The sequence below is a fragment of the Amphiura filiformis genome, chromosome 20 (genome assembly GCF_039555335.1).
Source record: "Amphiura filiformis chromosome 20, Afil_fr2py, whole genome shotgun sequence".
In the NCBI taxonomy this organism is placed as follows: domain Eukaryota; kingdom Metazoa; phylum Echinodermata; class Ophiuroidea; order Amphilepidida; family Amphiuridae; genus Amphiura; species Amphiura filiformis.
This window is the reverse complement of record NC_092647.1, coordinates 45,403,792-45,475,880: the sequence shown is the minus strand read 5'-3', so window position 1 is coordinate 45,475,880 and position 72,089 is coordinate 45,403,792. Positions and strand designations below refer to the sequence as shown.

Genomic DNA, 72,089 nt, shown 5'->3' with positions numbered 1-72,089 from the left:
GTGTGTGAGACGAACTGTCGTGTGCGACAAGTCTTTCAATTCGCGCGAGTGTCCTTGCCTATGCATCAGTGGTCATAAGAGGTATATCATTTTATTCGAAAGGGGGGGTCCCAAATATACGGGGGTCAAAAGTCTTGGAAAGAATAATAGGATGGGGTCATAAAATGTTTTATGACCAAAATGTAGGGAGTCACACGATGAGCACAGAAAGTGTGTTATTTTATTCAAAAAAGACTGATTTCAATACAATTTTGGGGTTTGGGATCATAAATTTTTTGTTGCCGAAATGGGGGGTGCGCAATTTTATTGACGCAGACTTTTTGTAAATTTGGGACCCCCCTTCCGAAACAAATGATAGCCCTCTAAGAGGATTCAAAAGATGACCTCTGCCCCAATAATCCCTAGCTATATTTGTTTGAAACTGTTCCACGGAGGATGTATCATAATAGGCTCAGTCTTCAAATGATATAAATAAAATTTGAATGAGTGAACGAACAAAATCATACAACGACCAACTGAATAGAGGCTGTGCATATGACGTATCATCCCGTAAATATGGCGGACTACTCAAATGCATTCAACAAAAGCATGATTGCATCTACCGCGACAGTTTGTCTTACACACATAACAAAATGCACTACGATCAAATAGGTTGATGACAACATTTGATTGAATGGACTGCACTGCGCCATGATTACGGGGAAGAAACCGGTTCAAATCCTTTGTTTGGAGCCAATCGATAAACGCAAGGCCTCTATAGCTATCATTGAATACTGGCTAGGATTCCATAACACAATGAGAACATGTTATAAGGCGCTTTGGAAGGCACACAATACCCCAACAACTATTCAGTATCGAAGCCCGGTATCGAAGTTACGTAATGTTACTATGTCAACGGGATCACGCGCTTAAGTAATGAACCACGATCGAAACAATCAGTACAGAAAAAGGCATACCAAAATAGCGTGATCGTAATGATCGCCATACAAACAGTGCTTGGTTCCGATACCATCACGGAGTTACGTAACTACTTCGTGGTCTGATAGTTATATGATCAATGGTCTGATCTACTTGGGTTCGATCCTTTTAATAAAAGAAAAAATAGCTGATCATTTATAATGCATAAATGAATAAAGTAATGTAGTTACACAATTTGAAACATTGAGGCCGTTCTATTTTTCAAAAACTGTTAAATGTAGTGGAATATATCACGCATTGATAGGTAGCAGGTGGGGCAAATTTTGTCAGCGGTTTTTGTTGCCGTTTGTTCGCAGTGCCTATTTATCTAAAAAAAAATAAGAAAATTAAAATTAAATTAAAAAAAATTCACAATATTCATTCGTGAAATGGGGACAAAATCCAAAAACATTTCTTGACCCTTCTTCACATAAAAGTGGGAGCAGAAATCAAGATTCGAACAAGTACCATTCACCATTCAAGGCGCACCCTCTACCGACTGAGCTAATGGGTCAGACAATAGCAGGGTGTAATTTTCAACTGAAGAATAAAAAAAAAAAAATGAAGAAATTACAATGTTATAAAAAGATTTATCAAAATGAGTTAGGTATAACGTATGAATCGATTTACAAATTAAGTCAAATGGCACTTTGAGAAAGAATACCTGAAGAAACCCCAAAACATCTGCTGCTCTAGCAACTAACCTAGTGACCTAAAGTATTGGGTCATGTCACGATATTTTTTTCTGAGGCATTATGTCCAGGTTGCTCAATTTAACATACACGTATCATTAATGCTGTTGAGATTTTACAAGGATGGCGCTCTCACATTTCTAAGAATCCAAAAGCGCCGCCATTAGGCGAACGTTTACGGTACTAACAGTAATACGTGTCCTTTTATTTTGCATATCGATATATGATTGCACTCTTTTATGGATTGCCTGCAATGATCACTCCATAAATGGAGCGAAATGTCACTCTTTGGAGAGTGAATTGCACTCCATTATAGTTCATATCTAATCAGAGTAACTTTCACTCTTTTTCCACTCATAATTCCGCTATATTACTTTACTACATTGGAGTAATCTCTGTAAGCACTTAGAGTGAATGCTCTCTTTTTCACTCTTTTTTACATTTGGATGGATATTATACCTCCCTTTGATCCCGCGCTGGGCGTGGGTGTCGTGCGGGTGCGGGTGTGTGGTATGTTTTGCTGCCTGATATAAATATGAGAAGCGAAGATAAGAATTTTACATCGACTAGAAATATTATTATTCACGATTAGCTTTAAACATTCGTTGCAGCTGATATAACAAATTGATTTTTAATTAAATAATATAATTTTTTTTTTTTTTTCTGTCACACAATTTCAAAAATAATATTATTTATTGTATTCATTTATTATTATCATACTAGTAATTCTAAGAAACGTCAAAGCAGCTGTACTTTTATGGGGGAGGCCATTGGCAAATGGGGCGGGGATGGGGCAAGATCACATTCAAGGGGGAAACTTTGACGAAAGTGTACAAAGTACAAAAGACCATAAAAAGCTTAAATATCACGGTGGTCAGCATCCAGCAGTATGAGGGGGGGGGGGGTCAAACTTCTCACAGAGGGTGGGGTCAGATGTACCCTTGATCCCCTTCTTTGGCTATGCTTCTGCACCATTACAACTTGACAACCCCTAGCAACATCATATATCGTTGTCACAACGCAGTCAAATAGCAAAGAAAGAAACATTGAGAAAAAAAGCGCCGGGCCGAAATGACCAGCCATGTTTGGCAAGAATTACGTGGAAAATTACTAATTGCTCAGGGATTTGGGCGAATTTAACAACATCTGAAGAAAAAAGACAACATCTGAAGAAAAGAGACATCATCTGGAGACTAGAAACGTCGCGACGCAAGGCGTCGATTGGGATGCCCATATAGTGCTCCACCATGGGGCAATTTTAAATTCGGAAGATATTATAACAGCTATTTATTGAAAATTATTAGTGGTAAACAAATAAACATAACATCAAATCGTCGGGTGCATCACATACTGGTCTATCTTGAATTTTTGACTTTTTTGAGAAAATTGGTATATATTTCTTTCTTACGGAGCTCTTCCAATACAACAAATTACAGACCTCAATTTTTCCTATATAATTAGTTATAAAATGTTAAATTTAAACTATCAATGATTTTTTCAAAATACGTATTTTCACATACTGATCTATCTCGAAAAAACACGCATTTCTAGAAAATCGCAATTGAAAATCTTCGTATTAAGTTTACCTTTCTATAATTTAATTAGACTATGGATTTTTATGAAAGTGGTTTTAAATTAAAGCATATACTTAACAGATTTATTTAAGTGGAATCTTTAATTATATTTACGTATGTAATATTGCTTAAAACTACACTTAAGTTGTAGTTCTGTATGTGAAATCGTTAATTTCCCGATATCGTATTGAAAGTGCATTACATACTGGTCTATCTCGAGATAGACCAGTATGTGATGCGTCTAAAGTCACGTCTTTGTCATGATTGTTCGCGAAATCGAGATAGCCCCCAAGATAGACCAGTATGAAACGCACTTTAAATACGATATCGGGAAATTAACTATTTCACATACTGAACTACAACTTAAGTGTAGTTTTAAGCAATATTGCGTACGTAAATATAATTAAAGATTCCACTTAAATAAATCTGTTAAGTATATGCTTTAATTTAAAACCACATTCATGAAAATCCATAGTCTAATTAAATTATAGAAAGGTTAACTTCATACGAAGATTTTCAATTGCGATTTTCTCGTAATGCGTGTTTTTCAAGATAGACCAGTATGTGATGCGACCAACGAAATGACCTTGGACCTCCGTAGGCGACCTTGGATACTATCAATACATGAAGCTGCCCATAATGCAACTATGACCCAAGTTTGGTTGCATTAGGATATAAACTGTTAATATGAGACTAATTTGAACCAAAGGTTGTAAATAATAGTATTTTACAAGTTGACATCAAATGACCTTTGACCTTGGTATATGAACTTGAACACCTCCCAAAAAATTGGTAAAGTTTCTGACCATGGCCCAACTATCCTGAAAGTTGAACAATGATAGCGCCATTTATCTTAAATCTTGTTTTCATCTTTACGAGGGGTAGACACTTGTATAATGGTATTAGAACATCAGAAAAAGGACTAACAAATGGGAAGGAAAACCTTTTATCATGAAATGTAAAGAATTACTCATATTGATTGGCTAATTTAAATTAAAAATATATGTGAATAGTGCCCTCAATTTGCAAACAAATGTACAGTTTATATAATTACACACAAAAAAACCCGAGACAAACAATAAGACACAGAGACTGCGCCTGGCACACTGCACCTCCGGCTTGCACCCCAGGTTATAAGTGCCCTGCTCTTACCTAAAAAATCCCCGATTGAAACCGAAATCGAAACTATCATACCAAGGAGCCAAACATCTTGATTCAGTTGGTCCTGTAGTGGTAGCAAAACTACGCCGAAGGATTTACGCAATCCGGTATTCAGAGTTTTGATGACGAAACAAGTAAATAACACAAGCCATTTCCGATGCCACAAAAAGCTTGTTTTGACACCAGATAATGAAGAATTTAGTTTCATAGTTTTCCCGATCACTGTCCAGTGTCTTGGTTTATTCATTCAATTAGTCAATCCGTGCATAAAAAAACATCATAATTGTTACTTATTTTCAACGAGTTGATAACAAATTTGATGTTTGTGTACATGTTTGTGTTCAGTCAGTAGATACGTCAATAAGATATAATAGGCAAAGGCTAATTAATATTTGATATTGGCATTTCAGCGCATGTCATTTCAAAAAGTAAATCAATAGATGCGTGTGTGTGTGTGTGGGTGTGGGGGTGTGTTTGACTGGGGGTATGTGGGTTGGAGTGTGGGGGTAGGGGTGGTCACTGGGCTTTCTTGCCCAGCGAGGCTCTTCTATATTGGAACTCACGTGGAGCAGTGGACTTCGGTTGTATATATAAATGCGCATATATAAATGCGCACGTGACCAGATGGCCAGTGCCATGTTCGTGTTACCTCACTGTCAATCACTGAAATTGCGACCACAGTACCAGGTGGTGGCCGCATTGCATGCTCTAAATTCAGTAAATTTTCATCGTCAACCGTGTAATTGAATGGGATTATTTTGAAATTTTAAAACGCTTAAAATATCACAACCAAATAGGCCTATGTTGATAAATAATATAAAAACAAGCTAAAACCGTTGGGGTTCGATAATGAACCCCACAAAATTAACCGACTATATTGGAAAATGCCATACGGCCGGGCGGTTTTACAAGTTGCCGGCTCGATCATGTCATCCGCCGCCTGCACAGTTCTGACCTTAAAGCCAATCATGTCCCCTTTCATACTTTCATGCCGTTGCGACAAGAGGCATGACTTATCAGCCATTCACAAGTCTTGATTGTGTCTGTTTGTCTACAATGCGCGTGTGTCACGCCGCTCGGCGGCAAGCAGCATGATAGTATGAAACCAGCACTACGTCATAGATATGGCCAATTGGCACGCCCATTTAGCACGGAAATTATGAAATATAAGTTTGTAAATCAGCTATATCTAGCTTTTCCGTAGTTAATTTTTTTTTCCGTGATGGAAAACGTTAATAAAGAGTTTATCTTTCGGGTCAAGTTATTTTACCCTTTGCAATCAATGCCACTATTTTGCAAAAGCAATTTTCCTTGCGACCTGTCATTTTCCCCTATACTTTTGCACGGGGAGTTTATGTACATCCGGGTACCTTATATCGATTAATACGGTATGGCGACTTGTAGATGTCACGTGCGCATTTATATATGCGCATTTATATATACAACTGAAGTCCACTGTGGAGTGTTTAATTAAATCTCACTTGGAGTGCTTGCCGGCCTTGCGGCCTTGATGTGTTTTTTATTATTGATACTGGGCCCCCAGTATCAATAAAAAAACATCAAGGCCGCAGGGCCGGCCGGAGACTCCCATACGACGACTGAACACTCCAAGTGCGTTCCAATATAGAAGGGCCCCGCAGAGCAAGAAAGCACAGTGACCTTGACACCACAGTATATATATTCTACTTTAAAAAACTTTTACCCCATAATTTCCGTCATTCTTCAAGCTCAAGCTCTATCAGGGGCTAATTTATAGTTTAAGCTTTTTGGATGTATCCATATTTCGCGGTTAGTGGTTCTTTGTAGCCCCGCAGGGCAATATAGTTGGCTATCCATATTTAGCGGTTAGTGTTTCTAGTTGCTCTTTTTTTTAACACAGGGAGTGTGTTTCAAATGGAGTCACCCATTTAGGTAAGCCCATTTGAAATTCACACCCCATGCGAGGAAAATTATGGTCATATCATGTTTTCCATAGAGGGAATACGGATTTAAATTGGAATATCCCCATACTGACTACCTCCATGACAAAAAACGTAGGATTGTGAGATGAGCAACAAGATAGATGGCGCTTTTATTGACTACCAATATAATTGCTTTGATATTATATCTGCATCTAGTTGGCTCCATGATGTCGTATTATGTTCAAAACAAGTGTTCATTGGCATTAATTAATCTAGTTTTTGTTTGTCGAAGACTGTATGCAAATAGTATTCATGCATTACAGTGTGTCTTTAAAAACATGAATTTAGACATTTTGCATTTACACTATAAACAGCCTGGAATACCTTTAGTGAAACGTCAATAGATACATGTAAATATGATAATACTGTACATGTATGCTTTTTTTAAGAGGTTAATAACACCGGATAAGGGATGGGGTATAAACGTTTGGACAGTATTTATTGTGCGACATTAGAGCACATCAGACATATCGAATTGCATTCTGAATACGAAGAATGTCCTTCTGATATCAAATAATTTTGATTTTTGAAATTCGCAATGTAATACACATTTTATGGCAAATGATTAAAAATTGATATTTTTAATATTTAACAGGAATCGAAATAAACGACGGTCAATTGAAAATTTTGACCTTTCATATTGAAGATATGGATTTTTTTCCCAAAACACCAAAACAAAAAATCCATATCTTCAATATGAAAGGTCGAAATTTTCAATTGATCGTCTGCTTTTCCTCCCAGCTATTAAGAATATATCATTAGATTTATAAAATTTACTTCGAGGACTGTTATATATCAAAAATGTAAAAAATATCAAATTTTAATAATTTGTCATAAAATTTGTATTATATCTTGAATTTCAAAAATGAAAATTATTTGATATCAGAAAGACATTCTTCGTATTCAGAATGCAATTCGATATGTCTGATGTGCTCTCATGTCCCACAAAAATACTGTCGGAACGCTGAAAACGCTCATTCCAGATCCCTTAATACAGGCATTCGTGCTTTCTGGTATTCATGCGTAATCTAAATTGGGCGCCAAAGTGGAAATCAAGATGTTATTTCTATCAGAAGATTACAAAATAGCTACTGCGATACAAGCTATAGTTCAAATTACAAATATAAAAGTAGTTAGAACACCATGTGGAAAGTGTTCTTTATATATAATTTTAGCTCTCGAAATTCAGTAAATATTCTAAACAATTTGACAAATCGATTCTTAAAAGTTAAATATGTCACGTAAGGTCGAGACACAAAGCAAATCTTTTAAATTGTTTTTAGTTTGGTTTCGTTTTTGTGAAACGTTTAAAAATGTTTAAAAACGCTGCCGTGTAACAGTTCAATTCTTGATTGCTGAATATTTGCACCAAAACGTTTTAATAACGAAATAATAACGTATACAACGGCTCTTAAGACAATCATATTGGAACGCAATCACGGCGTTTATAAAACGTTCCAATACAACTAATTATTTTCGTATGTATAAAGCATAATTTGTCATCATTAAATCGTATGTCGTCATCATTAACATCATCATCTCATTATCATCATTATCATCAACATCATTTTTTGCAAAGAATTCAGCTTCAATGTAAAAAGTGAACTTAATTTAACCGCCACCGTGCCCCTTTGATGTGTGATTCTTCTTGACGATTTATTGTAATGATTGTACCTAATCCTAAATGTTCGGACTGATTAAGGGAGGTGTTATGAGCGAACTGTGGTATGGATTCCAGAGGGAGGGTGCCTGTAAGAGGCACAGCCATCAGAAAATGAATAACTGAGATCGCGCGCCAAATAAACTTACTGCAGTAATTTTCCAAGTCTTTAAAAAAAAATAGACATAGGTGGGAATCGAACCCGGCACCTTCCGGTTCTGAATCAACAGAGAGTATCACTAAGCCAACTTCCTATCTGCAATAAAACCTGTGATATCAATACTATGTACGATGTCATTCAAACTCTAATAGAAGTCCCACAACTAAAGTAGCAATCGATAAATCTGCTCACTCAATCATCAAATAATCAATCGAAAAATAAATAAATAAATAAAAAATAAATAAATAAATAAATAAATAAATAAATAAATAAATAAATAAATAAATAAATAAACAAATAAATAAATAAATAAACAAATAAACAAATAAATAAATGTGTCCGTTCTCTCGAGCCCCAAAACGTCATTAAATAAATAAATAAAATAAAGAAAGAAAGAAAGAAAGAAAGAAAGACATCATCGAAGAAAGAAGAAAGAAAGAAAGAAAGAAAGAAAGAAAGAAAGAGATAAAGAAAGAAAGAACGAAAGAAAGAAAGAAAGAAAGAAAGAACGAAAGAAAGAAAGAATACAAAAAGAAATTATAAATTAGTTTTTCTAGGACCTACGCTGGAAAAATAAATCAGCGCATAAGAAAAAGAAACAGACGCTCGGATTCGAACAAGCGACACTGAGAACAGCAACTAAGAAACCACAATGCCTTAGACCACTCGGCCATAGAAGCACACAAAATATATATTAACCTTTAACGTTGCGCAATATTGGCACACGGGCACATGTCTGTGGGTAATGATACTGCATGGTAGAAAGGCGTGCAAAGGATCTATCCCTGAAGTTAATGGTCATTGACATGTAACCAATTTTTTTGTATACCAGCTACACTCAACTTATACAAAGAAGTATATTATTAGGCGTTGACGCAATCATGAATGCGGGAAGTATAAAACCATAGTCGCCACTCGTGCACTTGTTTGAGTCCACAGGTATTCCGGAAACAGCATTCAACCCCGAATTCAGAGGTCGATTTTGGGTTGTTACATGCAAATACAAACTAATTATATCATGAAAAACCCACCAAGAGGACTACGATACTTATTCAGAGCCAATCTACATTCTGTTATTTACAAAAGCCGACGGTCAAAGTAAAATTATAAAAGGAGCAAGACCAGATATCAACGTTAAATCACGGTAAGCCTAAAATCGCATCGAAAACGCAAAAATGCAGTCACAAAATTTATAATATTACTAAATCACCACAACGAATTGTAACGTAGGTATGCAGAAAAGAGTTGTATTAGCAATAACAAAGTATGTGCAAAAAGATTTGTCTTTGGCATGTCGCTTTTTGAAATATCGCCAAAAATATGAAATTTTGGAAAAACGCCCCAAAATTTAAAACAAACACGAACCTTCCAAAATAAATATATATTAGCACTCGGCGGCCCAGTCACTACCTGTCGCTGTGATTTGGGGTAACTCGTTGCTTCCCTTCTCCAGATACCTGTACTTCAAGGTCGCTCATACCCCAGCCCTTAATCTGTTGATTTCTTGGTTTTCAAATTCGGCATTAGTTATAATACTGCAAATTTGTTCGAATTTGGGAATGTATCTGACAAAGACAATGATTATCATGAATCATGTCAATATTCGGAGTTATCAAGGATGTTAATACCGGTATTTACCAATTACCACCCAGTGAATTTTGACTGAAGCGAAAGACCGGAAAATACTGGGAAATTCTAATAAAAGTGCATTTCAAACGAGTAATACTATATTCTCGCGATATATAATACGATGCGCCATCAGCGGTTGCTTTTGCAAGTCCAACTTTTGACCACCAGGGTCGACATCGCCGTTCTTAGCCATCATTGGTTTTTCACGCGAATGTGATAATAATAATGTTAAAAACAGCTTAACGAAAGATTCCGTCTGATCAATAGATAAAAAAATGGATCTACTATAATTGTAAATTGTTTTTAGTGTGCATTCATTTATATCTATATTTAAACAAACAATAACATACTGCTCCTGTATTGTATTCGTATTACGCGGGCTTATATGTCGACATTTTCCCATGATGCACTGCGTATTTTGGCCTCTCTCCATCAAACGCTGGTGGCGCATTGTATTGTGAATCGACCGAATTACATTGATAGATAATAGTTAAAAACAATAAAGAAGTAAAATTACTGTCGCATGTCGGTAGAGGGGAAGGGTAATATTTTTATTTGGTAGGTTTTTATCTTTTACTGTGTAACTTCTTATCAGTTTTAACTGAATAAATTGCCAAATGTTATGAAAAGATGCAGTACTTTCAATTAGCAACAGTTATTTCAAGAGATAACATGGTTCTATTTTTTTGATAATCACAAAAACGTGTATATGGTGCAGATTGTTTTTGTGGGTAAAATAATTTACTGTGGGCATTTTGGGCAATGGGCAAGTTGGTCCACAAAAACAGGTCCACACGCCGGGGACGGGGTGCCATTAATTACAGCTGCCCACCCAGTAAATTATTTTCCCTGATTTGTTTGTACATGGAATATTCTGGAATGCTAATGATTAAAGTGAGAAATTCATATCTAGTAATGAGTAGAAATTTCTGGAACATAATGGAATCGAATGGAATGGTCATGTTTACCACAGTAGTAAGTACTGATACTGTGCCAATAATCATGGTACAGTACAGTACACAATTAATCTGATTGGTTAGTGTTGAGGTAATGTGCTATTTTTAGAACTGTTGTATACAGAGTAATGACTCTGATTGGCTTGTGGTGATGTAATGATCTATATTAAGAAATAATGCAATGTGCCATATATGGGATGATTAAATATTGTAATATGCCATAAATAGTTAAGATTATTCTGGAATGGTAAGAAATGATATAAAAAGCCTGGATGGGAAATGATCTTGAGAAGCTGTATGAGTTCTAAGAGGGAACCTTGTGAAATTTATGTTAGCCAGTATTGGTACAAAGTTACCCTAATTAAAGTCTTCAAACTTCGGTTCGCGGTTCTTGTGTGTTGGAGAGAATAAAATACGACAATGGTGATAGTAGAGCCAATAGTGCTCGATTGTGCTGTCGACTCAAAGAAGCAGCAGACTGAAATATCTCCATCATCGAATTGTGGTATTTTGCTGGACTAACATAGTGTGTTATCTGTCTGTCAAGTGGAGCAGCAAAGCTTGCTCAAGAGATCTCCAAGAGAGGAGCTTACAGTCAACATAGAAGACCATTTGGAAAGCACTAGCATAGCAGCTAGGATAGTGAAAACATAGTCATCAGGACTTTGGACTGAGATTCTGGGGTTTATCTTGGATAGACAGGGTCTTGGACATTGCCGGATCTTGGATCAAGAACTGAGACCATCAAAGGAATCGCATCAAACCTTCAGCTAGTCAAGATCACCAGGCTTAGATAAATAATCGTAGTAAAAGAAATCTGTAATATTTCTAAGTTTAATTATTGTATAATTCTGTATTGTTATGTGATTAACAGCTATACTGCGCTAATTAATAAATAATAATCAGTTTGTTGTATAATATTATAAACAGTGTGTTTTGCGTGTTTGCTGTGCTGTTGAGTGAACTCGGAAGCAGGTGATTTTGGCCTGGGTTATTTTAGTGACCATAACATCCACCCAGTAAATTATTTTCCCTGATTTGAGGGCAAAAATAAATTAAATTGCCCACCCAGTAAATTATCCTTATTTACCTCCCTGGATCATTGTACTAGTATCAGTAATCCTGGCCAGTTTCATGCCCATACGTTTTCTGTAAAACGTTTTGTGTTTGCAAGTTCTCAGTGCATTTCTTCTGCAGTACTTTCGTATCGATATCTTATATCAATGTGATTGAAAATACAAGAAATAAGTTATTTTCATGCTATAAAATGCTCCAAGGATCATAATTATACAGCTCATATGCCGAATCGCCCATGTGGAATATTAATGAAACCAGAATATTAATGTTGCAGTAAACATTCATTAACGACAGCCAGATTGGAGTGCCAGTATCCTTAAGGCGTGGGGTATGAACGTTTGGACAGTATTTATTGTGGGACATTAGAGCACATCAGACATATCGAATTCCATTCTGAATACGAAGAATGTCATTCTGATATCAAATAATTTTGATTTTTGAAATTCGCAATTTAATACACATTTTATGGCAAATCATTAAAATTGATATTTTTGATATTTAACAGTACTCGAAGTAAACTTTATAAATCTGATGATTTATACTTAAAGTGTATGTAGGTGGGATGAAAAGCCGACGATCAATTGAAAATTTTGACCTTTCGTATTGAATATATGGATTTTGTTTCCAAAAACACACACAAAAAAAGGTCTTTTTGGGAAAAAAATCCATATCTTCAATATGAAAGGTCAAAATTTTCAATTGACTGTCGGCTTTTCCTCCCAGCTACATACACTTTAAGAATATATCATTAGATTTATATAATTTACTTCGAGGACTGTTATATATCAAAATTTGAAAAATATCAATTTTTATAATTTGTCATAAAATTTGTATTATATTGTGATTTTCAAAAATGAAAATTATTTGATATCAGAAAGACATGCTTCGTATTCAGAATGCATTTCGATACTGACTGAGGTGCTCTCATGTCCCACAAAAAATACTGTCGAAACGCAATAAACGCTCATTTCAGATCCCTTAAAGGAACACTCCGACAATCACATCATTATGCCTTATATGTTAGAAAAACAATTAACAAGCACGAATCACGTGGTTTAAATTGAACTCATATTGACCATAAAAACGGATAAAAGCATCTCAACCATGTCAACACGCGATATTCAATATTCACGCGCCGAAATTGTCAATGGCAATGAGGTCATGACTATTTGTGCTCAATTGTCGTCAGCCTTCATTGTGTTAATTATTTTTTTTATATCATGATTACAGTGATTTTAGCCGTGTGATAGTTTTTACTATCACATGGCATGAAAAGAAACCATGTGATATCATGATATAAATTGCCAATATTCGTGTAATAGTAAAAATATATCATTCGGTCAAATTTGGACTGATCTATTTCCCTCGGCTACGCCTCGTGAAATAGAAAAGTCAAAATTTGACCTCATGATATATTTTGTATACTATCGCACTCATAGGCATGTAATATTTGTATACTCACAACATAAAAGGCATAATGTTGTGATTGCCGGAGTGTTCCTTTAAAAACATCCGGTACTACGCTGCCTCATGAATTGCAAATACATTGCAAATACAGACGAGAAGTGTCGTGTCAAATTATATAGTTTCAACTCTTCAAAAGGTACTACACTGTTATTTCAAGAATAATTTACCATGAAGATTAATCATGACCAAATTGTAAGATTTCACATCTAAAATGTTATTAAAATAGATAATTAAACCCTAATTACAATAAATAAACGAACAAACAAACAAACAAATAAATAAATAAATAAATAAATAAATAAATAAATAAATAAATAAATAAATAAATAAATAAATAAATAAATATCCGAAACAAACAAACAAACAAACAAACAAACAAACACACAAACAAATAAATAAATAAATAAATAAATAAATAAATAAATAAATAAATAAATAAATAAATAAATAAATAAATAAATAAATAAATAAATACTTCCACTCACTCTCGGCATGCCAAACAACCTTACACCCCCTTGCAGGTGCCAAATTTTTGGGACTTACCATGTTTACAAACCTTTATAGTTGTAATAGTAGGCCTACTATCTCGAGTATGGTCAAAATATCGTAGGCCTATACAAGCATAGCGAGCATGACATTTTCAAATGCACATTCTAACATGTCCGAACTGTTCTTCTTACCCCCCCCCACCTTCCGACCTGCCCGTCTCTATTTTCCCCACCCGGTATACAATACAAGCTAATACAGTCCTATTATATATACCAAAAGCTGTATGACCACATTTGAGACACATTTTTCCGGGGTTTTCCCGACTGTTATTATTTTATATTATGACGTCATAGATAATTTAGGAACAAAACCGGAAACGAAGATAAATTGTTGTGAGTCGTTTCGTCAATAGCTGCCGAATACAATTATGCATCGAATACCATTATTCAATAAGGAATCACAGGAATTTAATATCATGATGGTGATTTTTGAAGATATACAACACCACTAAAAATGTAGGCCTATATACATTAAATCTAGAATACAATCAACATAAAAAGATAGATATTGGTATAATTTTGAGCTTTATAGTCTCTGTCTCTGTCAGTTGAGAATCTCAGATTGGATTTATATAAAAAAATCGTCTTTTTGCCAAGGCTGAAAATAAAAATGTTCGCATGATTTGTTAGGAGCGTCCTACTTTTCTCAAATAATCGCTTGCATCCATGAAATATGTGCCATGCATCTGAGCGCCTCTTATCTTGGGGTTTGATAAAAATGTTTAATGGCAGCTGTGTTCGATAGCTTCACATGACGAAATATACAGTATTATTGGTAATATTGAACCTGAACCTTGAACTCTAAATTCGCTGAATAATAACGCGACGTTGTGCTTGCATGTATTAAAGCATTGCGCGGCTGGTAGAATACAGATATACTACGCTTTCTAACAAGAGGCTAACAAGTAATATATTTTCGAGGATAAATTGATGTCAAATATTATATATAAAGGTGAGTTATATATATTTTTAATGTAATGAATATGATGACGTAACACTATTAAATTATATGTTTTTGGAGCAGACGATGGTATGAACACGGAAGTAATGCTTTTCCAGTTTATTCGGGCAGTTTAGCCTATACGGCATTTTAATCTGGTATATTTATTATTTTCATTTTATATATTCTTATTATAATCTGTCAGTATACCAAAGGTTATCGTGGTCTAACATATTGCAACATTCTCTTGTTGTGATAGTGTAATGGGTATGGTCATGTGCTGCCACATTACTGCAATATAGGAACAACGACATTATGACGAAACAGTTTAGTATATAGCTGTATATTCCAAGGTAGTTTTTCCACGTTACGCCACGCCATTGTGGAGAATTTCAATAAACATTTACATTTATAGCCAAACAAGCTCTTGCACACAACACACCCCCACACCTACATTACAACCCCCCCCAATCTCACCATACATGCACACTCAACCATCACCGTGGACATCACAATCCTACTGTGATTGTGACACAAGCTTATGTAAGCACTATGTTTCAACCTGCAGTTCGCGCCATATTGCAATAAGCTTATATATCGCAATCATTCTCTTGGTTCAAATGAGACAAGAATGGTATATATATTGTTCTATTTATAAGCAGTATCCGCTTATACATGGTAACAACTAAACAACTAGCGAATGTGACAAATGCTCAGTGCAAAAGGTCATATTTGTCTTTTAGTTACACAATAACCTTTACACCATCACCACGTTTGGCTATTTTTGTTTTCATTGATTATATAAAGCTAATTAGGGTTCGCAGGTTTTTGCCGCAGGTGGGAAAACCCGCGGATTTAACCGCTTGGCAAAAACAGTTTAGGCCTATGCCAGTTTTTGCCGGCAAAAATGGAAAAACTAAAAAAGTGATAAATAGTTCACTATTTTCATCTCAAAACAAATTATCAAGTTACAAAATACTTCACAGAGTGTAACAAGGCCAGATTTTGTAATTATAAGTAAAATATTGAGAAATTTAAAGGCATGGGTTTTCATTGCTCTACAGCCTGTCTCAAAAAAAATTGTGCTAGTAAAAAGCGCCCTCTTTTGCAATTAGAAAATACCGTTGTGACATACTGCTTACATCAGCGTCACGGGCGCAGTCTTAGCTCTTAAATGCCGTTTGTTCTGTTCAATTTGCTTGTTCCAATTTCGAGATATGTTTATTTAACGACGAGAGGGTAAAATCACAATTGTGCCACTTTTACTAGGGAAGAGAGCTGTACATGTAAATCAATGATAGCTAATGTTGATGCGTCTAATGCACTCCCCTTTCGGGCGCATGCATTAGACGCATCAATATCAGCACGCGTGCATTATTTTGTCTAATATCTCTCCCAACAAGTAATACGCGTTCATTAACCTATAACATGTATAAGTGCGCAATATTTGTTTGTCTTTTAACATGATGTCTTAAGTGACTAAGAGAACAGTATTTACCATGATAAAACCATTGACATGCACATATGCAGAACAGCAGAATGTGAAATCCATTTTTACAGCAGTATGTGAAATATTTATTTATCTTTTAATCTCTTTTAAGTGGAAAAAGAGAGTCATCATTCCTGCATCATGATAAAACAGTAAAAACAGTCAACAAATTTTTGTATTGTGCATTCTTTTGATTTCACGAAGGAACTCTTGATAAACTTGATGCTATCACTGTTACATGTAAAGCCCTCTTCCCTAGTAAAAGTGGCACAATTGTGATTTTACCCTTTCGTCTTTAACTAAACATATCTCGAGATTAAAACAAGCAAATTGAACAGAACAAACGGCATTTGAGAGCTAATATTACACCCTTGACGTTGATGTAAGCATTATCTCACAACAGTATTTTCTAATTGCCAGAGAGGGCGCTTTTCACTTGCACAATTTTTTTTGAGACAGGCTGTATAGTGCATTGAACTGAAATGCGGCATATTAAATTCAAAACTTTTTCATTTTAAGGACTTGATGAGACAAAAAATATGTTGAATGAATGATTCATTGAAAGTTGTGTGTTACAGTTTATGAGCTTTTATGTGTTACTTTTTAATATTTGACTAACTGTGTGAGTTTTTGCCAGTGTTCGCCATTTTTGCCAGTTTAAACCAGGCAAAATGTTGCCATTTTTTGCCACTTTGCCGGCAAAGACCGAACCCTGAAGCCCCTGAAGCTTATAAATTTCTTATGTGCCTAAAATGACAATGTAACAAGAATATTTTGTTACGTGAACTTGATTCCCTTCGCGTTGAAGTCTTCACAGAACGCCATTTCGCAATCTGATTTTTTTAACGTCATGATAACACACACATAGTTTGACGTTTGGAACAAATTTATTTTCTTTTACCTAATTCAATCACCAATCTTCAACAATATGTGGTGTGTTTTTACCCAAACCAAAAGAGATTTCCAATAATTGGTATTTAACTAGTTAATACATAACTTGTAATTTTGTACTGCATGAGGACATATAGAAACTATTGTTCTTAAATTGACGTTAATAAGTTACTTCTATATGATTAAGGCGTTCACTTCGCACCTTTGTTTCATAACCACTTAGGTATAGGACATTTTTTGTTTTAGCTATAGCCCCCTCTCCAGAAGTATTTAATTATATTTGTACTTGCTCAAGTAGCATTTTGTGCAAATTTTATTACACAATTTGTTGCCGTTCTTTTTTTATGATCATTTAAGTGCTTAAAACGGCCTAAAATGAGGCTATAGCGCCCTTTTCAGCCTTCTCTAATGTTGATCTCCATAGGCTTTACATGTAAAATGAAAAGGTCCATAAAAAAAAACAGCAACAAATTATGTACCGGTAATAAAATTTGCACAAAATGCTAATTGAGCAAGTACGTATGCAATGCACTAGTTTTCGTGAGGGGCTATACGAAATATTTTTTTATGTATTGTACGTATATGGTCTTTTCAAAAATAAAATGTCCATCTGAAACATAGGTGTTCGACTTCTGCAGGCGAATAGATAATCCCCTTGACGTTGAAGTTTGTGCTTTTGAACCGCACTTCGCAAACTCGTACCTCCTAATGAGCGCTCCCCAATATACGACACTAATAAGCAAGCCCCAGGGTCTAGCGTGGTTCGAGGACCGATCTGATTTTAAAACCTCTATACTACTTTATTCGAATCCTTGTCCTACTTTTCACTTTATGCTTATTAATTAATTAGGGAATTTTGAAAACAAGAACAGCAACAACAACATCAACAAAAACAATAACATCAAAAATAACAGACTAATAACAGCAACAATAATATTGTTACTACCGGTTTAATTTCAATGTCTCGTTAATCCATTATTGAATATACGAGTATGTTCATTTCTTATTTCTTGTTACAACCTGTGATTGCTGTGAGAGAGTATAAAGGTTTGGGAAACCGAATTTTACTATAATTGACATAAAATTGATCATTTTGGAAATTCCTGAAATCCCGTGCAAAGGAACCAAAACTAACGTCATCTTCACGATGATGTGAAATCGCAGTTTTGGTCTCGTATTAAGTTTATCATCTGGTATACCGTATTAGACTTCAGATATACACCACTTACAACTATAACCAAATCGAATCTAATAACTTACAACTATAATCAAATGCAGCAAACCTTTGACGAGCGCGATTACCGTGATGTTGCAAATTCGGAGCTAAATAACGCGTTCGGCGCACAGTTCATCATAAATTTCCACTCGGCAACAGCAGATTGCCTCAGCAGCCAATCAGAGACAAGTGCGTCCAACGCAGTAAATACGCGCTCGTCAAAGGTTTACTGCGTTTGATTATATTGCTTGAGCATTTTGCTTGATCCTGGTCCCATCCCCGGGGGGGGGCACTCAACACAAATGACCATACGGATATGCTCCCCCGGAAAGACCCCCTTTTTGGGTTTCGCAGCTCCGAAAGACCCCCTATATTTGACCATAATTTCAGCTCTAAAAGACCCAAAAATTGCTCATTCCTCATAATTTTTGTTTTTTCAGGCGATTTTCAACCAAAAAGCCAAGAAAGACCCTTGATTTTGACTTTTCGCAGCTCCAAAAGACCCCATTTTACTTGTTCACAGCCCGGTTTGCAGCTCCGAAAGACCCTTTTACCGGTACGCCGTCAGCTCCCAAAGACCCACCACCTCAAAATTCCGGGGAGCATACCCACCAAATTTTTTGATGTGCCCCCAGGGTCCCATCAGGACCCATGCGTGTCTCCGCATGGAGTGACCGCTCAAAGAAACAAATTACACTAAGGATCCACAACATGCTCATCTATCAGGGCACATTTCTTTAACCCCAATACGTTTGTCCATTTATTGAATGACCTTTGAAAATTTGGGTACAAAAACTCATACTCTGCAATTTGAGGTCAAAGTTTGCACTCTGATTGCTTAATTGAGGTTATTGAACTATGGCATTGGGATGAGACCATTGTAGTCCGCAGTGCTAGTCTTTGATAGTTAAAATTTTCTTTCTATCTTTTTAATTCTTTGCCAGATGTCTGACACTTCGCCTTTTGACCAACGTATGATCAACACTCTAGAAACACTTCAACAGGAATCGGACAGTAATCTAACATTTGAACGTGTACAAGAACTAGTCAACAATATATTGCAGTATTTAACAACTTGCCAAGACTACACTTTAGAAGAAGTTGGGCGTTCACTAGCAACCATATTACTCCTTCCAGATGTCTGCGCTGCTGCTTCGCCAACTCCATTCACTGAGCAATCGCGTATATTCAGAGCTAAAATGGGGGAGTTTTTATCAACTCATGGATATGTTGAGCTTTTCATCAAAATGACACACGCCCTTGAAGTTCACATTGTACCCGGTAACTTCAATGAAGAATCCCAAGCAGTTTTTAACTTCTTTGCCCTCTGTTCTGGATTCCTGAACTATTCCGACAAGAGTCCGCGCATTGGTGACGATTTTGGAAGGCTTGGTGGAGTAGAATTGATGATGAAAATCATCAAGGTTTTAGATAACAGTGTTTACCAACAGGATACATCGATCAACAATGCACATAATGGACAGTTGAAGATCCTACAATCATCAATGGGGATCTTACATAACTGTACTAGGCACAACAGTAACAATAGGCACGTGTATCGACAAGCAAATGCGGTAGAGTATTTTGAATCAAAAACATGCTCCAGACATTTGAACATCAGAATAGGATCCGTGTTAATACTAGCACAGATCGCGGATGAGAAAGCCTCCGAAAGAGTAGCACCGAAGTTGGACTGCGTATTGCTCCTTGTGGAACTCCTCCGTAGAGCTGTGATATCGCGTCATCATTCGATCAACGTCGTTGGAGAGCTTGACGGCGAGAGTAGGTATTCGGCGCAAGAACTTGCCAATGCACTTTCACGGCTCGCAATCAATGATGAGAATAAGACGGCAATACAGAAATGTGGAGGCATACCAGTGTTGATTTGTATGTTGCAGAATGAGTTTAGTGACGAAGAGTCGTTGGAAGCCTTTACCTTGTTGTGGCATCTCGTATTCATGGAAAGTATTAAGAGAGAAGCTGTCATACAAGACATCGTGGAAAGTAAGTATTGCTTAATTCACCAATGTCTAATTGAATGCGTGGTAAAGTAGACAGAGCTCTAGAAGACGCAATGACAAATAATTCAGTCTTATCCTGATTAAGTTGCAACCTATTCTGAGACATCCATGCACTGATTTCAGAGATACATGAGGCAAGATTATTAAGCACACGATCACAGTCACCAGGAATCTTGGGGTCGAATTCAGAATATAGTTGTATATCATCAGTATAAGAATGAAAACTCAGGTCATGTCCACGAATGATGTTTCCAACAGGATATGTATACAATATGAATCCTTGTGGACCGATGATAGAGCCCTGTGGTAAGGATATGACAAAACATGTTCATCAGAAAAATCATTCTTAATGGAAACTCTGGTAGTTCGATTTCAAGATAGGTCTTAAACCAAGATACTACAGCACCATGCAAACCAAAACATTTCTCCAGTCTTTCTAAAAGAATGGGATGGTCAACGGTGTCGAACGCCGCAGACATGTCAAGTTTATAGCTATGAATGTTCCACAAGCAGTCATCAATATCATTATTCTATAGCACATTGTTCATTGTTTGTACGATTGTTTTTCTTGAATCTTGACAGTTTTTCAGATACTCACTCTTTCTAAAGCCTACTTCATGAGAGAAATCGCCACCTATGTTCTTTGGGAGATCGGAAATCACGACATAAACTTTCCATCCATACCAGACGATCCTGCCATGGAGAAACCTCCTTTTTATCTCTCCATGCCTGCGACTGAAGACAGAAAACAAAAGAGTGGATGTATTGTGATGAGTTACCAACATGAGTCGGAATCAAAAGCTTTGTACATTAAAGACAAACTTGAGGACAGGGGCTACAATGTGTGGATGAACGAGTTCCCACTGAGTAAGTTTACTTTTAGCTACGCATAGTTACGAAGGTTCCACAAGAGGTTCTTACCCATTTGTTTTATAATGCGATGGATAGATATTATATTGCGAAGGAAAATGATAGTACATGTATATGGTGGCCTGATGTGCTGTAGGTTTGTGTCGTGTTATTGCATATTTATGAATATTAATGAGCTTATTTGCATATTTTGGCTACATTTTCATCAATCCATTCTGCAGCTTCAAACTTGGTATGGTGATAGTACATGTATATGTGATGATGTGCTAATATGCTGTATAGTTTTGTGTCTTAATTGTTATTTGCATATTTATAGTAGGCCTATTTACAAACCTTTGATATTTACAGACCTTTGTGCGGGGACCACCTTAATTACGAACCGCGTAATTCTATTTGTTGTTTTGTTTTTATTTATTTTATTTTTTTTACAGGGCAGCGAATTCTTGAAGAAAAGGTCGGCGTCATTAAGCAGTCACTTAGTATGATTGTGTGTGTGACTGAAAAATACAAGGAAAGCCCGAGCTGTAGATCAGGTGTGTGAAGTTATTACCTTTTATGTTACTTAGAAGGCGGGTTAAAGTTTTAACCAACATGTATTATAAGGTGAACTACAGAATTGTTGGTTACAATATTTAACCAACAAGTTTAAGCTTTTGTTTAAGCTTGATAACGTGCGTTAAAAAGTTTAAACTTGTTGGTTAAAATTTTAACCAGCAATAGTGTGGTTCACCTGGTAATCCGTGTTGGGTAAAAAAATTTAACCCGTGTTCTAACCGAGGTTCTAACAGTGTAAGACACTTATCTAGGCCTATTTAAAGTTCTTTGTCAAGACCAAAGGAAAAACTTACATTTTTCTGCTGACAGTTTCGTCAGAATCCTTGTGGCTTTCTCAAAGCGATTGACGTTGTTATTGATCCACCAATCCCTGTCTCTTCGCAACGTTGGTCTTGAGCAGAGGATCGAAGGATGACTTATAAAAAATGCCCATCGTCTCCATACTGATTCCTTGACCCATCTTGCCCTGCGAATTTCTGCCCTATCATCAAGGATTGATGAGCTATTCCAGTTTGTTAAATGCTTAGCCCTTGACACGTGTTCAATGATGGTTGATTTGTTTATTTCGGCGACCGATTCCTTTCTTTTAGATCGTGTGTTTTTTAAAAGTTGGTTAGCTTTCTCCTCTGCCTTTTTGTGTTCATTTATGCGGACGCCGAACTGTCGTTTGTCTCACAAATGTTTGATTGGGGGCAATTTTTGCAAGGTACCTATTTCATACACGCAGTTCACCGTTTTATTCTTTTTCTTATTTGACCTTTGGATGAACGAGCACATTTCTGATGCTCCAAGCAGATGGACCAATAACCAATAACAACATCAATCGCTTTGAGAAAGCCAAAAGGTTTCTGGTGAAACTGTCAGCACTCAGCAGTTTCTTTGGTCTTGACAAAAAACTTTAAATAGCTGAAAAGATAGGCTACTTTTAAAAAGGGGGAACGAAGATATAAGAAGGAGAAAGAAAGGTGCATGATAGTAGTGACTCAGAAGGATGAAAGGAAGAGAGAACGAAGGAAGTGAAAGCGGGAGAATTATAACGGTCAATGACATGACAAAGTATTTCCCTAATTTCCTTGATCTTATTAAATATACAGAGGCTTCATACGCCAAGGAGCAAGGAAAACCCATCATTCCATTACTAATGGATGCTGACTACCAACCAGATGGCTGGTTAGGTAAGCTACTGGGAACCGAACCGAAGTGCCATAGATTTTGTACCAATGAAGACATGGACAGAAATTTGCAGGGATTGATAGACGATCTTGGTGACCGTGGAAAGACTGGTTCTGTCCGAGCTTTAGGTAAGTGAAGTAACCAAACGATTTGGGTTGTCTTCAGGCTTTATTATACCATTGAAGATTTGATTATTTCAGCTATGTACTTTTTGAAAGATGAAAGATTTGATCTTACTTCTCCATCACAAAACAGAAACAGTGCAAAAACTCACTGTTCTTGACATGAACCCGGGACCACTGATTTATAGGTCTGATGCTCTTTCGAGATGGGTACATTTACTAAAATCAAACATAAATCCGTTAAATGGTGAACATGGTGAAATAGAACTACTGTCGTATCGCTAATATATGGCATTTGTAACAGAATTTAATATACCGAGTTCGAGACTAACCCAAACGTTGTGTTATTTTATCTTCTACTTAGGATACCGATTAAAGTCTGCGATGAAAAAGTTTCGAACAACATTAGGTAAGCGTAATCAAAACAAACATACATTTAAGTACATTGTTTTAGTTTATCGTTTTGATAACGAAATCAAAGTACAATATTAAAGCAATAATCTACGATTTGCATAACGAAAAGATTCCTATTTAAATGTTAGGTTTCACTGATCACATTGTCCCCTTTTAATTTCGAGCCAAAAAAATGATGAGGTAAAACGAAGAATCGTATTATTGTACACCATTGTTGTTGGCCAATACCATCATGCAAAAAGTAGAAATTCAAGAAAAATTGAGGGCGTCGCTGTGGAGCAAATCACATTATTATGGCTTTAAAGAGATCAATAAATAAATAAAATGGAAGCATGGCACGGGATGGATGACCACAACAAGTTCGAAAGAACTATGACAATTTTTGATGATAACCATCATGATCATGATAACGGCATTAAAAGTACAATAAGACAGCGCAATAGAAAATACACCAAAAGGGTGTGACAATGACAGGACAAGACAGGTGATAGTACAGAAAAACATGTTGGCAAGACAGAGACAGATGGCCATCGAAGAACTCCACCTCGAGACCATCAGACACACACAAAAACTCAAAGCTGCTTAGCAAATTCTCAGAGGATGATTTACGGAAGCCCCATCATGCACTGCAAACGTGTTATCACTAGAGTTTCAACTGCCACTTTACTTTTCAAATCCCATTGAATTCTGTGCAAAAGATGTTGTTTAAGAATTGTGTGTGTGTCATTATTACTTGGTCGATTTCAGAACAAAAGTGATAATTCACACCTTCTGTAGGTAACATAAAATGTGAAATCGACTAGCATTTTGAATGCGTTTTTATTGTAAATATATCAGTCCAAATTCAAATTTAACCATGCCCGTCAATGCAAGTGCGAGCAGTGGTGTCATGTTCACTCACACAGCTGTGCTAACCGCAAGTCAACACAGTGGCGTGGTGGGAAGTGCTTAAATCACCCTCTGGCAAAATCTGTGGTTATATATGGTCCACCGTAGACCGAAATGTGTAACCCTTTGAGATCAAAAAGGTCTGGAAACACGGTTGTTTGATGCCATGTAAAACTGAGCCTCATTTTAAAGAAAAGTTTACAATGATGGCGCTATTTATGTAAAATCTTGTTTGCATCTTTACAAGGGCTAGACACTTGCAAAATGGTATTAGAACATTAGCAAATAGACTAACAAATGACAAGAGAATTTTCAAAAAACTTTTCATTATGAAATGTAACTCATATTATTTGGCTTATTTAAATTAAAAATATATGTAAATAGCGCCCTTATTTTGCACACAATTGTACAGTTTATAGTATTAAAAATTACCATAAAAAGCAGAAAAAGATGAATAATTTGATATAAAAACGAAAATCTATGTTAAAAGTTGCTACAAAATATATGTGTATTATATAGATGATTAGTGTGACAGGTTTTGGTATTATTCAGGCCTAGAATTGAACATTATAATAATGTTTTGTTAGAAAAATTAATAAATGGTCACATCAAACAACCGTGCAAATGCCATTGGATCTTCAAAATACGGTTATGTGGTTATATGTGGTCCATGTACACCAAAATGTGTAACCCATTGAGATCAAGAAGGTCTGGAAATAGGATTTTCAAATACCTCGTGGCAAATGTAATTCAATCATATTGTGTTTGCTGCTTTGATAATGACACAGCTCAGAATTAAAGTGACAATTGTTTTTATTGATTTTGTTTAATTTACCCAATCTAAATAATTTGATTTACTTTAAACAACACAGACGCAAGCAGTACCAAATCTTCCAGCGACACATTCCACGAAGCCGCCGTAAGGAACCCCAGATACTGGTCGTCCCAACGCCTGCAATCCTGGTTGAAGGAAAATGGAGTAGAAAAGGTGTCTCTCCCCCCGGAAATGTGTCAAGGCAACCAACTGTTTCATATGCATGAACATTGTAATAAAACAAAGGACAAATTCACTGAGACACTCAAGTCAGATTTTAAACTCGATGATAACACAGTTATCAAATTCACCACAGCCCTCTGCAAATTGTTTAGTTGAACATGCTGAAGTATGACTAAGCACAATATATAGCCTAATTATCCAAGTATATATTTTAGCCTTTCCTTGCCTTAGATGCCGCCGTCACATCTGACGATTGGTGAAATGTTTTAAACGGTTGTAAAACTTTTTTTTTAAAGTTTAAAAATGTTTTAATATTCATTAATTGTCAGGTTATTAAAAGAATAGAACAAAACACTCCGTATCAAAATAATAATTTTTTTATCAGAGCTTATCAGCTACCTTCGACTATATTTATAAATACGTATTTATAATACGCATGTGACCCATGGGCACGACATACATACCATTACCAAGACCAGCAAGCTTGACCGAATCATCGTGCCATTGAAAAGGATAGGAACTCTTCAGATAGGCCTAAATATCATCAAATTTAAGTATCAATTACACATGGGGGGATTCCAAATTTGTAATATATTAATAAAAACAACATTTCGAAAGTATTTGCCGACGGACAAACTATTTATCGACGGAAACGTTTACAATAATATCACAAAGTTGAACAAAATAAACAATATTGCTGCACAGTCTGGTGTTGTTTACCGCCTTTGCATCTTCCTGTCTATAAGCTGTTATGGCAGCGCGGAGGTTGTCACGTGCGTATTTATAAATACGTATTAAATATAGTCGAAGCACACTGGTTATTGTGAAATATGCTTTTCAAACATCTAAAAAATACTAAGTTATGTGTTTTTTAATGTTGCAAATTATGTTCATCGAAATTTACACTGAAATAAGAAAAGCAACCTTTGAAATATGGATCTCTTTTTCAATTCAAGGAATTGCTTTGGAAAAAAATATGGGAACTGTTGCCACAAATGAGGTATCTATAATGTGCACATCATTATTAGGATTCGTGTTCAGTTTAAACTGGCATGTTCTAGAAAAGAAGTAAATTGTACTTTTTAAGGTGGTACTACACCCCTTGATAACTTTGGGACTATTTTTGCATTTTTCTAAAAAAATAATAACACACTGGTAACAAGGAATCCAGTTACTACACTGGAATTTCAGTGACTCAAGACAAGCGGTACGTTATTTATGATCAGAAAAGAGGTACCGCCAGAATGTACCTCATTTCTATAATGGACCATTTGTCTTGACTCACTGAAATTTCAGTGAAGTAATTGGATTCCTTGCCCCTATAATATACATAACTTTTGCCAGTGTGTAGTTATTTTTTGAGAAAAATGCCAAATTAGTCACAAAACTGATCAGGGGGTGTAGTACCACCTTAAGTTACTTTTTGTAATGGGCCATGCAATATTAATTACGAACTGGGAATTTCTGTAGTCTGATTATGGAATTTAATGGCAAAGGTTCCCGTCCGTTTGATACCATGAGGAGTCTTATTTGATATTATAAACATGTATAGGCCTATAATTTGTGGTATCATTCGAAAAATACTTCAAGACGAAAGTGTTTGTTGGAACAGTACTAGTAGTACTATTAGCATGATTAGTAAGCGGGTAACATATAAAAGATGAGGGCGAGTTAGCGCAGCGGTAATTCCCCCGCTTTGCACCACTGAGGTCCAGGGTTCAAGCCCCGGCGCGGCCCAAGGACTCATGTGCACTTGGTTTATCCCGATTCCATGCTCGCTCTCGCAGGTTTTCTCCGGGATCTCCGGTTTCCTCCTGTATCGCAAAAATCTGTGATTAGTTGTTTGGTTATCAAAAAACTTCCTTCACCCAATGGAATTTGGGGAGCTGCACAGATAATTGGTGGATGTTACAATCTAAATGCGGATAGGTGTGCGCCATTCGGCAGCAACCTAGTTGATGCGATCTGATTGTGATGATTCACCATTGCAGCGAAATTACAGCGCTTTGAGTCCTGTAAGATCTGGAGAAAGGCGCTTTATAAATCCAAAATTTATTTTTAAATTTATTTATTTCAAAAAAACAACAATACTACATAATTCTTATGGTTAGAAAAAAATAAAGTTCTATGAAAATGTTAAAGGCCCATTCAGTGATCCTAGTGATAGTATAAAAAAAAATTTTAAAAGTGAAGGATAAGTCATTAAAATTGTCACATGGAATTTTTGAAATGAAAAAATCAGCACAAAGAAAACAGCAATATTTAAAAAGTTGAAGCCCCATTCAAATACATGTAGCTAATTTCTCTACTTTAATAAAGAACTTATAGTTTCATGTTAAATGTTTTATTTTGCCTTTAATACAGGGCTTTCGGCTTAACCATTTGCAAGCTATTTTAGCACATCAATAACACTAATAATTGTGCCAACATCTTAATTTTAATGAGTTTTACGATTCTTTGGATCCTATACGATCCTGAATAGGCCTGCAATGAAACATACATATTGTTTTTCCGGTTCTATATCAATGTGCAGTAATTTTTAGTGCTTTCTTATCATAATGTTTATTGCTTTGATTATATTCAGTATTTTCTTGTAGAGTAGAGTTCTTTCATCCCCTCACACCACTTCACATACATTTGTTAAAATTATGTTCTCAATATTAGGAAAAAGTTGAAATTTTGATAATATTAAAAGGTCTACATATAGGATATCGAATGAGAACAACTCGAAATGATTTTAGTGCCAATTGCTGAACCTCCAGTAACGCTGTTGTTGCCTTTATTGATGATGTAAATGATGATGATGATGATGATGATGATGGTGATGATAAAGATGATGATTATATATTCCCCAGTAAACAGAAAATGTTTTTGACATCCTTCGGAAAAGTTAGAAAAGGTTGCCAGAAAACGTTTAAATGTCGGGTTATATAAAGGATATAAAACGTTTTCATAATTCAAAAACATTTGTTGATAACCTACTGCAAATATTCTATACATAATGTTATTTTTAAATATTTTGTCAACACTTAAAAGTGTTGACAAAATATTTGGCAAAATATATTCACAAAGAATATTTGACAATAACATTTTGAAAACATTTTAAAAATATTGTTGTAATGTGTTTTCATACAAAACGTTTTAAAATGTTTCCATGACCTTTATATAACCCGGCATTTAATGTTATTAAAAGGTTTTATCTAAACCAAAACCCAAAATATAACATGTTTAACATGTTTACTTAACAGGCTATTTTTGTGGATAAGCAGTTTACAACAGCTCACTTTTTAACTTTATGTTTAAAACGTTTTAAAAACATTTTTGTGTTTGCTGGGTCCCATATCGCACTCTCAGAAAAACTACAACTTTTGAGATGACCTGTATTATAAAACCTAAAATAATTCTATTAACAACCTAAAAGATTGTGGAAAGGCCAGAAATAATCATTTTGGACCTGAAAATGGTTCGTTCTGCAATGGCCAGAAAGAGTCTGTTTGGGTTTTTTTTCAAGTTTAAGAACCCTTTTCTCTTTAGGGTTCTACATACAGGACAGGCTATAACCCCAAACATAACCCTAAGCCTAAGCCTAAACCCTAACAATAACCCAACCCCTAACTCTTAAACCGAACCCTAACTCTAAAACCTAAGCTTCACCCTCAAAATGGCATCTATTTTTCCATAGACTACATTTTTTTCTGAGAGTGCATCATCATCATCACCAACTGCGACTATAGTAATGTTGTTATGGTTGTATACACTTGTTATTAACATAAAAATATTTCGTGATATTCTGTACAATTTACATAAATACTATATTTATTTACAATCATGTAACAAACTCAGTGAAATTATATATAAAAGAAGAATTTCGATGTCTTTTCAATAATAAACTTTTATATAAAAATGAATGTCTTTGTGTTGTCTACTTTGTTCCTGCAATACGAGGGTCATTCAAAAAGTTCTACCTCCATCGTTGAAATTACCCATGAATACTCTTAAATGTGGGCTACAAAATAAAATACTTGATTAAAATGTGATTTTTAGTTGTTAATGTGTTGGTTAAAGCGAATACAGATTTGGTACGTCGGGAATGGTCTAAAAAGAAAGGTCAATTTTGATTAAACATAAAGAAAAACCGCAAAGTAATTTTGTTCCTTGTTTGTAATTATTATAATGCTCCCAATGCATTGGAATTATTATTAAAGAAAAAAATATATAAACGAAAAGATGTTTTTAACAGATTACGCTGGAGGTGTTAATTATTTTCTTTCTAGGCCCTAAGTGCTATCTTCAGAAGATAGCAAGCAAAGCAAAAAACAAGAACAATAATAATGTTCCAAAAAACAGCGTTCTAGACGATGATTCAGTACGCTTCGCGGTTATACTAATTGACCGTGCGCTTAAATAAAAATAGCCAATTGGCCGAATGCAAAGCTATAAAGAAATGTTAAAATGGCGAAGTTTAATAATAATAATAATAATAATAATAATAATAATAATAATAATAGCGACAAGGCACATATCCACTCAATTAAGAGCGCTCAAGGCACTAATACAAAAACAAAAACTAACAATAGACAAAGAAAACTGGAAGTAAATTAAGAAACATAACTTAAGAATTACAGTTTACCAAAATTTAAAACGGCACTTATATATCAGAGATTATCAGGAACGTGAAGGTAAAAAATTAAGAAACAAAAACGCAAAACATGGCTTATATTTAAAAAAACAACAATGATGATTCAGTACGCAAGGAATTATCTTTTGTCTTTTGTATAAACCCAAGTAATTGTTATCTTCAGTAGATAGTAAAAAGGTTATTAAACATAAAAAGAGTGCCTGCTTTCACTTGGACGGTGTAAAAAGCCTATTCTAGATCTTTCCAACCAATTCCATTTCCATAAATATAAGCCACTGTAACAAAAAATTACCGGACTATGAAAATAGAGATGGCTATTTTGGCAGCCATCTTGAAATAATGTAGGAAAGAGGGAATCTTTTTTAATACACTTTCGGCTCCTCAAATCACCAATAACACACTTCAAATGCTATTCGGACTCAATCTAAGGCATGGAATTACATTGTGTTTGATTAAGGGTAGACGAGGTATTGTTGGTCGAAGCAACCTAAAATCGATTTTCATTATCTAGATCAATATATTATTGAAAAATAACACCTTGATGTTTTGCAAAAGTTCATTCTACAAATTGTATACTTTGCAAACTTGCTTAATTTATTGTTGTTAATGAGTTATGTACGTTTTACAAAAGTGTTGTTGTTTCAGCCCTCTTTACAACGTAACTCAAGAACCGCAGCACCTATAAAAGTATATCTGTGATATTTTAATTCTTCTACACGCTCGCTATGAATTGAGCAAATCAGTTTTTGCCAAAGCTCACTTCCATTCGTAAGATGCTGTGAACTACCAAATCACAACAGTTTAAAATAATTAATAACCTTAAGCTTTTAAAATTATATCCTACTTTCACTTGGTAGGTGTAAAATGTCGGCTCTAGGTCCTTCAAACCTCTTTCATAACTAAAGCCATTATAAAAAGTACCCACTGTACTATACATAATAACGGAGATTGACGTTTTGGCAGCCATGTTGATTTTATGTAGGGAAAAAGTTTATTGTTTTTAGTGAAAAAGAACACACTGTCTTCTCCATAAATCACTAACTGCTAATAATAAATAACACACTAAAAACGCTATTTGGAATCGACTCGACCAGGGCATGGAATTACATTATCATTGATGTTACCTTACTTTGCACGTGACCTTACGGATTAAAAGTTTCTCATTTTTGGAAACATACCATTTCACACTCCGGAGATATCATAATTTCACTTGGTAGGTGCAAAAAAAATCAGTTCTAGATCCCACTAGCCAATTCCATTAAACTGAAGCAAAACGTATATGGTATTCTATACACATAAGGTAAGGAGATTGTCATTTTGGCAGCCATCTTGAATTGATGCAGGAAATAGAAATGTTATGATTTAGTGTAAGAGAACACAAATTCTTCTCCTTAAATCACCTGTAACACACTGCTTTTACAATCGTTTCAGGTCATGGAATTACATTATCTTTGATTTAGCCTTTAAACAATCTGTATTTTAAGGAGTCACTTTGCATGTGAACTTGAGGATGTGCCACTTACAATTTTGGAAACATACCATTTCACACTCCGGACATCATACTTTTACATGGTAAATGTAAAAATCCGGTTCAAGATACCTCCAACCAGCTCCTTACCTAAGACCAAGGCATTAGCCAGAGAGGTGTCCAGGTGTCATTTGGACACCCTGTTTTCAATTTGGACACCCTAAAATTCTGATTTTTATAATGGAGTGAATAGGAAGTGGACACCCTGATTTTGTAGAATAAGGTATTTTTGACCATTTGGACACCCTAAAGACACCCCTCTGGCTAATGCCTTGCCTAAGACTCCTACAAAAAGTAGCTTAAATGGGCTATTCCTCTTGTGTCTCAATATTTGAGTGCAAACACGGCTTTGCAGAATGGTCGACTGCAGATCCGTCGGATAATGCTTTTTCAATGGGAAATGAACTTTGCTGCTTGGATGATGTCACGATGAGGTTAACATTTATTCCGTATTGAAAAGCGTGTTCCGACGGATCTGCACTCGACCGGCCTCTTTGTCATACTTCCCTCCGACCCGTCTTATTAGGGGCGCATCTGGGCTGTTCAGGAAGGACCAATGAATAAGGAACACTACTCCCTATTCAAGAAAAATACAGCATTAATATTTTGGGATTAAAAAAATATTATCCTGTTTTGCCAAATAAAACATAGCTAAATCATTTAGTTATTTCTAACTGGCAATAAAAGTCAAATTTTAATATATGGCCAATTTTTGGAAATAAGGGCCAAAAACATGTGTTTTTATGGTGTTTTCTTGTATGTTGTGACAATAAAGCCCACAGATTTGTACCGAGACTAATTTCAGGTTAAGCATTCAGATGTTTGGAAATCACATTTTCTTTTATAACCCGATCAACCAATTATCAAAATTAGCATAAAATATTAAATTTATGAGCAAACTCATAGCCTATACTACAAATTTAATCTGCTTAAGACTTGCACCAAGTCTTTCAATCTTGTGACTGTAATTGTCAGATATCATGCAAAATTGCATGTTTTGGGCCCATTTCCCTTGAAATTGCAAAACTATTCAAAATTAACTTTTATTGCCAGGTAGAACTAACTAAAGGATTAAGATTAGATGTTTCATTTGGCAAAACAGGATATTTTTTAATCCAAACAAATTAGTGCTGTAATTTTATGGAATGGGGAGTAGCATATTTCCCAACATAGGAAAATCAAAAACAGGGACAATCTTATGCGAAGCGAAGCCGAGAGTATGACATGAACACAAATTATCACTTTGCATATTAAAACACGAACTCTTCTTTTGTAGGTCAACCATCAATGATCCTAGCATTTTGCTTTAGGTCCAAGGACACTCCATACCTGAAAAATTAGATCACCTTTTTAAATGTTTTTTATTTTCCTGAAAAACGGAAAACTGGGACACAGAAAACGGGACAATCAAGGGTAAAACTGGACAGTTGGCAAGTATGGAGTAGACCCCATTTATATTACCAATTATTGTCAGTTTCAGTTTTTTTTCTACAAATCCAGAACTCGCACTACATATAATATTCACACGATTGACGAAAAAGATATCAGTTTGTTCGTATTTTGTTTTATTTTGTTACAGCATGACTTTACTAGACTGTAACGCATACAAACAATGAAAACAATCCAATAATGTAAGAGAATATACAAGCCAATAGACCTCTGTAATAAAACCGCAATATGTCGCAGTATTAGAAGGGGTACTGGATATTTTTACAGTTGGTTTCACAAAAATAAGCTAATTTGTCTTCATTTCACACACTATATTTATACTGGGCTTTCCAGTTGATATCCATACACCCCCTGTTAGAGACATGACTTTTATCTTCCACACAGGGAGTGTGAATTTCAAATGGAGTCCGCTATTTAGTGTCGTCTGCTCCAAAATAGGCTATTCCAGTTGAAATTCATACACCCCCTGTTAGAGACATGACTTTTATCTTCCACACAGGGAGTGTGAATTTCAAATGGAGTCAGCCATTTAGTGTCGTCTGCTCTAAAATAGGCTATTCCAGTTGAAATTCATACACCCCCTGTTAGAGACATGACTTTTATCTTCCACACAGGGAGTGTGAATTTCAAATGGAGTCAGCCATTTAGTGTCGTCTGCTCCAAAATAGGCTATTCCAGTTGAAATCCATACACCCCCTGTAAAAAACAACCTTAATCTTCAACACACAGAGTGTGAATCTTAAATGGAGAACCTGAAAGGGTGACTCCATTTGAAATCTACACCCCCTGTGTAGGAGAGTATGGTTGTATCTTCCACAGGGGGTGTATGGATTTTAATTGGTATAGCCCATTGTATCAGCAGGTGTACTCATTCATTAACATGGAATTCTATTTGCTGAACGGAAACAACCACATAATAAAATTCATTACTGCACACCTACAGGTGGGGTTCAAACATTTGAATGCACTGGTGTTGTTAACAGTAAACTTAATTTTACCTCTACAGCATGAACATAGCAAAACAATTTGAACGTTTTTGTCCACAAGCCATACCCACCATCGGAAACACCCAAGGTTTTTTGTGCCCAACTGAAATTCTTTGGACACAGATTATACAAAATTGGACATGGTGTACCCCAACAAAATGTATATGTTGAGTGTCGGTTTTGATAGCCCACAAAAATTGGCCTGGGCCTGCAACACTTACATTTTGCAAGCCCAAATGGCCTGCACATTTTTCAAACAGAATATAGAACAAGATTGTAGACTGTTAAGAAAATATTTGCGTTTATCACTTTTACACACAAATCTTAAAACAAAATTTAAAATAAACAATTATCATATTTTCTGAATTCCACACAATTTGTCACTGGTGCAACTATATAGACCCATTAACAGACTGGACATGAATCTTTGGAACTCAGCTGAAGTATTTTATCCCCAAAGAGGACAATAATTATCGCAAATACAATGAAATAAAAGTTGCTTCAATAATAAGCACTTTTTACACTTCTTAAAAACTTACTTAGTTGGTTAAATGGCAATTAGTACCACTAACTACCACTGAGTTTTAATATTTCAGTTCATAACTATTTTTCCCTTCCTTGTGGATCAAGTATAGGTGTGCTCCTAGTTCTCCCCAAAATGGTACACTCTGGTATACTTGCCTAGTATAACAACAATACATACTGGTATTCAACTTTCTTGTTGAAGGTTTTGAGGATATTACAGCCAGGTTAGGTTTAAGGTTATATTGTGATTGACCAGAAACACTGAACACAAGCATTTCAAACATACAATCTCTTGTCCCAGTCCAAAGTTCTTTTAATGACCATGAAGTATGTTGGGTACAAAAATTCATTCTCCTTAAAGGGGCATTTCGTGATCCACAGCCTCATCCCCCTACTTTTCCCAAAAAAAGTTGAGATTTTGACACCACTGGATACCTCTGGCTACATAATGTTTATGTACCAAATATTTCTTGCAGATTATTTCGTTTAGCAAAAATATTTCGTTCTGGTGCACCAGAACGAAATTACAACGCATTGTCTATGGAGCAGTGTAATACACATAATCATGCATAACTCGCAAACGCAAAATCGGAATCAACTGAAATTTTGGAAATAAGCTTTTTCGTGGATATCTACTGAAAATGTCATAAAAAGAGGATGCTAGGATCACGAAATACTCCTTTAAATTGAGAACAACCTCTGAGCTATGATGGCTGAATCCAGGTCATAGAACTTTGTAATTGGAAATCAGACCATTGTGGGTCATATTGGTAGCTTTTAAGGTAAGCTTAAATTCCTCATCTCAGTAGAGGACTAAATAAAACTTTTTTTATTTCAGCAAATTTTTTTGAAAAGGAATACCACAAAGGGAAGTTCATTATTGTAAACATTGGGCATATACCACCCTTAGTTACCTTCTTACTAAACATCTACAATATTACCTGGCTATTATTACTCGAATCCTTTCCTACTATTATTTCACTGGTGGGTTCAATTTCAGACAAGGAAGAACTGATCTTCATATCAAGATCATCACAGAGTCAATAAATATGTTTCATACACAGATCCGGAATAATCCTGGAATGAATCTAATATTAATAATAGCTAATGCAGCTGCAATGTTATGCTCAGCTCTCACAACATACTTCAGAATTAAAACAATGATATCTCTCGTGAGATCATAAAAATTAAAATTAAAAAACAAATTCCATTCCCTGTGCCATCCTCCGCAACATTAACCACAGCTGAATCACTAATAGCATTTGCAAAATCACTACCAGCGTTTGATCACCAGCAATATGCTTCTCGATAATTGCTGCAACTGCTGGCATGATGCAACCAGTGCCTTTACAGCACATTTTCCAGGAGTGTTTTGGCAACACAAGGCTAAATTCCATGGGAGTAGCTCACATATTGTACACACACATTATATACTGAGTGGCACAATATCTACTGTTCCAAGTCATCAACAATGTATGCTTGTGTCGGACTGATACAAAATCCATTTTACATGATTGTCAATGTTTCACAATGTTCTTGATCATTGATGTCATATTAACAACAGCACAGTCTATCCTTCACGAAAGCACACACTAATCTGTCATACATAACTCCACTGAACAATACTTGCGAGTTCTGAATATTGATTTACATAAAATAAATAACAATCTAGTAATCCATACACCCCCTATGGAAGACATGAACTAAATATCCCGTACAGTGATGTAAATTTCAAATGGAGTCACTCATTCAGGTAGCCCTATTTGAAATTAAGGTCATGTCTTCCATAAGGGGTGTAAAGATTTCAATAATAGCCCAATATCAACATAACTATAATATTTAAAATCTTATGATGTATTTATAAACATTGTTCCCAAAACATATAACATGACATGCAATCAAAACCTGATGCACATGACAGCTGGTTTCAAACAAAGCTGAACGCTGTTGAAACGAATACCCAATTTTAACTAGACAAAAAGACCCACTTTAACTAACTGTTCCTTATTTCATATTAACTTATTACCAGGGTTGTTATGTCATCAGATTGATTGCAGTAGTATGTGTATATAATATTACACTTGAAAACAAACAATGGAATATGGGTATAAAGTGGTCAGTTGGTTTGGTGTACATGTATGAGGCTAAGAGCCATGTCAAGCAACTTAAAATTTAAGTCACATCCATAAGAACATTGCAGAAAATATCTGGTATTACCGTCATGTAACTTGTAAGCATTCTCAGAGTTAGCCTAGTATCATATACAATATATATAGGATTATACAGCGTACAGAATAAAGCTGTATAATCCCTCCATGAAGTTTTGACAATAGACTAATTCTGTGCATGATTACATGAAGAGTCAGCCAAAATATCCACTGACAAGCCTGTCAGCACCAAGTGTGGCTTGCTGACAAGGTTGCATCCATAACACTTTCCATTATTTTTCTAAAACTAAATGCAGTCATCAAAGCCTACAAGTGACGAATGACTTGCATTACAGCTGCCCTTCCGGTTGTTCTAAACACACTTTATCATTTCGAAAGAAATCATCACATTTAAAGTCTTTAAGGTACTACACCCCTGCCCAATTTTGTGCCTATTTTTGCATTTTCCCAAAAAATTATAGCGCGTTGGTGACAAGTAAGATATATATATATTATAGGGGCAAGGACTACAACTACTGCACTGGAAATTTTATTTCAGCACAGACAACAGTTGTGGAGTTACAGTCAAAAATGAGGGAAAACCAATATAACTACTTGCCATGAGTTGCTGAATTTTCAGTGCAGTAGTTGTAGTCCTTGCCCCTATAATATACATATATTACCTGTCACCAATGCGCTATAATTTTTGAGAAAAATGCAAAAATAGGCTCAAAATTGACCTGGGGTGTAGTACCCCCTTAAGTTGCTTAGTGTTGTAGGTTACATTGAAAGATTTCACAGTATCAAACATATCCCCACTCCCTTTCTAAAACAGATGTGTAATTCAATACATGAATCTTTGGTATCAACGTAACTCGAACCCAGACAAACTATTATTAAGAATTAAACCAAGATACACTCAAAGATAATTATCATTACCAGATATGAATAAAAACTTTTACACTTTTATATTTATACAATGTTATAATGAGTAAACAATGTTATGGGTTTGCCATCAGACGAATGAAGCAGAATTGCTTGCCACTACACTGGGTTGCAGAAAAGAAGGCAGTCCCTTGCTCACCGATTGACATGAGCGCCCTGTTAATGAGCGACATACACAGAGCTTTGTGTTCACTTCAAGGGCACCGATCTGCGCCGACAAACGATTTGTCGCACAATCAGATTATCGGTCTGTTGCTGTGACTGTTAGACAATTGATTCAGCCAATCAGAACCCCACTTCCGTGTTTACGCTCTGCACGCTTTCAAAATGTAAACAAGTGCCGTTCTTCTCTGACAAAAACTTTAGGTCCGATTTACTTATAGCGAAGCACTAGAAAGCATTCTCACCTACTTGCATTAATCTATTTGATTGAAATTTAACCTTCATCCACAGTTAATGCATACATATACTAATAACATCACTGGTTGGTTAGGGTCATGTTTGAAAAGGTGTCAAGTGAATATTGCTTGCAACCTGTTGAGAATCTATCATGTCATATAACACGGGTGACACCATTATTCGAATAATAATAACAATGCATTCAAAGTTCAAGTTGTTTGACGTGTAAAAATAATGGTATTGCGTGTTATATGATACGATATATGCACGGCAGAGGCTTAGAAAACAACATGTATTCTTGTTCTTTTACCTTTTTATCCAAATAAGATGCAAGTATTGATAAACAAATAAATGCCCATGGAATAACCTAATAATTTAAATCGTTCCTGTTGTTTTAAAGCAGCGCATCTTCAAACATATTCCAGCTGTGTTGTATTGTTTCATATAATATGGCCAAAAACCAATGAAACTGAATACAGATTTCGTATTTAAGAATGTCCTTCGACACAACAACTTCAAAGATCTGACCAACATGATATGTGGGTTCAGGAATTCTCGTCACATGGCACCCATTTATGCACCACCCAGGCAATCTGACAGGTGTTACAAAAGTTTACTCACTTATTGCACGGTCTTGTTACATTAAAACAGGTGAACCAATCATGTCCAACAAGTGCAGAAAATAATTATTTCAACCCAATGCCACAACTTTGCACATTACACATGCTGAATACCGACTATTTTATTCCATAAACTCATGCATGTTTCTCCATTTTTAATTTTTCCTACTGGAGCGAAACTTGTATTTTACCCATATAGACCTGATGGGGTTTGCAGCAATAGCAAACAGTTACATATTTTAAAACTTGTTTGAGTTGCTTGAAATCTTCTTCACTATTGGATATGATCGATTCACAAATGATAATATTGACTACAACCAGAAACTGTGATCTGACCAGACACAGTGAACATTGAAGAATGTTTTGTTTCAGAACTTTGGCTTGAACAAAGGAAAGGCCGATGATTCAGCTCATCCCTGTGACATCGCTGTTCTGATTCTGATAGAAAGCACGCACACACATGTACACGCAGCAAAACCTAACGCTAGCACAATGCCACATGAGCATTTGTTTTCTTTGGTGATAACTTGTGACTGGTCAGACCACTACAACAATATTATAAATTATTTTTTACTTTTTTACACAATAAAAAAATATGAAAAATGAAGATGGGATTTTACATAAAAAGTCATCACAAATTCATGTTGGAATCTCATTTTCATTTCCCCCATATGAATAGAAGGATTGATAGCATACTTTATCACACCACATCATTTGACGATTTAAATTTTGCCAATTCTTGCAATAGCAGAATACAGATTTCATACCAGATTGAAAGAAATGTTTCTTATTGCATATAATCATATTGCTCGGAAACAACTTTGATCACTGTTACAGGCGCTCTCCTAGCTCCTTGAAATTATCAACATCATAACAAATTACAGTTACTGAGTCACAGAAATGAATTACGTCCCAATTTGCTGCTTGACTTATCACAAGATTTACCACTAGTTCATTATACTCTCATGTACATACATGTAGGTCTCCTAATTTGCTAAGAGTGTGAACTCATTATAGCCCATAGGTAACACATTGACAAATCTGTCATGTATTGGATTGCCAATCATGGGGATTAAAATAGTGTACCTCAAACTTGCAATGCCAAACTGATTTGAGCTAACTTATCTGGTGCTACACTATTGGTCCCTCTATTAGGAGTAACATGTAAATACACAGGAGTCAGATTCTCTCTATAAAATCGACTCATTCTAAACTTTGGCAAATGTTATGATATAGGCCTACTCATTTCTTTGTTATGATAATACTTATTTCTTTCTTATCTTTGGTTAATCACAGGTATAGCCCTGATGACTATCTACCACACAAGCGTATAATAAAATACATTGCAATAATTACACCCCAACTAAGTGGTATCATACGTTTACTAGTCCTTTCAGCAAACTGTTAATATATATACAAATCCAATATGGACCAAAATAAAAATGTGTCACCGTGTAATATATTGGTAGATATGGTAAATAAGGTAACTTGTACAAGATCATCTTTTTGATATGGGCTTTGTGCATATTTGAGGTGTAAAGATACACCGAATACTACGGATCTCTTGACTAATCTTGGGCTATAGCTAACTGTTGCAAAAGTATCATACCACAGTGGTTTCAACTTATTTCAGCAACAAAGAACTTGCTAAGAATTGGCAAATTGTTTCTTGAGCTGTACATGATATGAAAAATACAATCTTAGGGCTCATATTGAAATACCCTACCAAGCTTTCACACAGAAAGAAGGCAGGATTCCCTCGCTAAGCACCCGCCTCAGGAAAGCTTGGTCATAAAAGCGGATGGATTATATGCATCAGTGATACACCCTGCCTTTTGAAGTGGTCTGGTGACAAGGATTATAATAAAAGTTTATCAAAGACTGGCAATTTTATTGATTGTTGAACTAATTGAACTAATTGAACTCATCGCACAACCCAGGAAAGCGCGCTCCTAATTTCAGTGTTAAAATCACACAGGATTTTAACAAAAGAAGGCTAGCACAGGAAAGCTGCAGGATGGCGCACACCTTCCTGTGTAAGGGAATTTTAATATGAGCCCTTAAACATATGTATACAAATTTGAAGAACTGTTGTTGGACAAGTCCAGGGATAACGATATGTTAACAAAATTTTGTCAAGTCCCTATCTAAAATCCTGACGACTTTTCAAGAATTAGTATAATTTATACAGCAGTGCATAAATAAAAATTCAACCAATCCTATCCTATGTTGAGCCACTCTCTTACTTTGTGTTGAGTTTACGACATTTTGCTCTGTATTAACTAGACTTTCACATCAAACTTAAAATTGGTAAAACACTTGTGAGATGATCAAAATGAAACTTACACCATGGCATTACTTATAATACACTGTGACTAAGTCATGCATTTGCATATCATCATGACTGTTTCATGTCAGGATAAACTTATCATTTCAATTTTTTGAGTGAATGTACGTTACTATTTGGTTGTAGCAGTTTGGCAATATAGTAGTCACACATTATGCTTTACTGCTTGGCATGCAATATTACCAAAGGTTTAAAAAACAAACAAACAAGAGGGCTTTTACAAGGAGTTTTTACGTTAACTCTGCAAGATTCAAAATATAAATATGTGCTTGTACATAACCTCGCTGATGATAATAACACTAGCCATCACAAGTTGCACACAATAACTTACAACCAAAGTAAAGTACTATTATATAGTATCGCGGGTACACATGTTTTAACAGGGTTACAACAATTGCTTTCTACTTTCATCCTGAAGTACAAAGTCCTTGTTTATGCAACTGTCACTTGCAGATCGTTGCAGTCAATACCTGTATTTAAAGCCTCAACTTAAAAAATCTATGACAATAAAAAGTTTTAGCATAGAGCTCCATGCCCAAATAATAGTATCTGAGGCTACAATTTGTCATATCTGGCATTACCAGAACTCCAGCATTGGCTTTAATAGATCTACACCTTTAGAGCAGCTGCATTCAGGTACTTTGTACTTCACAACTGGAATAGAGTAGTGGAGGGATATTTGGGCCACCCTCAATATCCGGCCCTTACATCTTTGGTGGCATCTTCTGTGTAGATTAACGTAATGGCAACAAGCATTATATCCGACCGTTACGACATCTTTGGTGGCGAAGACTAGCATAATGCCAATATTCCACATCAGGTACAAAGCAAATACAGTTCATATGTACAAACAGCGCCGCGGACAGGAGCACAGAGTCTGTACGTGCACTTGACCGGCGCCACCATGTCTACCTGCGGAGCCCACCGCCAATTCCTGTACTGAAGTATCTTGTATAACCAGTAGGTGAGCTCCAGTCACTTGTTGGGGTATTGGCTTGGTAGTGTTTTGAAACCGATGTGTTGTAAACAGGGAGGAGCTCATTGGCTTCACTTTCTAGCACCTGTAAAACAAGCAATAAAAAAAAAAAAGGTTTTAATACAATTAGAAATATGCCAATCTTAACAAACAGATGATAAGTTGTTCCGTGGGTTTATAGGTAAGGTTGAGAGCTCTTCCAAGCTTGGGGTAGTAGATAGGTTTTACCAAAATAACAGAATATTTTACACATTGCAAATTTTTTTAAATGGGTTAATAAAAATATAAAAGCGCAGCAATTTATAGTGCGCTACACACTGGTATAAACCAACAAGTCTCACCATGTACACTCAACAGGTATTCACTGACTACTGTGGCCCAATACACAATAAAAAAACATGTGGGCCAACCTTTAATAAAACACACTGTGGGGTAGATTTCTTGGCCCCTTAGGTATCCATATTTTGCTTTCTGACAAAGTAGTCGAAAGAATGTGTGGTGCACACTAATTATGGAGAACCGTCGCTATTTCTATCTATATTTGGCAAATATTGTCTTGGTTTTATCGAAAGGAAATGTTGAAGGCAGAAAAGAACAATATGTAGTTATAAAGGTCATTTGGCAAACTGTCAGTTATCATAGCAACTGGCTAATTGCTGAGACAACAAAGAAGAGGGAAGGCTTTTTTCTGAAAGGGCAACATGTATGGCTTCAGTATATCTTTTGTTCCACACACAGACTTCACCAATAGAAGCACAGTCAGCAATTTGTATTTCAAGACTACGGCGTGCAAGCACAACTGACTTTCCTTGACTTCCTGCAGTATCAACCTACCCTTGTGCCTAGTGTGATGAGTTTAAAACACTTAAGTCTCATTCAAATGGGTCTTCTTGAAAACAAAAAGCCAGGGTAATCACCAGAAAAAATGCAACAACCTATTCTATAAGCTACATCCATGCACAGAGTATCATTTCAAATGCGCTTTTACTGACAGTGCTAGCTTTCTGGAGCTCTCAAATTGATTTAGTGGATCTGCCAAATGAATGACCGAGCACTTCACTTAATTAAGTTGGCAACGAGTGGGCGCAATCACTCACACTCATTCAAAATGAAATGGTATGTTTGGAGATAGGCAAATGAAGTTACCAAGAGCATGTTTCATTATTAGGAGGACATTAAGCAATATTGGGTGCAGTACTGTACATGTAGCAATTGATCCCCAAACACACATCTTCATTACGTATGTCCACGTTACACAGGGAAAAATGAGGTCTTATACCCTACTACGCCCTCTAAATATCCTTTCTCGCCCTCAAGTTAAACACTGCGAGGATGTGAACTTTAACAGTTCACATTCTCGCAGCATTTTACTTGCTCAGTATTATTGACTTTGAGGACTTGACATGACAACACACAAAGGACATTTTTCAGGTCCTCAGAAACGGGGGTGTCAATTCTTCCATTATTCGTCCCCAAGGGGGAGGGAATAATTTTAGTAATTTTTAATAATTTTGTGTTTTAGAGAGAGAGTGAGTGAAAGAAATTCCAAAAGGATTCAGGGAAGATTAAAATAACTATTGCCTCCTTTGGCTTGTTTGAATTAGATCATTGTGTCACTAAGCTTACCTTGAGGTAGATGATGGCATCTGTTCCATAGCCATCCATAGATGACAGACTTAAGTCTCCCATGAAATAATTGGCGTATAACTTGGAGATTGGCAAGTCGTAATCCGTAACCAGCCTAAATAGCAGAAAGAAATACATATGGTTATTACTATAGAGTAGTATTTAAGAAACACCATATTAACCGGTAAGTTATATTACTGATCTACAAAAGCCAGGTTGCCCTATGCATGCTGGGAACTAACAATGGGTTTTGTAACCATTCATCGATCGGTCAGTAAACTTCCCATTTAGCACTGGAAGTTTTTAGTCAATTGCCAATTGCTTTTCCGCCTAATTGGGTGATTTACATTCTGAATTCTGGTAAAACTGCCCAAGTACCTGTTTTTGATGCTTTTGTGGAATAAAAAAATTGGGATACTTGGGAGTCATTCACCGGGACCTGACAAGCTAATTCGACACACCTTGGCACTGAAAAGTTTTAGCAACACGGCATAACCAAAACGGCATAAACCGCATACGGCCAAACTATTGCTGAAAACCGAAAAGACACTTACCAGTGGTGGTATTGTGGTGGATCCAGGTTTGGGCGGATTGGGTGCAGTACTGTACATGTAGTTGAATAATTTGTGGATTTTACTCCTTGGGATTCCGCCACCTCTGTCAGACACCTGTAACGCCAAACAACAAAATTAATATTAGAATACAATTTTGGTTAAGTTTTCAATTGGCACATTTGTTTAAATGTCAAGAATGAGCTTCAAAAGCAGGCAAGGATGTGAATTTTCAACAAAGACTGCAGACAATTTGGCTTATAGACTACAGAAGATATAGCTCAAGCCAGAAGAAAGAGTAGATCTCTGGTAACTTTGTATAGTGGTTCTGTGCATGTTGTTCTGCAGAGAAATGAAATCGGGCTGAGAGTGTACTTAAACACAGAAGATACTTTTGACCACTTTAATACTCCTATCCATGGCCCTTCTCTGTTATTTTATTTCTAACCAAACTAACTTGCAAGTGGCTTTGTATTCATGCAATCATATATTCCATATTATTTTTCAATTTAAAGGAAAGGTTACACAGCTTTGGACCTTGACATTGCATGTCCAAAATAGGAACAGAATCCTTATTATTAACAAAAGTGCTATTGATCTTTTTCTACATTGAATTTGCACATAATAATATTGCATAGTGTGGAGACTGTGAGCTCCTCAAGCACCTGTACAAAAAGACAGGTTACTCCAAATAAATACGGAATGAATTATAATAGTTGTCAATGATAAACCCACTATAATTTGGTTCATCTCAAGTTTGGTAGTGACGTATGCATATTTCCCGTGCCGCAGTATCAAATCGCGCGCGTAAAGTTAAATGCCCTAAGTGTGCACGCACACGTACATGAGCGTTTTGCTGGCACGCTTGCAGCGCAACCGTGAAGAAGCATTGACGTTACTACCAAACTTGAGGTGAACCAAATTATATACTTGTGATTCTGTTAAATGAACGGGGCATGTGCAGCAATTGGTGACCCTGATTGCCGACACACATATATAGGATACTGCACTTGCTACCTTGCATAGGAACTGTGCTGTGTACATACCTTTATTGTGACATCTTTCCTCCCTTTGGTGACCATCACTTGAACCTTGGGGAAGTCATACGAGGATGACCCATAGTGCTCCATAACAGCACGCATTGCGTTCTGCAAAGACAATAATGGCATTGAAAATTAGCATGAATGCAAAAACAACCTAAAGCATACATACACAGTAATATTTACCTTGTTATCAGGCCAAGTCATTAACCATTCCCTTCATGTTCACATAAGGCTATTTACTGGGAGTATTCGGTAAGGATAAATAACAAATTGTAAGGCTCCAATACCTAGCTCCTGTCCAAATCCAAGGACTTTCAAAGCCACTGAAAAGCAGATTTTCTTGGACTTCATAACTATCCTAATAATGAAAGGGTTTTATATAGGCCCTATCCCTCATTTGAATAAACAAATTAACATACATTTTGCAGATGATGAATGTCATTATTAGTGGCATAGCATTCAAAGTGCACTTCTGTCACCTAGATTCACCATTGGTACAATATATGCACTATGCAGCCCTGCAACTATTATCTGTTTTAACTCCAGTATGGCCTCATTAATTTCCCTGGACCTTTGGGTGCATTGTAGCAGGATAAAATGCATGCCATGAGGTGACACTGGAGCTGGAAAGATAATAATTCATCCCAGGGGGCCACTCATATAAAAAGTTGTAAGCATGCGTGTGAACAAAAACTCGGAATATGGGTGGTTTTTTTTCTATTGCAACACGGGCCCTTGCACGGGCCCGTGTTAAGGGTCTCAAAATCATTGATTATAGCAAATAAGGGTGTCATTTTTGACACCATGTGTCCGTGTTAAGGGTAATTAAATCTAATCACATTCCTACCCTTACAATCGTCATAATAAAATATACTGCCCTAATAATGCAGGCGATAATTATGTTGAATAATGATAACTGAGTAGGCCTAAGCCTACCAAATCCATTTAGGAAGTATCCAATTAGAGTATAATAATAAAGGAAATAAGAAACCTTGAAAGTTGATGTCTTTTAGTTTTTTCTTCAAAATTGATCATGCATCCTTGCTAAGGGTTGGATTTAATCCACTTGTAACTTTGTCCTTGTTAAGGGTATGGTTAACAAACCATTATCCTTCTTAAGGGTCATTTTGAAGACACAATGGTTGTCTTTGTTAAGGGTGCTTTTTTGAAGTGCATTCACACGCATGCTTACAACTTTTATATATGAGTGGCCCCCCTGGGTAATTCATATCACACCACCATTTTATATTGTGTAGCTCTTTCATTTATTTTTTCCACTTCCTTGTTGCATATTCTTGGCTGGCACTTTCATCTTGCATGTTAGCCTACGGTAGCACCCTGCTGCTCAGATGCATTAAATGAAAGCCATATTCCCACACTTGCTGCATTACATACATCCAAGCCCCAGGGGCACACCTGGCTGATTGACGCAATCTACACTCAGTTTTAAACTTCACTGTCAAGAATTTGCTCAAACTGCTTCCCATCCTTTCAAGCCAAACATTTTTTAAATAATTCTAAATCATAATGAAAAAATATGTCTAAGACAATTAAATTTGCCACTTCCAAGGCATGTCTGTAACAGTGTCATGTGTAATCATGGAGCCTTGCCAATAACAGTTTCCTCTTGGAGACATTATTCTATTTGCATAATTTAACCTATTTGGCCTCCAGTGTCAACATTAATGTTGTTGCTATAGTTTTCAGCAAGGTTCTTTAGTGGTCTGTTGATTTGGCACTATTTATGGCGTAACAAAGAAGTGGGGCTCTGATTAGCTAATTTAATCCCTTCATCATCACATCGGCACCTCACTCCTTGGTCAAGCTGCGTAGCATCGTGTGACCTAGTTCTTTTTACGCGATTATCAATAAGAGCAGATTGACACAGCTGAAGGAATTTACTGAATACTATTTTGTTGAAAGCAGTTCCTTTCACACATCATGAATCCATTATATTTATCAATATCATACTGAGCCATATCCCCAAGGATGTCTACCATTAGCGAGCTATACAGTATGTTCAAACGCATAACGCAGTGCACTTTCATTTGATTGGAAAGGTTAAGTCATAATGTTATAAATTTCCAACTTCATATGCTTAGGTTGATCAAACACTTTCGGTTTGACGAGGCCATCACTAAAGTTTGTTCGGTTTATATAAGGCGGAAATTATTCGGCTTTTGTTACTACGCCAGTCAATAAAGTCCCAAATCACGCTCGCGTAAATTCACATAAGCGTGCGCTAGTCACGCATTATGCAACACACAATTAGCGTAAGCATTGCATCCAACTGCATGCACAACATTCTATATCAATACACGCCTTATATAAGCCAACTAACTTTATTCAATTGTAGTTTTGGCTTTTTTGCTGAAAAATATTTTCTGGCAAGCAGGTCTAAAATGTTTCGAGTCAGGTGGCTTGTCTTGGTCAAGGAAATGAACTAAATATATTTATACATATATATATTTTGGCCCGGCCTTTTTGTAAGACTAACCTTAAACAGCTCAAAGAGCATATGATAGAGATGTGATGGAACATAGACAATCTGAACACCATTTGTCTTGTCTCGGGCTGTAACAAAAATGAACAACAAACATATAATTTATATGATCGATAGGATGTAAGGATATATTAGTTGTTCTCTTTATATTCAAACTTGCATCAAGATTGCATACATTCAAACAAAGTACTTATTGTTATAATTTGTTTCACCTCAAGTTTGGTAATGACGTATGTGCGTATTTTGCTCGCCGTAGTATTGAATCGCGCCGAAAGTTTAACACGCCGAGTGTACATGCACGCGTAGAGAGGTAACTTGTTGGCATGTGTGCGGCGCAACCGCGAAAAAGCATTGATGTCACTACCAAACTTGAGGTGAACCAAATTATAGTGCCACAACTTGCAAACAAAAAGACTTAAGTGAAGTTTTTAATCCACAGTTTTTATTTCAAAATTTGCCTCACTAAAGATTTGTACTTCTTCCACTAGTCTTCATTCGTTTCTCTTGGAATTTTCACTATTCTAATAAGCAGTATTGTTAGGACTAATTTATCTCATTAGATTTAACTAGACATAATGAACTCAAACATTGTACCAATCATTCATTGAACCTAGTTTTAAGATGCGTGGAACCATCAGATCAATGTTGACTCATAGACAGGGACAGGCGATTTGCGCGGAAAAAAATAGCAAATTGCGCGGAGATTGCGCGGAACTTTATTTTAGTGCAAATCATGTATCCCTGCCCATAGGAAAAATATAGCCAATTGCGCGGAAATAAAGTTCCGCGCAAATCGCCTGTCCCTGCTCATAGACCACTAGACTTAAATGATTACTCACCGTTGACCCATTCCAGGTCCATTTCAGGTGACGCTAAGTAATACTGATCACAAAGATATCTTGCACTATCATAGGCTTCTGTAAATGGAGAAAAAAATCTTTCTTTACAAACAGTCAAAATATGGGGCTATCTTTTAAAAATCAAGGATAAATGCCAAGACAGAATTAATGTTTTGTTTTACAAAAATTTGTACATGCATATCTGCTTTCTCTATAGTTTTATTGCTAAAATATTACTTAAAAAACAAATCTATAGGCCAGATAGCATTTTGAGGAATTGGCAAAACTGACACTTTATTAAATGTCATTAAACGACAAACACCTGGATTTTAAATCCCTATTAAAGCTTGCATCCATATTAAAATTTGCACAATATATTGGTCTCATCACATACATTATAATGATGTATCACACAGTTGTGGAATAGTTATTTTATGTAATATATATAAAAAGGCAAAAATTCCCAAAAATGTGGGTGCAAAATGTTTTTTTTTTTTTTTTCGCTTGACAATAATATCGTCACATTTGTAAATTTATGTTGTTAGCAGACCAATTACAACACAGTGACCAATAGAGCCTATGTAATACACATGCATGCACAACTTGCAAACGCACAATCGAAATCAACTAAAATTTTGGGAACAAGGTTTTTTTCATGGATATCTATCTACTGAAACACACATATTATAACAAAATACTCCATTAATGACCAACTACATGGGATTCCCTTCTCTTGTGGCAAGTTGCATTAAATTACCACATTTTCCTATTAAAGCCCACCTTTCACTAACCCCATTAAATTATCATTGAACGGTTTTCATCAGACTATAACAACCACATGCCAGTGAGTAACATCAATAATGTTCTTTTTAAATGTTGCAAGCCAACAGGTGTTTGTCATCAATGATCTGTCGCCAGGAAATGAAGAGTAACATGTGTGTCATTTTGCCCTCACATATAAAAATGCAGTATGACAAGACTACCATACTTTGTTTACGGTACTTTGGAAACATTATTGGATTCACACAATTTCAAAATTATATGGCATATAAAAGGCAATATCATCCTAGCAGTCACAGCTGGTGAGAGAAAAATCACTAACTGATCAAACCCCTGTACAATGCTACCAGCATTCAGTTGTGGCTAGCGATGTAGCTAGAGGGATGCCTTGAAACTAACTGGGGTCCATTTCATAGTAAGTCACAAAATCGTTCGGAACTTGTCGTAAGTTCCATTTCACTTGGGATTTACTACAGGGACCCTTCGTCTTTGTCTACTATTGGGTATTTGTATGGTTACTTGAGTTACGAAAGGTTAAAAGTTTAGTGAAATGGACCCCTGGTTGCTAATTGATGCACTACTAGGACATACTGGCATCTTCTGATCGATATATCCACGATAGCTTTTCCATTCAATCAGCAGAAATGTGTCATGAAAAATGTTTTTGCTCTTTGGGTATGATACGGGCATAAGGCAATAATTATTCTTTCTTCTGCGTTCTCTTTACATTTTATCTCAGGGGATAGATTAAGATGTATTCAATTCATCACATATGCCTGAAATTCATTTCATTAGTGTAAGTGCTTCATTATTATATTATTATGCACTTATAACATTATTGCATTCAACCATATATTTGACATAGCAACCTTAGGCATTGACATGTCATGGAATTATCGTCTAATCTGAACCTCATAAACACACAGCCTGAAATTTTGACAGAAATCTATGTGATCAATTCTTGTGATAATTCAAAGTACATGTACATATACAAATGCTTGAATCTTGTAAATTGTTTTTATCTATAAAATGTTAGTTTTGTTTAAAAATCACACAATTTAAAATAACATTCCTTTTGGAAAAATCATTTTGATTCTCAAAATGAGTGCTATAAATCCAATGCCTATATTATGTGCCAGGTGTCACAACTTACCGTGTATAACAGACACAACATCACAGTATGGGTCTACACTGCCTATGTGAGTTGGATGTGTTTTGGGTGCACTGCCAAACAGTAATGCTGCAAGGATGAAAACAATAACAATTCCACTGTCATTAATGTAATTTGTAAAAGAACAATCGCAGAGATGCCAACATTAACATCCAGAAAATAGGGAGGATTCAAGCAAAAAATAGGGAGGTTTCTAAAATTACATGCAACTTCATATGGTACATAACTTATCAGAAATAGTGAAGTTGCAAAATTTGGGTGTCAAAATGGACAAAAATGTTTACCAAAATAGGGAGCCTCCTTCTCCGGAGAACATTTAACAACATTGATCAGGTGGGTTACAGGGATATCACATTCTTAAAAACAATTTTCTTTGCCATTTTTTGCCGAAATACCTTAATTTATTCCAAATATCATCATACAATTCCGAATATGTAAAAAAAGGTTGAATAGTACAAATACTCAACCGCTGAATCAATGCCATCAATAAAATATTGAATGGCACATTTACATAATCCAGGTATTTTGAACAGCTGCAAGAAACGTTTATTTTCCGATTTTATTTCACAGTAAAAAGCCACAAGCATATAAATACTGACGTACAAGCAGTAAATAAAATGATGTTTACTAGTAAACAGATGAAAACACCACCAGGTGGTTATTTTATGCAAAACAATAAAATGACACCAATGAATATGACACCATCGACAGTTCTTTAGTTTGAATCACACCTAATCAGATGCATCAATACTTAAAAAGTGGGTTGTCAGATTTTTTCATATTGTGTTTTCAATTTTAAATCATATTGATGAGGTCTGCTAGTAGACTATTAATCTGGTCCCTGTTGTTACCTTATATTGAGGCCTACCACTATAACAATTGATCCGCATCCACTTTTTGAGTAAAATTGCTGTGCAGTTGTTTGCTCAGTATAAATGACCATAAATGGGGATGTGCCACAAACATGGGTCACATTTTCGTCAATTTAGTATATCAATGCCCTCTTTTCTAGACTAATTTTTTTGTCTATGGATGGACCATTTTGTCACTTTTCTAATTTTTTCCACTGAGATAATAGCCTAAAAGTAACTTACTGCTGCCAAAATTTTCAAAATGTAAATGTGCCAAAAATTTGGTTGAATTTCGCCAAAAATATGGACATTCTGGTGTACCGATGGGGTGATGGGTATGAAAATTTGTATATCGATAGGTCCTATCTCAAATTCTCAGTGGTCCACCCTACCCAAACCAACACCCTTGGGCAAAATATGCATCACAATGGTACACTGCCACGTGGGATAAGGCTGCCACTTTATGTTCATATCATCTAAAGGAAATAAATGTCAGGACTAAGATTTTACAGGGGTTTCGAGAAAAATATGTGCTATTTGATGGGTTTTAAAGTGGAGGGGAGGAATAATACAGAAAAAAATCTGGTCACCTAACTATTACAGAATCAAACTCACTAAACAGGATCTTTTACACAGAGGAAAACTTGAATAATGTCCAAATTTTGCTTATCATATGACCAATTCTGGAAAAAAATAGTTCCTTTATTTCCTTCCCATATGAGTCACTGTTGACAAGCAAAAACTTGCAAGATGCAGTAAGATTTTGTTGTCAGTATTGCATAGAAATAAACACTGGCTTGCCATTTCAACCAATTGGGAAAACATTTTAAAACTTCTGCATTTACCTCTGTGAAATGGGTCAGTCGGTCAGGTTTTTTTTTATATATTTTTTTTTTATTCCGGACAACAATTATAACCCATTTCAGGTGTCAATCAAGATCGCCTTTTTATCTTCCTTTTATTATTATTATCATTTTATTTTTGCTATACTGTTCCTCTTTTCTTTCTTCTTGTTTTCCCTTCTGCTGCAGTGCCTGAGTACCACCAATCAATAATTCACTTTAGAATTGCATTTTCTTTACATCATCAATCAGAAATATAGTTATGGATCTAGACATCTGGAAATTGTTGACGAGAAAGTGAATTAATTCTTGTCTATCTGACTTACAAAATGAACAGCTTCTCATTGAGTGATAAAGAAAAGTATGTCAGGCTGAAAAGTCAGCAAGAACCAGAGATTTCACTCGTACAGATTCTCCCGACAAGAATCTAAGTAGATTCCCCTAAACATATTTTCGTATGTAACCAAATTCTGACCCTGTGTATGAATAACCACATCCTTCTCCTACCATGCTCCATCATGGTGCATCAGTCAACAAAAGATGAGGCTTGCCATTCTAAAAAAAAAAATTGTAGTTAACCCGATTAAAGACAGCCCACGATTTTTTGAGTCGTACATAGTACGAGGTAGCATAGGAAGTCACTGTACTTACTATGTTGGTTGATAAGCATTCGTATACTTATTCTGCTCATGTAGAATCTGTCTAAGAAGTACTGAATATTGTGTTCCTCATGTGAGTCTATGCCATAACTTTCCTTCATTTCCAATACACCCTGAAAAGAAAAAAAGAAAAAACGGTAATCCTGAAGTTTGAAGGTTATACCCAGTGTTCGAATTAAGCACTTATCCTCTTGTCCAAAAATCACTGGGGACAACCATATTGAACTATGTACTTATCCCCTGGACAACCACTATTTGGATTCTTTGAACTCAAAAACATGACATATATATTTTGGGGACAACCAAAATGTTTTCAGGAAAAAGCTTTAAGAAAATCCTGTTAAGGTTAGAATTTAGATGTTTCCATAATTTCATTGTTTAAAAGTGAAAAGATGAACTGTGCTGATATTTTTACCAATTTATGTTATAAATTGAATGTTACAAATAACATAAGTGTTGACTGATCCAGATAGGTAGATGAGAATATCCAACTGAAATCTGATTGGCCTTGAATGTCGGATTGCAGTGTCTATCTTGGGCAGGGTCGTCCATCAATATTCTACATGTAATCCAATTTTAGATGAACAACATATCTGATGAAGGCCACATTCATACATTTTGACCAAAAGTAAGCAACTAAGCATTAACAGATAAAAGCTTACATTATATTTCAATTATATCATTTCTTTTCTTACCTGCGCCATAGTTTCTACAACGTTAGCGTGACGATTTCTGATGGTGATCAGCCTACTTGTGAAACTGAAAACAAGGACAAGATATATCAAGGATTAATAACGATGTTGAAGTCCATGTGCAACAATTGCATGCACAGAGATTACTCCCAATCCCAGAAAATATTATTATTATTTTTTTTTTGGGGGGGGGGGGGTTAAAAAAATATTAACCTGTTTTGTCAAATAAAAAATAGCGAAATCCTAATCCTTTAGTTAGTTCCACTTTCTTGGAAGTATACCATACAAAGAGAAGGATACACTTAGAATCATGATATCCGTTGATTTTAGACAATGGACAAGGTCCCATAATGCACTTTTGACTATTTTCCCAAATTTCCAAGATATTAATATAGAATCTATTATCTAAGAATAATCCTCACAACCTTCATAAGAAAAATTATCGTACATGGTTTATTTCTAAATTAAAATTTAACATTTAATACATGACCCTTGGACAGTAAATATTATTTTGAATGCAAGCCCTAATTCTTACTCTGATAAGCACACCATATCATCCTCGTGGCCTTCTTCAAAGTGTACCAGGTCTTGCAGAGTTTGCTCATACCTATATATATTATCAAAAACAAAAGATTAAATAAGAGAAAATAAAGTTTAAACAATGGAGATCGAAGACAAATAATACAACGATAGCAATATATCTATGATTGATAGTTGTACTGAATACAATAACATTGAAAGGACATTGAACACTGATAATAAAAGGACATTTACTGTTTATAAACATGACTAACAAGAAACTTCCACAGTCATTTGTTTTTTTGTTCTGTTAAAATAAATCTACAAAGCATTTTAGCATGAAGTTGACATTAACATCCACTTCTCATATTTTCTTCAGGGAACATAAAATGGATGCGCAAGGGGAGAAGGTCAGCAGCTTTGTTGGGTTCTCAAATCCAAAAATAAATGTTCGCACACTGCATTGGGCATATGGGGGGGGGGGCAACATGGTAAGCTACATTCTGATGGCAAGACGAACACCAGCGTTCCCACCATATAATCCATGACAAGGAGGCTACAGTATGCACTGCAGCAAAGGCGTGCAATTATTACGAGTGCAATTATGTGTGATTGGCAAATGCCAGTGTTCATTCAATGTCAGCTTTCTACCATGGGAAACAGTTGTGCCAAAACAAAATCCTTGACCAAAATATTATTAAATACAAAAAAACAAACAAAAAAGATGACCACACTGTATTAGACCTATACTATCCCAACACAATTGTGTCACGACATTCAACAGACCCAGGGCACAACAAAATAGACAGGACTTTGAGTCTATGCTCCGATTCGGTGTGATTGCATCAGCCAGAATTGTTTGTTTACTATTTACTTTTGATCATTAATCTCTTTGTAGTTCAGTGTACCAGGGTTGGGTGTGTGTCATGCAGGGAATTCAGGATATATTCATTTATAATCTGAATTGACAAAATGCATGTATAGCTGTGTTCATTACACTCAGTATTTTGTGTGTAAACAGGTCACAGGTTTTACATTTGTCATTATTTTTTTCCTCTAAAACTTTGACAAACACAGATCACATTTTGATATGCAGACCTGTGTTAGCCTGGGTATATTTGTTTACATTTTATTTTAATTTAATTTTTTCTGTTTTTCATTTTATGGCCAATAAGCTACCAAGCAATTGTGTGAATCCTGCATACAGTAAATTTGTCAAAGAACTCTGTCCACAACAAAGGTCACAGTGGCCTGGGTATTAAATAAGAATAAAGATCTGCCACTACCCCAAGAGATAATGATTAGGGTTAGGCTTAAGGGTTAGCATTAGGGTAGGATTAGGGTAAGGGTTTGAGGGTTGGGACTTTAACAAGGGTAAGGGTTATATGGATATGACTTTAATAGGGTTAGGATTATAAGAGACATGGTTAGGATTAGGATTACAGTAAGGTTGGCTTAATAGCATGTTCACCAGTGCACTGAAACAAACAAATAAACTTGACCTGTCCACAGAAACAGAAATAGATTTATGCTTTAAACATGTATTTATACATGCACGTGTGTATCTGTACATGTATGCTTGTAAATAGGTGCAAGCCTGCATGGCAAAAATAACCCTCAAAAATTAATTTTTTTTAATAGAAAGTAGCCCCTGAAAGGAAACTATTTTGAGATTTGCCTGCATACAAGCCTAGCTGCATATTGTTTCAAGTTTATCCCATTTCAGATTTTGATTTCCAGTACTTCAATGATTTTTCTAGCAGGTCGGCCGAGATGTCAGCTTCCAATTTAGTTATCACTGAGCCGTGTACGTTTCACATACATTCAATTACATTGTAACATACATTAATTTGTATAGAGATATCAACTCGCACCGTACGTAGCTGCCAAAAAGAACATTCACAACCCAGTCATAAATGTTAAATATGATACTGTGCATCACATTTAAACATGAAAAGACAACACAGTCACACACATGTGATAAAGCAAGCCTTCACAGATTAGCCGATTCACACGTATGTGACATTAACGAGAGAGCCCCACGTGACTCTCTCAGTATTGGTAAACTTCTCCAGTTGCACCTTATGTGGAATTCCACTCAGGCCGCTGGCAGTTCATCAAGTGCTACTCTACCTCTAGAAATAGACTTTGGTATTGATGGCAAGAATAGCAATGGAAATTTTCCATGATGTAAATATTGATGTCTTGTTGCGATGCTGACATTTCGGTTCATAGAGCGTCTTGTACTTATTGGCAAATTGTGGTTCCACAACAAACTGAAATTGGCACTTACAATCTTACATGATGTATCAGTGGTGTACCCAGAGGGTGGCTTGGGGTTAATTTTTGGGTTTTTCTGTAAAATTATACAAAATCAGCCCATTTTAGGTACATTTCTGCCACTCAGAAATGTCTGGGCAAGTTTCTGCTTTTAATAAAATGATAAATTATGTAGCTAACCGTTTATCATCTCGCAAGTAATGGGCCAACACGCCCAACAGTATTGTGTATACATACTGAAATAGTTCATTTATAAATTTATGTTCTGTACTTTTCCACTACAAAAAACAAAACTGATTCGGTCAGCTTCAAGTTACAGAAATGGCTCCAACCGGTACTATGCCTGATTTTAGCTGCATATGTTAAAACCATAAAATATTCTTTAAAAAAAAATGTTTTTCATCCTAAATAGGTGTAAAAAAAAGTTTTCTATCCGAAATAGGTGTATTAGAATTGAAGGCTTGATCGATTGTTTATATCTGAGGTATGCCATTAGCAGCCAGGTATGAATGTTGTCTATGCCCATTGCCCAGCCCTAAACCAATCAGACACATCCTTAGGTAACACTGGAATATTTTGGATGCCTTGCCTGGGAAGGATAAAAGGTTCTTGCCTCCCAATGCCCTCACTATGAACCAAAATGATCTCACTTGTTATGGCATAGTTCATGACCCCCATTCAACAATCATAGCTCAAAATTTGACCTCAAGTTGTGGGGTTATGAGTTTTTGTACCCAACACATTCAAAGGTCATTCTAGGTATGTACTCAGTATTGGGTTTAAAGAACTGTGCCCTTGTAGATGAGCATGTCTGAGATCCTACAGCATCTGTGCTGGCCACATCTACACTTGATGCAAGTTCAAGGTAAGAAACATAGGCTGTCAACAAAGATGGTTTAGAACTTTCACAACAAAATTTCTGGTACCTACCAGCTGGTTACTATTTTGACAGACGGCATGTGCAGGAGTCTAAAGGGTAACAGGTTCATCTCCTTCATCATGTTGGCTATCCTCACTGGTAGCTCTTGCCGTAAGAAGGTGAACGACTTGGCCTCATCACCATCCTTCAGACCTGCATGAAAAACGGAACAAATGGGGGGTAAAAACAGTTCATTTGACTTGTTGAAAAACATCCAACATTTAAAGAGGTTACTATACAGACTTGTAAATTAAGTAATTCTTGGCCAAGCTCTAACATTATGAATGCTAGTGGTTCCGCGATAAACATACATGTACGCACAAATAGTGCGGTACAGAAGAAAGTATATGTACGTGCCTTATATTGTGTAAACGCTTAATACGCTACACGTACATGGATGCAACACGCATGTTCCAGCTTGGCCAAGAATTACTTAATTTACCTGCAATTGATTAGAGCTATGTTCTTGAAAGGTAGTGCACCTGAGTTACTCTCCACAGTGCCCAGACAAACTTTGCGTTTTTTTGGCACCCATTAGCTGTGTTTATTTAAAAGTCTGCTTCTTCCAATTACTATGCATAATTGGACCTTCTTGAAATGACTCCAAGTTAACAGTTTCACCCCATAACCTTTTATAACATAAAGTACACATTAGATGGATCTAATGTTGCATTTTGATGTGACAATCTTGTCCATACTGTGTGAACTGATGGGTTCCAATTATTTTGATACTACCTGCCATTTCTCTTGTCTCTTGCCCTAAATAGCAGAATAAGCATGCATTCTTAATTTTGCATTCGCAATTTTTGTTTCCATGTTTGGCAGTGTTTTATCCTCTTTCTTCAGTTGAGCTCAATGGCTCAATGTATGAATCTTTCAAACAAAAGGGATGTGTGAAGGTTAATTTTGCCACCCTAGCTAGGTCTATACAAACTATAGTACTACACCGTGTAGTTTACTTTGTCCATGGAAAACTCAAAAAGTCAGGATTTTGCTCCCTTGACACAATGGTGGGCGCCAGGGATTTTTTGGTGTGGTGTAAATAATTGCACTGTGGAGTCTGAATCGGACTTTATTCTCCACCAGTCTATGCTATTTTATATAATACTGGAATCATATCCGGCTTAGAATCCACAGTACATAACAAGTTCAATGTACACTCTATGCTGTAGGCATTGAGAAAAAGGGCTCGTGACCCAACTTTCAAAAGGTCGGTTAATGGAAAATTTTCCTGCTACATATCTTCAAGCGTCTGACTTTGAAATAACAATGCCAGAATATAAATAATTCCTAAAAGTGTAGGCCTATAATGTCTGTGTAAGCTGAAAATCAAAAAATTAAACAAGTGAAGGTAGTGAAAAATTGGTATCCTTCTCAACAAAGGTATTGAAAGTGGTGAAAATTTCAACTTTTACAGCGCTAAACTTGATCTCCTGATTTCTTTGAACAAGTGACGTAGGTAGCTTCCTTTTACATTGCAGTATTATATAAGTGAAAGGTAGGGAAGGATGTTAGGTCATTAGGTCCTGTTACAGATGACTGTGTCTCTGACAGCTTCCATGATCTAATAAATATTTCTGTTGTGATAAAAATTCCTTTAAAAAGGAATGGGGCCCCCAATGTGAGCTTGGTCGTGATGGGGTGAATTCCATGGTGTTTAGATTTGGTATTATTATCTGTTTTACAGGGTATGGAATAGAATTCAAAACATTGATTGTATGTAGGCCTACAGACATTTTACATCGCATCCATGGTTTTTAACTCTGATCACCTGACTTAATCAGTTTTATAGGGGTAGTGCAATAATTATGTGTACCACAGGGCAAATTATGGGGGGGCATTTTGGCAATGCTCGGGGAGGAGCTTAGGGGAAAGGGATGGCAGCTGCCCCTGCAGAACGCCCCAGATGCTGGCTGCCAGAAGGGTTTAGATTATTGTCGACAATTTTCATCACATATTTCCCTCTGAAAGTAACCTTGAGTCCCCCTTTTCCCTCCTTCTTGACCCCTCTGCAATAACTCCTGGCCACACTGATTGTATTATAAATTTTGGGAAGGTCATTTCGGGGTCACCAGGGGTCATCTGAGGTCAAATTAGTAGAAACTGTTGTATGGGCATGAAACTTAGTGGGTACAATCACCATCAGCCAGATAATCGCGACAACCGGGAACCGCCAAATATGGGTGATCGCCTACACCGCCTGAAATTGACCGATTTCCTGCAAAGATATGTTAGAATTGAGGCCTCAACAGCAAAGAAATCTTGTGTCACTAATGCCGTCATGCCAATGTGGGGTTTCATGGAACTCATTTCCCCTGTTTACAAATAATAACACAAATGCATCTACATGTACAATGTACGTACAATAGGCAACAGGTTCCACTTGTAACCAGGGCAGTCGCTTTAAATTTCGTCTGGGCAACCAAAGAAAACCCTGGGACGGATCGACCACGGAAGCTTACCCATTATTCTCCCTACTTTTAGTTGCAAAGAATCCACTCAAAAGACCCAAGGCTCTGGTCTCAAGTATAATTTTAATGAGTGTGCAATAGACAGAATGGATGGTGTGCCTTGCAATGCCGTAAGGAATTGAAAGTCTATGGTTGAAGACAGACATATCAGTAAGCAAAGAAGATGATGATCAAGTCCCTAAACAAATCAACTAAATTAATTGATGTGTAGCTGATGGAAGTATAGAATGAAAGATTAAAGTTACATGTACCTGGGAAAACCTTGCAAGTAAATAAGTGTGTAGCTACTTGGGCACGGAAGGGGTTAATTTAAAGTGGCATCTAGGGCAGAGCAAAATCGTCAGAAAACTAAATTTCTCACCAAATGCAGTCAGTCACCCTTTGAAAGACTTGCTCAACACTCTTGAACATTGCATTTTTTCTTGCCATCTACTATATATATTCAAACATTTCCCATGACCTTTTTGAAATCTTTTGTATAGCTAACTGGCCTGCACTTTCCTAAAAAAAAACTGGAAAAAAATGAAAATGTGTGAAATTGGGCAACAAGTGAACACAGAAAACTCTCATAACCCATTTAATTTGAAACTAGTGCTCCAACAAAGCCTCCAAGAGACTCATTGATTGGATTATAAGGTGGAATAATTCCACAGCACTTTTACTAAGCGCCACTGTTGCACAAATGTATGAAATGTATGTTCAAATAAAAATGGGCTTGTCTTGCACTTTTGTTTGTTACCTTTTAACTTTTAAGTTTTTGTCTTGTATTTGTTTTTAAACTACAGCATGTAGTTTTTGTTGTTCAATTTAATATTTTGTTGTCTGTCCCTGAAGAAGAGCAGTTTATCTGCTCGAAACGTCAGTTGATTTTTTGTCTGTTAGGTTTTGTTTGTCCACTATGTGCACAGTGATTTTCATCACTCCAGTGTTTTCCTGGCAATTTTGGCCTTTGACCATCGAACTTTGCCTGTTTTTAGGCCTACATTGGTTGTTTGGTTTTTCATGTCTGCTTATGTGCACAGTGATTTTCATCACTTATTCTAGTGTACTTTTTCTTCTAATGCCTATTTTGTTCCCCATTATGTACTGTCTAGTCTGTATTTTACTTGTTCCCCCACGTCAAGTTGGTGTACCTTGCTTTTTTTTCTTTCCTATGTTCAAATAAATAAATATTGTGATAACAATACACACTAATTTTTAAGAGGAATCACTTGAAATTATTTAAGTGTACTCAACTCAAAACTTTTATCAAAAGAAGACAATAAACAATGAAGAGATAAACATTTAAAAGTACTCTTCAACTTGAAAAGCAAAATACACAGGTGTTCATGATCAATGAGATATTACAGATATTAGTGACCTTTCAAATTAATAAAATACAATATGATGGAAAATAACCAAGTTTCATTGATGATAATCCTGATCATTTGCAAATATGGAAATACAAACCACAAGTGTAGAACCAGACCATTAACTTTTCTAGTAATCATTTCTTTGATTTGAAGCACAACTTGTAGTCATGTTCAAGAAACATGTACATGAATACGAAACAAAATAAAATTGATGTTTTACTTCATATTCTAAATTAATTTTTCTGGGTTTTAGTACAATGTAATCATGATTATGTGGAATGGCCACATGTTGTGGTTAAAATACTTAAAAATACATTTATTCATGAGTATATAAATTGTGGTGACGTCAGACTAGGCCCGTATTACGTAAATGCATGATCTCATCTAATGGCGTTAGGGTGAATATAAAATTGTACAAAATATAAGATAAGAAATACAGAAATATATACAAAATATGGATGAAATCTTTTTTAAAAATGAGTTTGACACATGAAAAGGAACATGTAGGCCTACATTTTGGTTTACAACATATTTAATCAATTGGTTTATATTTCTGAATTACATGGTTTTAAATAGGAAGACACCAGCACCATTTTCCCAGGGGTGTGAAATTGACACAATTTAAATGTTCTTCTAGATAGTTCTACTCTCACATCCCTGATTCAATTTATTTTTGTATTTTCAAAATAGTAGCATACCACACATGCATCCAGACTAAACAGGCAAAGCCCTTTAAATACACACTCAATGCTGCATGTTGAGATGATTGCGTCATGCATCTGATTGAGAGGTATGACGTGGGTGTTGTCCTTATTGCAGCCATCTGATTGGCTGCATGCTGGAGGTGTGTACGTGCTCAATAACAACAGCTCTATTACAAATGTTAAACATGTATGTAGAGTGCAGTTCCAGTATTTTAATCCACAGCAAATATATATCTGGCCTACATCCTTTTAAATAATCACTGTTCAGCAAACACACAATGTCAAATTTCAAGCAATTCAGTTTCATTCCCTGTATTAGATGCTCATTCAAAAGACCATGAACTGGTATGTCAAAACTGAAATAAACAAATGGTTCTTGCTACATACATTGTACAAACAATCTATAGATATTTTAATGTTATTGTTCAAAATCCATGTTTGGTCAAGATCTGAAAATTATTATTCCTTTTATGAATGACTTGTTTGAAATTTACCATTATTGCAGTGTCATCTTGCATCAATGATAAATTTGGTACCCGTAGTCATGGTTTTTTTTTGCCAAGTTACAACTGATACGCCCAAATCAGAAGTTGAGAAAACATTGAATACGAATTGGTCATCAGTGGGCAATATAGTCACCTGAGCTAAGGGAAATCATGGACAGGCCTGATTAGACATCCATGATCGCACGTGAAAACAGAGTGATTAGGGGGCTGGTATTTTCTTCGGAAGGGGGGGGGGTCCCAAATTTACAAAAAATTGGCATCAATAAAATTGTGACACCCCCTATTTCGGCAATAAAAATTTAATGACCCCCACCACCGATACACCTTACGGGGGGTCCCCTAAACAGGCTAAAATTGTATTGAAATCAGTCTTTTTGAATAAAATAAACACACTATCTGTGGTCATGAAAAATTTTATGACTGACCCCCCATTTTTCTTTCCAAAAATGTATGACCCACAGTATATTTGGGACCCACCCCTTGCAAAGATAATGCCAAACATGTAAAATTATAGATTCAACAAATTATAAATTTTTAAAACAAAACAACAAAATACAAATGAAATTTGAATTTTAAACAAACAAGTAGGCCTACTGATATAATTATCAACATGATACAAAATCACGGTGCATTGTACATAGCATCATGTGATTCAGATAATGTGCTCACACATAATCTAGAGTAAATACATTTGCCACATGGCAAACCATTATGATGCAGACGCTGCATTTACGTACACAGCAGTGGGCGACTGAATTCCCGGTATTTATGAATAGGAACTTACTAGAAGTGATTGAATGCCTGCCTGACTGTTCTAGAACATGTTGCATACAGTATTCAAAATGCTTAGCACTACTTTTCCAACTTGCTGCAATTAAGTGCAATCCATAAATTTTTCACATCAAGGGGCCTCCTTATTGATCTGAAGACCCTCATGTTTAATATGAGTGATATGCCATCTTGCTGCCTCCAGCCCATCTTGCACACAAAATCAATGTCAGACAAGTCCCACGACAAAACTACATGTAGGTGATCAATGTTTGTTTTTAGAATAAATTCACAATCAGCAAAATATGTGTGAAGTCAACATTTTTAAAAGCGTAAGAGCTACATGAACGTATCAACATCCCTAGTACATACATACATGTAAAATGTATTGTACAACTTATTAACCTTACATGTAATTTATAACATTTTGTTTGAAAGAGCATTTTTAATTTGAAATCTTTATTTCCATTGTCTTTGATCTGTGATTATTGCAGCAGCTGAGTTTCATGTACATGTATGTATGATGGTCGATGGACATCAAATTGTGAATTCAATCACACAAACCTGCACGTGCTTGCACATACATTTGTTTACCTGCTTCCTTAGGCCTATCAGCAGATTACAAAGTTCAGTCAAAGAACTTTTTTATAAAACAATTGTATTCTGTATCATATCTTTGATGTACTCTTGATTTGATAGGGCTGTATTTATATCCTCACATCAATACAGTTATAAAGGTCCATAACCCGATCAACAACATCAACCCCCCCCCCATTTTTTTCATTGTTGATAGTATTTTTGGTATCACATAATAGTAGGCCTACTATATAGATTTTGGTTTCATGGCCAAGTAATATTTATCACAAGTTCATGTAGGCGTTGATAGTATTTTTGGTATCACATAAAAGTAGGCCTACTATATAGATTTTGGTTTCATGGCCAAGTAATATTTATCACAAGTTCATGTAGGCGTTTAAACTTTTATGTCAACATCACACAATAACAAAGTTAGTTAGTAATTAACACACCTTGGCTAATTAACAGAGTGCAATTAGAGTAACTGAAAATGGCACGCAGGTAAATGTAGGTAAATACATGACAGAGGGAACAAAGGGCATCCTGGTATAAATAGCAAACAAATGACACAATTATAACAAAGCATCAGGAAATTGTGGAAAATTCCACATGGTCCACAAAATATAAATGAAAATGGAAACTACGTACAGTACAACGATCATTTATATACAGCTCTGATTCAACTTATTTATAAGGTTGATTTTTTTATAGTTTTTACAGCGCCTGTGCAATGGAGCTCCTCAAAAATGAAGGTCTGTACTTATCATGCAAGCCTATATCGGTGTAGATCTTCAACACTTTTCATTTGATAAAGTTGATCCATGGATGTCTTTAAAACAAAACACCATGTATTGTCTTTCAAAGAATTAACATTTTGACTTTAAAAAAGTTTTAACTTTTCATTTTTGAGCAGTTAAACCTGAAATGTTGAAGATTGTCAGTGAGTGAATACACAAAATAGTTTGTCTCCCCAGCAAAATTTACCTTGTACTATAAGTTGTACCCATACATTTTGTCTGGTATTTGCAAACTAAATGAGTCCACATGAATTCATAGCTCAGGGAGTATGATTTAGCGCGTTAGTCTCCTCCTATCCACCTATCGTTCTCAATATTATTGTGAACACAATGCGTACCGGTAAGCAGTATTCATTAACGGAACTGAAAAGGTCTGCAATTTCTATGTTTGTACCAGGAATTTTCCGACATTGAGATAAATTTCTACAAATTTGTTCAAAAGGTGGATCATATTTTAAACTACCGTATCACTAAACGTTTTATAGAACTTGTGGTTGCCTAAAAAGTAGGCCATTTCGGGGGCTTCACAGTCTGGTCATTTTTTCCCTGCCTCATGGGTTTTGCTCAACTGTAGATGTACAACCAAGATGGGTCCAAATGAAAAATTCCAATTTCACTCTGTTGCATTTCAATTCAGGTTTAGACTGTCCGACTCTTCGAAAAAGGCAACTTCTGCTCTATTACATAATTTTGTAAGATACAGACCTTTAATACAGAACATACATTTAAAAGATACAGAACTCAACTTCATTCAAATATGAACAGAATATTTAACATCAGGTTGCATTACCGTAATTGCAAAAAGGCTGATCTACTGAAAAACAATAGCAAATAAAGCAATGGACTCTACACTCTAGCCTCGAATGTGGAACTATCATGCAAATTCAAAGCTAGGAGAGTTCTTGAGTAAATCGCAAAGTTCTCTTTGCATCATTTAAAGGAGGATTTCGTGATCCTAGCATCCTCTTTTTATGATATTTTACAGTAGATATCCATGAATAGAGCTTATTCCCAAAATTTGAGTTGATTCCAATTTCGTGTTTGCGAGCTACTGTTTACACTGCTCCATGGGCCACTGTTGTAAACTTTAGTTCTGTATTATATATACCAGAACGAAATTCAAATTTGACGTCGATATTTTTGCTAAACAAATTAATCTGCAAGAAATTTTGGGATGGTACATAAACATTAAATGTAGCCATTGGTTTCCAGTGGTATAATAAAAGTCTTAACATTTTTTGAAAAAAGTGGGGGGATGAGGCTGTGGATCACAAAATGCCCTTTTAATCTGAATGTGATGGGAAGCTACAAAAAAATTACCACCTTGGTTGGGATTTAACTTTTAAGGGGGGTCAAAAATGGCTCCGACTTCGTACTGTCTGTTGCACTATTTTTTTTTTACTTTAAAAGGCCTCCAATTCCCGGGGTAGGCACTCCCTATTTGAAATCAAATGGCATGGATGTGCCTCAGCCATGTTAAAAGTAGGGGGCATTCAGGTCAAATGTACAGTTACAAAAATATGGGGTCATTCGGTACACAACCTGAATAAAAATGGGGTCATTCGGTATGAAACTTTGAAAGCAGGGGTCCATTGGGGGTAATAAACTGTAAAATGGGGGTCATTGGGTACAGGATTACCAAATGAGTGTCATAGAGTCCCAGGCATTGAGTACCGGTACACATAACTGCCAAACGGCGATTTGAATCAAATTACAATTGGAAGCAACTGGATGATTGAATTCAGCAGGGATTTGAAGAAAAATCAAGTATTTCTCGAGGAAAACACAATACCATACCACCTAACTTTGGGAATTAAAAAGGCTGGTCATTTGGTAGCAGGAAAAAGAAAAAAAGGGGGTCATTGAGTACCTGAATTTTTTTAAAGGGGGTCATTGGGTAGTAGGGCAATAACACAAAAACAGGGGGTCATTGGGTACAAGCCGGTTTGGGAAGGGGGGTCTATCCCGAGGCACATGATGCATATCCGTCATGGAAGTGCCCGCTCCAATTATCATAATCATAATCTAGCAACATTTTTGCCAAAAAAAGTCCTTTTTCATGGAAATAGCTTATGTTTGTGGATTTTGTGGAATGTAAACAATTAACAATGCATGGAAGGACATTATATTTTACATTCACAACTTACATTCTATAAATAATAGAATAACCTCTCAATTATCAACTCGAGCATGCAGCTATAATATTATAATTAAACCATGAATGATATTAACTTTAGATGTCTAGACAAGACAAGAGACACAATTTTCATGGACACATGCCATGTGATGGACAAAAAGTAAGCAACAATTTATTTCAACATCAGAAATTAGGCTTAGCTATTAAATTTTAAAAGGCCATGATCGGAGGTATTAGAAAAAAAGTTTATAATAATTTATATAGTAAAGCTTATTATTTGTAGCCTGAATGTGAACATGATCATTAAAGCCTACTTACCAAAATCTAGAAATTGCTTGATGGACAGAGGAGATGGAGAAAATTTGGAGTAATGGTCCATCCTGGACGGAAGGTTTTTGGCCAAACTCTGGAGCAATCGTATCGACTGCCTCACCATTTTGACTTCGTATTGTTCTTGAACAGGTGTGATGAAAAAGATGAGATGATACTAGATGAGAACTCAAACTGCAATTCATCGATGTAACTGTGTTTTTGATCTTGATCTTAACTGTCTACTGGTGTAAAACCACGTCTATGCCTTGTGCGATATTGAAAACAATGAATCAGCTGACTGGTACCGGTTTTCCAACGTAGCATGTTTTAATCTATTTTCCGCACGTACAAATGTACATACAGTACAATTCCACACAATTTACGAATGGCGAAATCAAAACACAACATGTACATGTATATGCACATGGAATTTACCAATAGCCGCATACCAACTACACATTACAATACTGATGGCGTGATTACTGTTAATTTGAAACGCCGGTATATTATAGTAGATGAGATTATTTAAATGTAACCTTTGAACTTTCACCTTATGATGATACCTAATGAATAATTCATTTTTAAGTCATCTTACGGCAGCTATTGTTGGAATTATGCAGTATTTTGTAAACAAACAAAAGTGAATGGAAAATCGTCAATGAGCAGGAGGATTAAAGTCTTCTTCACAGCCGGTTGCAGTCGTTCCTAACACTCGTCATTCCACATACAGTCTGGGTCTGAGACTATTTACTATAATGCTTTTAAATGCGGCGCGCGAAGCGCGAGAAATTTTGTTACTTTAAGGGATCTAAAATGAGCGTTTATTGCGTTTCGACAGTATATTTTGTGGGACACGAGAGCACCTCGGACCTATCGAATTGCATTCTGAATACGAAGCATGTCTTTCTGATATCAAATAATTTTCATTTTTTGAAAATCACAATATAATACAAATTTTATGACAAATAATAAAAATTTGATATTTTTCAAATTTTTGATATATAACAGTCCTCGAAGTAAATTATATAAATCTAATGATATATTCTTAAAGTGTATGTAGTAGGAGGAAAAGCCGACGGTCAATTGAAAATTTTGACCTTTCATATTGAAGATATGGATTTTTTTCCCAAAAAGACCTAATTTTTTTTGGTGTTTTGGGAAAAAAATCCATATCTTCAATACGAAAGGTCAAAATTTTCAATTGATCGTCGGCTTTTCATCCCACCTACATACACTTTAAGTATAAATCATCAGATTTATAAAGTTTACTTCAAGTACTGTTAAATAACAAAAATATCAATTTTTAATGATTTGCCATAAAATGTGTATTAAATTGCGAATTTCAAAAATCAAAATTATTTGATATCAGAATGACATTCTTCGTATTCAGAATGCAATTCGATATGTCTGATGTGCTCTGATGTCCCAAAACAAATACCGTCAAAAAGTTCATACCCCAGCCCTTAACCGCAGAATCGATTATGATATAAAATTGAATCGATTTATTGGTCGAGCTATGAGTTTTAAAATCATTTTTCCATAGCGAGACCCAGTAAAGGAGCTGTGCAAGTAAATCATTGTTAACAGGCAAAGAGACATATTAAGGCCTAAACGCCCGCATAAACGTTTGGAGTAATAAATTAGAGAGTTCAAGTGACAGGAAGTTATATAGGTTAATTAGGAGTTAATGTTTGATTTGATGTTTTACGTGTAGGCCTATACAACTATATAGACAGCCGTGTTAAGCATGTAAACCGCAATCCAAAGTCAGAAGTCCACTTGGGAAGCTAACAAACAGAGGGTGTAGGGTGACTGAAAAGATCAGATGTGAAAATCTATCAATTGTGCACACATTAATTAAATCAGAGTTTTAAGCTTAAATACAATATCCAGACTGAGAGTATGCACAATGGGCAACGGGGTAGTATAAGGTTAATAATGTTCGTGTTTTCTGTTCAAATTAGAGATCACATTCAAGTTCTAGTAAAACACGATTTTCAACACTAAAATTGTTAATATTATACCGATTTTGCACCATTTTATGCAAAATTGTGACTAAAGTTGTGATAAACTTTTGCTGGAACCCGCTTCACTTTTTCAAAATTTGGACCTTTTAGGACATGGAAGTGGACATTTTTCCAAAATTTGGGGCCTTTTAGCATTAAAAAACCTTAATTTTTTCGCTCGCTACGCCTCGCAAATGAGACTCTTTTTGGGTCCCCCCCGGTCACGGACCTGACGGATTTGGTGGTGTGAACCCTTGATTCCTCTCCCATCCTCTCTCCTCTCCTTCGAGCCCGTACGCAAATTATATATTTTTTAATTTTCTGGTCAGGTGAAGGCCTAATGGTACAATTTCAGTGTTTGAGTTTATTTTTTTACACCCCATTTTGAAAGTGGTGGTGTTCACCTGGTAAAGCGCAATTTGAAGTGCAGTCTCAGGATTAACAATCAAAATAAAGTGTACAATTTTGTATAGAACACCGTTTACTTTGAACATGACCCAAAATATTTAGCACAAACACTGATTACATGTGCGTTTCAACACAAAAGCATCAAACACTTGAACTAATATTCAATAATAGAAAAATTCAACTTTCCTGGTATGGTATAAATCATTCTGGGACACCCTGCATGTATCCTGACCCAATTCCCCATTAAAGATGGAAAAGCAATACCGTAAAACCTCGTCTACAAGCATATAGTGTGTTTTTGATGAAGGCTAAATTGAAATGAGACAGCCGTAAATATGCCAGTACAATAGATTGGTCTTACAGTAGTACTTATGTATATGTTTGTATCGGTAATTAATTTGTTCAAACTCCATGGATGGCGTGTGAATGAATTTAGCTTTCATCAAAAGCACTCTATATGCTTATAGACGAGGTTTTACGGTAGATTATGTAACGCATTGTTCCCTTGTGCCGATTTGATTTCCGACAAGCTATTCATCGAAAGGTACCTTTTGTTCGGGACAAAGGGCAGTGTATTAACGCTTTACCTAGCAGGCCGGCTACTGTCAATAAGTGATCAAACGAAAGTCGCGTGAAAGCGCCTACTGGAATGAAAAGAACTTTTTGTTACCATACAACATATAATAATATATGTATATAGGCCTAAAAATTCAAAGAACAGACCTTTATTCAAAAGATAGTCTAACTATGAATAAAATGTTGTAGGCCTATATATAATAAGTACCGATATAGGCATATGTAAAAGTTGTTTCACAAATTGACATTTTATTTTATTTTAAGAAGGAGATTGGCACAAATAGTGGCGTACCGAAGGGTGCAGCTCTTCTGTGAGAGGTCTAGGGAGGGGAGGAGGGTGGAGGAGGGGATATGAAGAATGAGACGGGGACTGGAGGAAGCGAAATAAATGAAGAGAAATAAATAAATAGAAGAGTAAATAAATAGAAAGGTAAGGAAAATGATAGGAATGAGAGGGGACAAAAAGTAAGAGGGGATGGAGAAGGGATGAGGGAGAAAAGAAGAGGGAGTGATACTTTAGCATTTATACTAAACAACCCAAATTTATTAACATCTCCGAATCCGCAAAACGAAACCATGAAAACACACCAAGCGCCTGTCTCCCCTCGCTGGCACCAACAGCCAAAGCTGCACAGCGCCATCGGTTTATTTGGTGTTTTTATAAGTCCATTAATTTTGTAATTTAAACAAAGGATAACGGGCCTATACGCACAAGATTTCATCCTGTGCATATTAACAATAATAAAATCAAAACCAAGCAAGTTGTGTTTTTTAACTGTAATTTACTAAATATTGGTAAATGGTAAAACACAGAAAAGGTAAAAGGACAGATCGTTATGGGGGTTATGGACATGATCGTGAGTTAGTAAGCGGAAAATGTTGAATGTCAGGTCAAGGTCATCCAAGGTGCATTGAGTATAGATTGACAGATTGTGGAAACCATCAAGGTCATATCAAGGTTAAAGTTACTGATAATACACTCTAAAATAATACCTATTCAAAAATGAATAGAATCTATTCAAATTTGAATAGGTAAACATGTAGGGGAAAGTGGGGTAATGCCGGACTGTGGGGAATCCCGGACACATCGATTGCAGCTAAACGGAGAAGGGTGGCACTATTATACTACCTTAGGGTATTAGCTAACTCGAGGTGTACCTCACTTGTACTACTACCAGCGCTTTGGCTCTCGTCTTTCTTTGTGAAAATTACGAAAAAACAGAAATTGTCATTTATGACTTTTTATTATCTGAAAAGTGATTTATTAGCTGGGTGACAGTTATGCGACAAGGGACACAGATGAAGTATGGATGAAAATTATGTTTGATACTTGATTGTTAGCTGGATGTATGAATTTTGGTAGCTTAAAATGGATTAGTAGAACAAGCACTGAAAAATTAAATCGGGACCGTGAGGGGTAATCCCGGACACACATGCGTCTCTATACAGATGGGGTAATGAGGGCACTTGTTATTTCGAAAATATAGACAACAACAACAGCCCCATAGTTGTATGCTTGAGGTAACAGAAGTATAGGCCTACCTAATACATTCTAGGGGATTATCATCCTACTCCACTTTCCCTCTTAGCAACAATCATTGTGTCCGGGTCCGGGATTACCCCGTGTCCGGCATTACCCCATCATTTTTTACCATTTTGTTTTTTAATTATAACTTATTAACTATAGATGTTGAGTTATTAAAAACTGGTTACTAGTTAGAACATTACTCCTACTTTGCATTGATATGATTTTCACTGATGAACTTTATTTAATCTTGTACCTGTGTAGCCTTAACGAAATGTGCCCGGGATTACCCCACTCTCCCCTACGCCGGGCACTTAAGAGAATCTATTCAAAATGAATAGAAAATTCTATTCAAATAAATGATCCCAAATTCTATTCAAAAATGAAGAGGTCACTTGTCAGAAAATGAATAGTTTACTAGTTACAGTTGATTAGAATCTAGCCAATTTATTTGAATCTATTTGATAGTCAAAAGGGAACGAATATATATATATATATATATATGCCTGGAAATACTTCCGCTTCGCGCTAAGAGAGGAACACTGCGACTCATCACTGACCCATACTGCAGTTACTGTCCGTTTTCCTATACACAATACACAGTGCTCTTACCATTGACGCGTGACCTCTACAAATAGCGTACGTTAGAAGTATGGGGATTTGCCTAGTTAACGTCGCTGTGTGGAAAATAACCGGC

At 35.9% G+C, this 72,089-nt stretch overlaps 2 protein-coding genes across 2 annotated transcripts; one reads left to right on the top strand and one right to left on the bottom strand.

Moving 5' to 3' along the window:
- The first annotated feature begins 14,688 nt into the window (after positions 1–14,688).
- LOC140141823 (uncharacterized) lies at positions 14,689–26,354 on the top strand. The gene is made up of 7 exons (XM_072163688.1): positions 14,689–14,794; positions 19,323–20,382; positions 20,982–21,266; positions 21,701–21,802; positions 22,919–23,125; positions 23,484–23,528; positions 25,294–26,354. Exons 2-7 carry the CDS (start codon positions 19,323–19,325, stop codon positions 25,572–25,574), a joined length of 1,980 nt encoding a protein of 659 aa, XP_072019789.1. The 5' UTR covers positions 14,689–14,794; the 3' UTR covers positions 25,575–26,354.
- Positions 26,355–40,124: 13,770 nt separating this feature from the next.
- Positions 40,125–67,283, bottom strand: LOC140141822 (pyruvate dehydrogenase (acetyl-transferring) kinase isozyme 2, mitochondrial-like). The gene is given in 13 exon segments (XM_072163687.1): positions 40,125–42,064; positions 43,606–43,707; positions 43,709–43,720; positions 44,160–44,273; positions 45,203–45,304; positions 47,697–47,773; positions 48,542–48,619; positions 50,475–50,561; positions 52,837–52,957; positions 53,540–53,603; positions 54,072–54,143; positions 57,266–57,407; positions 66,884–67,283. Coding segments are annotated over 13 exon segments (1,242 nt in total). The 5' UTR covers positions 67,002–67,283; the 3' UTR covers positions 40,125–41,911.
- Between the last annotated feature and the right edge of the window lie 4,806 nt (positions 67,284–72,089).

Bases quoted from the DNA above. Each gene is read 5' to 3' on its own strand.
- LOC140141823 (XM_072163688.1), top strand. From the start codon at position 19,323: ATGTCTGACACTTCGCCTTTTGACCAACGTATGATCAACACTCTAGAA. The intron at 20,383-20,981 runs GTAAGTATTGCT...GAATCTTGACAG, and splicing joins CATACAAGACATCGTGGAAA to TTTTTCAGATACTCACTCTT. The intron at 21,803-22,918 runs GTGTGTGAAGTT...TTAAATATACAG, and splicing joins AAGCCCGAGCTGTAGATCAG to AGGCTTCATACGCCAAGGAG.